Source organism: Passer montanus, unplaced genomic scaffold (assembly GCF_014805655.1).
Source record: "Passer montanus isolate IOZ18808 unplaced genomic scaffold, ASM1480565v1 scaffold45, whole genome shotgun sequence".
Lineage (NCBI taxonomy): Eukaryota > Metazoa > Chordata > Aves > Passeriformes > Passeridae > Passer > Passer montanus.
This window is the reverse complement of record NW_024369373.1, coordinates 1262080-1334168: the sequence shown is the minus strand read 5'-3', so window position 1 is coordinate 1334168 and position 72089 is coordinate 1262080. Positions and strand designations below refer to the sequence as shown.

General features: G+C 42.0%; 1 protein-coding gene across 1 annotated transcript; it reads right to left on the bottom strand.

The window, feature by feature from the left end:
- Positions 1 to 34939: 34939 nt before the first annotated feature.
- On the bottom strand, positions 34940 to 51552 carry MLYCD (malonyl-CoA decarboxylase). Its single transcript, XM_039721352.1, has 5 exons — positions 51030 to 51552; positions 45120 to 45232; positions 43770 to 43926; positions 43141 to 43290; positions 34940 to 36251 (listed from the first exon to the last, which is right to left on the bottom strand). The coding sequence occupies exons 1-5, from the start codon at positions 51510 to 51512 to the stop codon at positions 35718 to 35720; spliced, it is 1437 nt and encodes a 478-aa protein (XP_039577286.1). The 5' UTR covers positions 51513 to 51552; the 3' UTR covers positions 34940 to 35717.
- Positions 51553 to 72089: the final 20537 nt, after the last annotated feature.

Here is a 72089-nt window from a genome sequence, read left to right as displayed (position 1 = left end):
CAGAGAGCAGCATAGCAATGAAAGTGCTGAAGTGTTTACAAATCCTTCCACGGGATGCTGCACAGCTTGGGAGATGGGGACTCTGCATGCAGATGGAAAAATACTTTTTTTAAATTTTTTTTTGAGGAGCTGATCCAAATCCTGCTGAAATTTGTGCAGAGAGCTGTAGTTCTGTTTCCATGGATTTGGTGATGTCCCATGTGACCCATCTCAACAGTGTCACCCAGACCACAGGACCATGAGGCCACAATGATCACATCACAAATGGACAAGTTTGAGTCCCAGATATCTCTGTGGGTTAGGAGCACAGCAGCCATGTCCCACACAGATTGAAATCACTGAAATAACCACAGTTATTTCACTATATACTATACTATATACACTATACTTCATATATTTCACTAGCCATGTCCCACACAGATTGAAATCACTGAAATAACCACAGTTATTTAACTATATATTATACTATATATACTATACTTCATATATTTCATTATATTATTTAATTTCAATAATCACTGAAATAATCACAGTTTTTTCACTATATACTATATATACTATACTTCATAGATTTCACAATATTATTTCTATATATATTAATATACTAATACATTTCACTATATTATTTCAATAATCACTGAAATAATAATTGTTTTTTCACTATATGCTATACTATATATACTATACTTCATAGATTTCACAATATTATTTCTATATATATTAATATACTAATACATTTCACTATATTATTTCAATAATCACTGAAATAATCACAGTTTTTTCACTATATACTATATATACTATACTTCATAGATTTCATTATATTATTTCTATATATATATATTAATATACTAATGCATTTCACTATATTATTTTAATAACCACTGAAATAACCAGTTATTTTACTTTATACCATACTATATACACTATACTTCATATAGTATAGTGAAGTATACTTTATATGCCATAAACTAAGTGAAGTATAGTTTATATACTATACTTCATATATTTCACTATATTATTTCTATATATATTAATATACTAATACATTTCACTATATTATTTCAATAATCACTGAAATAATCACAGTTTTTTCACTATATACTATATATACTATACTTCATAGATTTCACAATATTATTTCTATATATATTAATATACTAATACATTTCACTATATTATTTTAATAACCACTGAAATAACCACAGTTATTTCACTTTATACCTTACTATATACACTATACTTCATATAGTATAGTGAAGTATACTTTATACGCCATAAACTAAGTGAAGTATAGTTTATATACTATACTTCACATATTTCACGATATTATTTCTATATATATTAATATACTAATACATTTCACTATATTATTTCAATAACTACTGCAATAACCACAGTTATTTCACTATTTACTATACTATATACACTATATTTCATATAGTATAGTACAGTGAAGTATAGTTTATATACTGTAAACTAAGTGAAGTGTACTTTATATACCATACCTATATATTTCACTATACTATTTCTATATATATTAAAATGCTAATAAATTTCACTATACTATTTCAATAACCAGAGTTATGGTCTTCCAAAAGAACTGTTCTGAGTAACTAAACTCTAAGGGTCTCACAGAAATGGGTACAGCTGACGAGGGTTGCTTGTTTTCACAATCACTGTCATCCCTTAAAGTAGAAACAAATAAAAATAAAAATTAAAATTAAAAAAAAAAAAGAACAACAAAACTTGGAGTAAAATCCTCTCACTGCAGGCAAGAGCTCCTGTTTAGGGGCCCTGTTTTGCTGCAGTTTCTTGAGCCCTGTTTGATTTTCAGCAAAGCTCAGGCAGTGCTGACAAATGCCCTGTGCATCATTGTTGGTGCACATTCTGATTTAGCACAGCACAAGTTTTAATCACTTATGGAAATGTTTGATGTGGGGCTTCAGGGAGTGCTGCTGAAGTATTGATTGCTGCTTCAGACTCGTGCTTGTGCATTCTGAGCTAATGAAATTTGTACCAAGGACCAAAACTGGGCAGTGATGTCAACAGAATGGTGGCTCATTTGGCCATGGCTCAGTCCCCACAATTATATTAAGTGGTTTTATGGGAATAAAAGCAGGTAGCAGTAAGCCAGCTGAACTACCCTTGAATGGCCAATGAAAACAACCCAGATATTCTGTTTGAAATGCTCACTTCACAGCACAAGCATCGGGCAAGCAGCATTTCCCAGACCTTTTGGACTGTCAGAGTCACAGTGAGCACAGAAAAGGGACAGAGAAGTCATCTGCTGTGCAGCATGTGGCACCCCAAAGCCCCTGGCTGCTGGGAAACAATGCAGAGTGCTCATGTGTCATAATACATCCTTGGTGGGATTTCTGAAGCTATTCCTAAATAAATTCCTTCTGCCAAGTGCATTTGATGGAGTCCCCAACCCAATGATAACCTGATTTTTGTGAGTCCCTGTTAACTCCAGGGCCTCAATGTGTGTTTTTTCTCCTGCATATCTCTCCTGATTTGCATGGCTCGTGTTTTTTTCTCTCTTGCCTCAGCCAGGCTTTGTTATTTTTCTGATTCCCTTGCTGCTGCACTGCCTCTGCTTCCAGTTCTCTCACCTCTGACCTGCACCACCTTTCAGGTCAAGGGGAATCTCAGCTGCTGCTGCCTTCTGTCTGTGCCCTCTCTCCAGTCCTGCTCAGAAGCCAACAATAAAAGTAAAAGAACAGCAGCTGAAATTATAGTCACCTTTCTCCAGATTTAATAACAGTATGAGAAGAGTTATAAGACTTCTAAAATCTCACTTTCAGAGCTGAATTCAGTAACTAACCTGAAGTTTGAAAAAATATAATAACAGTAGCAAGAGTCCAAGACTTTTAGAGTGAGGTAGCGGGCAGTAAGTAATTGGAAAATATTTAGAATCTTGCAGAAAATAAAAAGGAGGAAAAGCAGATTATTCTGGTCCATGAATATGCTTATAATTAATCACTAATGAATAAAACTTTGTGTCCTGTCAGCATGGAAACCTCCTGTGATCACTGCCTTGCCTCCTTTTCTGAATAGGCTGAACACACCAATGAAATTCAGCTTTACACCTGAAATTTTTCCTGTCAAAACTAGGCAACACCTTCTCCAAAAGAAGTCTTCATTTCAACAGCTGCATTTTTTTTTCCACAGCAAATTTCCAGCAGTTTGTGCTGCGTGGATATAAGGAAGGAGTTTTTTGTGAGGATGGTGAGGCCCTGGCTACTCAGAGAGGGGTTGGATGCCCCAGCCCTGGGAACATTCCAGGTCAGGTTGGCTCTGAGCAGCCTGATCCAGTGGAAAATTTCCAAGCTGATTACAGGGAGTTGGGACATTTAAAAGTCTCTTCCAGCCCAAACCACTCTATTGTTCTAAAAAATGTAGGTAACAACACTGTCAGAGACCAGAAGATGGGTGAGGATGGAGGGAGTCTGGCATACCCTGGAAATGAAGCTCTGTATCTTCCTAAAAAGGACTCCAAGACCTTGTTTAAAGGCTTTTGAATTCAATAAACAGAGCTCAGTGATTTAATGAACTCTGAATCATATTCATTGCTGAAGCAGGGACATTCAAACAGAAATTGTCCCTGGTAACGAGGCACAGCCTGGCACCCCAGAGCAGAGCAAAGGGCAATTTCCAGACAGAGCCATTTGGGTTCTGTGCTGGGCTGTACCAGCCCTGCCAATGGCAATAACAATTCCCATCCAGTGGACACCTGGATGCTTGGAATAGGACAGAGAACATCAGCTCATTTCATTTTGGCTTGCAAATAGCTGCAGGTGGCAAAGCTGTTTGCTTGCTTACAGCACAGGATGGGCTCCAAGTGCAAAGAAAAAGCCTCTGTTATCCCACAGCCCCCTCCTGCACCTTCCATATGTATTCATTTAGGATTTAGCCAGACCCAGATGTAAAATGAAATACCTTCCTCAAGGGGAAAAAAATAAATAATATATGAAGTGACTTTAAACAATTCTGTAAATATTTTTAAAATACAATCAGAGCCCTGAATTGGCAGAACTAAAATTTGTCACAGCACAGTTGTCAAAGGCACTGCAGTGAATTTAACAGAGCCATCTTTACAGGCAAATGCTGAAAACAAAAGATCTGAGTTCTGCTCTTTACAGGCACAGGAGCTCTCCATGGTGGAAGCAAATGCTGAAAACACCAGATCCGAGTTCTCATATGTGAGTCCACAGAGATCAGTTAAACCCCTTCTGTGGTGGCTGAGTTTGGGTATCAGGTTTTGTCACATCTCCTTTGAAACCAGCTGAGGTGAGCTGTGGGAGCGGATGGGATGGGCACAGCTGGATGCTGCTGGGAATGCTCTGGGGGTTGAAGGATGGGAGGCAGGGGATTTGCAGCACAGCCAGGAATCTGTGCTGTGTCAAGGATGTGAAGAACAGATAAGGATGTCCACATAAAGGATGTGAAGAATAGATATTGAGGCCTCAGGCAAAAGGGAAAGACATTTCTGGAGCCACAGGAAACTGGGTTTCCAACTCTGGGAATGAACCAAAACTAAGCTTGGAGGTCAGAACCCGTCTACCTGGACAGACTGGAATCCTATTTTCCCTCCATTTAAAAAAAGGATTCAAAATACATTTAAATGCATACAAGCTTGAGAGAACAATAATTTATGAAGCCCATCTAGATACTCAGAAGAGAAAAGTTACATCCTAGGGAGGAAGAAAAGCCACAAATGAAATTGAATGGCAGGAATAAAAAAATGACACATAGTCCCTACACAGTTATTTCCTACGAACGCTCTCAGACAATACACAAGACATTGTTAGTGAAAATCAAAGTTATTTTCTCAGCCCAGGCCATTTCCTTGTGCTTCATCTCCACCAACATTTTTGCAACCAGAAGCAAATATTCCCTTTAGTTTATGACACACAGAGCAGAACAAAATGAGCAGAATAAGAGCAATAGAAACGCACTTTTGTCAATAAGGGAAGCAACTCTAAATTGGAAGATTTCACTGGGACAGACAGAGCTCTACCTGCCAGCAATTACCCAGCCTTGCCTCTGGAGCCTCCTCAAATGGAAGACAAATGGATTTGGAGAGGCCTCTGCAGTGAGGGCTGGGAAAGGGACAGAAAGCAAAAAGCAGAGATGGAAAACTCAGTGAGTTCCATCACAGCTCTGGTGGGCACAGCTGGAAAGAAAGGCAAAGGGAGAGTGGGAGAAGAGAGCTCTTCCTCCTGGATTCTCCTATGCCAAGAAATAGGCTCTTCTTTGGCTCTAAAACTGCATGACTTTAAAGGCTCTTAATTTTTAAACAGAAGGCATGATTTTTCTTTCTCATTTCTGTCCTATAATGAGGCCAAATTTTCACAGAAATTTTCCTTTCTTCAGTAGGAAAACCAATCATTTTCTATGAAAGCTGCCATGAAATATGGAAAGAAAAATCCCTATTATTATGTAATCTTGATTAATTATATTTTTTAAATTACTTTTCTTCTGTCTTCCTTACAAAACCCAGAACTCCACCGTTTATCTTGTTATATCTAAATTAGCAGCCTCCCCAAGCAGGTGTTACACTTGGAAGACAACATGTTGCAAGCAATTAGAGAATTGTATGTAAATACACAATTTGTCTGAGGAAAAGAAAGCTCTTTGGTGTGATTAAGTATCATTTAAAAAATTTGTGCTAAAGAAAAGTAAACAACTCCCCAAGTGGGTGATGCAGGATTGGAAAATGTGGTTCCCTGGGGGACCAGCCCAAGGAGCACAGAGTGTGGAAGGTCTGAGAGTGCTGCCTCATTTTGCAATCTTTGTTCCTGAGAGACTTTGCTCTTGGAGGAATTGATGATTCAGAATATGATTTCTCCTCCATCAGCAAGTCCTTAATAAAGGAATGGATTTGTGGCACAAATCTTGGATGCTCTCACTGCTGGGCATGGGAAGCATGAGCAGGCAGGGAATGCACAAGAGGAACAGGAATGCTCTGAGGAAAGGCCACAGATGTGAAAACTGAGCCCATCTGGAGGAACTTTTCCAGCAGATTTTACCTGGAGTTTTGTCATCAACTTCCCAGCAGCCCGAAGGGGAGGAGAGCCAAAACCTGGTACAGAGCTGCACAACCCCACCCACGGATTCACAGCTGGGCTTGCAAACCATGGAAAACTCTGCAGGAAATCTGTGAAAAACTCCTGCACTCCACAGAGCTCCCAGAGAATGCAGCCAGAATTATCCTGTTTTACTGCTGGATAAACCCTCGTGAAAGACAGAAAAGGAGTGAGCCTTCTCTCTGCCCACTGTTTTGGGTGTCCACTGCTTTCCAAATGAGTGAAAATGCCCACCCTGATGCCTCTCTCCTGTCAAATGGACACATTTTAACAGGAAGACAATGAAAAGGGAGTGATTTTGATTCCTATTTCTGCCACTAAGTATTGTAACATCACAGGCTCTGAGGAGACTTGTCACTTTAATTAGACCCTTGAGGCCCTGAGTGGCTGAAATCACTTCTCAATAATCCCATACCAGTAAGTAGAAAAAGCAGAATTCTGTATGTTTCCACCCCAGTACGTACTGGCATTGTCTAGTAAGCACATTGGGCTACTTGTAGAAAACTTCTTATTAGCAGAAACAAAAATTTCCACCAGGCCTGAACTTTCCCTGTCCCTCGAGCCAGAGATCTGCAAAGACAGCAACCACAGCAAAACCCCAAAAAAGTGTGACCACAGCACGACCAGCAGAAAGCAGCCATGCATTAAAATACTGCTCAGCACAGGGGAAAATTCCCCAGATCAGTTCCTTTAATTTTCAGGAGGTATGAAATAAATGACTTTTCCTTCCTGCTCACCTGTCTTAGGTACTGATTGCTTTGCTCATAGGACAAGGAAGGGATGAAGTCCAAGGAGTGAAGTTTTCCTGGAGGAAAAGGATGAGCAATCACCTTAGATCCATTTTGAATATGAAATTTCAGGAGTCAGTGTGGGGATTTTTCATACAGTTTATGAAACAGGGTTGTTGTATAGGGTGCAGCTGGAATACCTTTAGTGTCTGACCTCCCTCAGCTGAACTGAGCTGGGTCTAAACCTCTCATCTGGGGCACTTTGCAAACACCCCCTGATCACAGAGGAGCTGTTGTGCAGAGATATTCCAGAGATATTCCCTGACCCCTCCAACAGAAGCTGCACTTCTTTCAAAAGTTCAGAATTCAACCCCTCAGCATTGCTTTGGCTGCCTCACAGGGAATGCTGCAGTAATTCAGGAGCGCACTGACAAACCTGAGGGACAGTCACACCTCCTGCTGCCCCCCAGCAGCACATCAAGGTGGTCCCTGCACCCCAGAAGGAGACACAGGGATGTCACCTCTGCTTTCCCCTGCCAGCAAACAGCCTCTGGGAGCTGGGTCAGAGCCATGGATGGCAGCAAGAGGGGGACAAGCCAGACTGAGCTAAATAAAGTAGGGATTTATTAAAAGGTTTCGAGCCTCTGGGAGCTGGGTCAGAGCCATGGATGGCAGCAAGAGGGGACAAGCCAGCCTAAATGATGCCTTGGGAAGGCTGACCTAGAACAGAGACTAACTAGACTGAGCTAAATAAAATAGGGATTTATTAAAAGGCTTCAATAGACCCACCTTGGGCAGCACAACCCAAAATGGTCCCGGGGTCTCTCCCTGGGCTCAGCTCTGCTCCATGTGCACATTGCAGTTCAGTGTCCAGTTCCAGCTGCAGCCCCTGCAGTCCCATCCTGCTTGTTTTTCTCTCTGCAGCCCACGGGGTTTGTGCTCTTGGGCTGAGATTTGGATCATTTGTCCTTGGTGCCCAGCTGGAGCAGGAATTGTTTTGTGTCCCTGCTCTGTGCACAGAGCTCACCATCCCCTGATGTGAAGTTCAGACCCACACACTAAAACAGCACAGAATGTGAAAAGTATAAAAGCCAAAACCTGAGGCATCATAAAGAGTGGCAACTCTGCACCCTAGCCGAAAAAAACCTCTCTCTCTCCTTTTGGAGCCTTGATTCTGCCTTGCCTTCACTGTTGCACATGATGAATAGCATGGAGCAAATTAATATTTAAGAATTCATCACCGAGAGGTGATTACTCAGCTAGAGCAGACTCGAGTTATTGATGCTTGGCTCCCTAAGTGGGTTGGTTTTTTTGGTTGTTTTTTTGTTTGCCTTTTTTTTGTGTGGGTTTTTTTTTTTTTTTGGAGTGCCTATAAACTAAATTAAGACATTTAAAACATTGTACCATTACACATCATTAGTTTTCCTGATCTGCATATTTTAGCAATTTTTTATGTTGTGTAGCATGAAGAGGCATTTCTTGCAAGTTATTTCTGAGCAAAGCTGGGTAGTTTGGTTGCTCATGTGTAATCAGAGATTAAAAATCAGAATTATCAAAGAGCCTCAAAAATATCAGGGGCCAAAGTGGAGAAATAGTGTCACACAACGACGGAATACAGAACTTTAAAGCATCAAATGCAAAGGAGAAACTCAAGAAGACCTAGCATGGCACAGATGTGGCCAATTTTTGAAGAATGCCACTGGCATATGAATATTTGGATTTCCTTGCACGTACCAGTCTGTGTTGAACCAAAACCACACAGACATTGGTCATAGTCAGTTGAATGAGAGAATTAGGATCCTGAGGGCCTGATGTGGAGTGGTCTTGGGTTAGAGCCAGGTGGAGCTGCAGTCACATTTGGCTCCGTGCCACAGGGCAAGAGGACCACACAAAAATAATTATCCCAACAATATTTTGCACTGTTAAGCAACAAAGGCATGATTTTCAGCGTGTAATGCCTATTCACTTGTAATTGATCCAAATGGGACCTCATTCTTCATGAGAAGGGCTTGGAAAAGGGCCTGACAAATTGTCAGCTTTGTGCTGTACCTACATATGTTCCACAGCATACAGGGGTATAATCTTGAATTAATGCATTTTATAACTCGAGCAAAACTCATCTGGTTCTGTGGTGTAGAACTGAATGGCTGCACTTGGCAGGCTTTTGTAAGCATTTAAGACCGCTCTTTATAGGCAAAATAACAAGACTCATCAATCCCATATTGTCCTGTTTGTAAAAAAAATAAAAAATAAAAAAACCCAAACAACAAAACAACAAACATTCTGAAGCTGGGAATACCATTCATGAAGTGTCCTTGTGTTAGACTGAAGGCTTTAATTGGCTGTGTTAAATTTTATCTGGTTAGATGTGCAGCCAATAATTCAGTGGTGCTGCATCAGCTGTTGGTCCCCACTCAGCCCAGGGCTGGATTATTCCATGCCCTGAGATTCCACTGGGGAAGTTTCTGGTGTTATGATCAGAGGGAAAAGCAGCAACCATAAAAAAAAAAAAAAAGAAAAAGAAAAAAAAAAGACACCTCAGCGTGACACCGGTGCCCGACAGAAAAGGCAAAGCTTGGTGCATCTGTTTGGAGTTAAAGGGTTTGATTAAAGGAGCCCAAGCCAGGTCTGGAATACCACGGAGCCATCTACTGGGAAGTGCAGCTCTGTGCTCCTGCCTCCTCCTGCTCTCAGCTCCAGAATTAACCCCTCCTTGATGCCTTCAGATTTTAGCTGTTATATTTTCATATATTTGTGATCCTGCAACTAATTAGTGTGTAACTCTGAACTCCATGGACAGTGTGAGCTGCAGCCTTCCCATTTTGGGCAGACGCAACCATTCCTCTCCAGGTCTGGCAATCAAGGACACCTCACTGCCTCAGACCCTTAGAGATGGAAACAAAAGTGAGTTGGGTGAGAAAACCAGGGCTAAATAACTTCATTACCTGAAGCTGGAATTGGAAAATTAACCCCCAATATGCAAATGGATGAAACTTATAAAAGTGAAAAACTGTTGTCCATTTTGGGTGGACTTTGTATGCCCTAAATGTACCTGAAAGCCCATCAATAAGGGCTAAATAACTTCATTACCTGAAGCTGGAATTGGAAAATTAACCCCCAATATGCAAATGGACAACACTTATAAAAGTGAAAAACTGTGGTCCATTTTGGGTATAGCCCCTGGGGGACTTTGTATGCCCTAAATATACCTGAAGGCTCTTCAACTAATATAAATAAACTGCTTTTTATCCCCTTAATTTTGTCTGACCTCTGTTTTTAGGTAGTTCTTGGCCCTTCCTATTCCAGGGAAAAGGGAGGAATCCCTGTGTCCCAGCTGGATCTCCAGAGGAATGAGGTTCTCTGAACACCCCTGAGTTTTGTGAGCAGGGAGGTGTGACCACCCTCCAGGGAGGTTTGAGGACAAGAGCTCAGATCAGAAGGAATTTGCTGTGCTTCAAGGCTGGCACTTGTTTCTGCAGGGAACTGGAAAAGTTGATCTTGCTTTTACAATGCACTAAAAACATCTTTTGCAATGTTTTGAGTCAACAGTGCTGGGAAACATTTCTGCTTTGTTGGAAGAAATATTGGGTAATCTTAGGTGCTACTGATGTGTCAGGGTTTTTTTGGTTTTTTTTTCACAGAATTCCCAGAACCACACGGTTGGAAGAGACTTTCAAGACTGAGTTCAGCCCAGCCCCAGCACCTCAACTCAAACCTGGCAAACATTTCTGCTTTGTTGGAAGAAATATTGGGTAATCTTAGGTACTACTGATGTGCCAGGGTTTTTGTTTTTTTTCACAGAATTCCCAGAACCACAAGGTTGGAAGAGACTTTCAAGATCAAGGCCAACCCAGCCCCAACACCTCAACTCAACCCTGGCACCAGTGCCACATCCAGGCTTTGTTAAACACACCCAGGGATGGTGACTCCACCACCTTCCCGGGCAGCCATTCCAGAATTTTATCACCCTTACTGTGAAAAACTTTTTCCTGATATACATCCTATATTTCCCTTGGCACAGCTTGAGACTCTGTGCTCTGGTTCTGTCAGTGCTGCTGGAGAAAGAGCCCAGCCCCAGCTGAGCACAGCCACCTTTCAGGAGCTTTAGGGAGTGATAAGGTCACCCGAGTCTTCTTTTCTCCAGGTTAAACAACCCCAGCTTTTTATTAATTCTTCCTTTTTGCTGTTTGGTTTTTTTCCTAGTGTCCCCCTCTTTCTTTCTTTTTTTGAAGGCTGTTTGTCTACCCAGGCAAATGCTTCGTCCACACAGCACATGCTACTTTTTCCCCAGCAACGATTCCATTTCCTGTAGTCATTTGAAATGAGGCCCCAGATTAAAAGAATCATGATCAGCAAGCATTTTAAACATAGCCAGAGCTGCATTTGCATCTGTCTTAATCAAACTGCTTGCTAAGTGAAACAGCTCTCCTAAAAATGGAGCTGATTGCTTTTCATGTCCTGCAAAATGACTTGGGTAGACAATAGCTGAGCAAATACCCCCTAATCTGCTTTGATATTAATTTCACATCTATATTTGAGCTTACCATTGCATTGGAGTTTCCATGCCACAGGATTTCATCCTTGGGAGAGGAGGAGTTGAAGAGTTCAAGTGGTGCTGTAGGGAATCAGTGTAAACACACAATTCCCAATGGTGCAGAAGGGCTCTGTGCTCCAGAAAACTGAGGGAAAAAGCAAAACTCTCATTTGAACATGGCCAGTTCCACACAGCTCATGAAAATTTAATTTTATTAAATATTATGTATAATTTACATATGTGTAAATAATAAATATATTAACCTTTATCTTTAGAGCTGAGTGCTATTATTTTTTAAGAGTTTTATGGAACCCAGTGGAACAAAGACCTTCTCTGTGCTTGACCTAAACCCTGGTAGGCTGTAAGGGCAGCTGTGCCAGAATAAGGGCAAAGAACTTCAAGGTTTGGGTCAATAGAAACAGAAAAAAAACGTGGAAGTTTCTATGGATGCAACACAAATATTCTGCTGCTTGGACCCCACACCAACCACAGGAACTTTGTGGGAGTGCAGGAGCCAAAAGGGCACGAACTGAGAATGAACTGACAATCCTGCCCTCAGCTCTATTGGCAGGTAAATCACAATAAGAAAACACACTCTACCAGTGAAAGGTTAATTAGTTGTCTCTGTTTTCAAATGTGTGGTGTTCTGCTGTCAGGTTTGGGCAGGGTTTGCCTCTAAGTGGGTTGAAACCAAGGACAATGAGCAGGAAACTTTAATTACAGGACAAAAAAGGATTTCTGCTGGGGCTGGTGGAAGTGGGAGCTGAGCCCTCCTGGGAGTTTACATGGGTGGGTAGAGCTGATTATCAAATTTAAGGAAATAACAACTATAGGTTACTGGCTTTTCTCTCCTCCAATGCACAATGTGTCCCCTGGCCTTTTTTTTCCATCCTAAGCTTGCTCTTCCCACAGATAACACAGTCAGAGCGAAGCTGTCAAATTAGGGAAAAATTGTTTCCACCAAATTATTTCATCTTTACAAAAAACCCCATCCTTACCTTCACTTCGTGGAAGGCTTTTCTTAGAACCATTTAAAAACCATTTAAAAAAGGATTTTTATCTTTTATTTCCTCGTCCCTTAAACACTGAAATCCTAATGCACTTCTAATTAGCCACAGTTTGTAGGGGTTTTGTGAAGCCATTATGCTGTGCTAAGAGGACACACACTTTATCAAGGCTTGAGCACACTCTAATTAATAGAGATCACATGCAGCCCATTAATTAACTCAAATTGGTAATCAAACATGCAGAAATAGTGCTTAACTAACCCCTGGTGGCCCCAAGGGCAACGCATTCCCTGAGAGGTGGTGGCACAGTGCCCCAGGAACACCAGTGGTACCCCAGGGTGGGGTGCAGGAGGGTTAATTTGACAGAAAATACAATAGCAGAGGATGTGTTTGCATGGGAATTTCCAGGCCTGGGAAAAAAAGGATAAATTAGACTTAATGGGAAGTTAAGATTTTCTAAACAGTGACCCCTGCCTGCTCTCCTTGCTCTGACCTTGAGTTCATCTCAAGCTGTGCCAAGAGAAATACAGGTTGGATATCAGGAAAAAGTGTTTTACAGAAAGGGGGATAAAGTTCTGGAATGGCTGCCTGGGGAGGTGGTGGAGGTACCATCCCTGGGGGTGTTTAACAAAGCCTGGATGTGGCACTGGGGGCCAGGGTTGAGTTGAGCTGTTGGGGCTGGGTTGAATTCAGTAATCTTGAAAGTCTCTTCCAACCTGGTCATTCTGTGAATTCTGTGATTATTGCCCACCCTTTTCCTTCCATCCATCCATCCATCCATCTATCCATCCATTATCCATCCATCCCTCCATCCATCCCTCCATGCCAGCCTTGGAGCAGCAGTGAGGGCAGGGATTGTCCCACAGCCCCACAAACAGCTGGAGCTGCTGAAGGGGCAGCAGGGGAGGAGAGCCCACAGGCAGAGGGACAGGGCTGAGCCAGCTCTGAACAGCTGCAGTCCCAAAGCCAGGCATCAGAATGCACCTCATTGCTTGTAGGAACACTGATATTTCCAGAAGTTGTGTCAGCCCACCTTTATCAGGAGCCCATGAGAGCAGAATCATCTTTGGAGATGTTTAATTCCTTCCTTTGGACCTACAATCCTAAATCAGTCCAGTTTTACCTCCTCCATGGGAAAATCAGGTGGTGTAAATTCCCCACTTGAGTAATTAAACGTGACTCAACAGTGGGCAGCTACTAATCAAGAGTAGCTATTACCATCTTCATGGGAATCAGGAAAAGGACCCATTCCACGTTCACATTTAGGTCATCAGCTTCTTTCCCCATCTCTTAGACCTTCCCTGGGCACATTGCTGGTCCACCAGTGTTATATTTGGGTGAATCATAACTTAAAAAACCATTGTTCCTGTTTTCCAGGAGCCCTTACAGTCTGAAGGTCACAATGAAGACAGAACAAAGCAAAAATAACCGAGCTAACGAAAAAATTACTTCTAAAGCACTTTCCCTGCTCTGATTCAGTGTACTTAAATTACTAAGTAAATCAAACTCTAATAAAGCATTGTCCTCTGACATGAAATCACCACGCTATAATTCTGCTTCTAATCACTGGTGGTGCTAGGAGACAGTGAACACTGCCATTACAGGCTGTGATCTCATTCAGCTTCATGGAATTTTTATACCAGAAGGGAAAACTACTTTAATCTATGTGACTTCCAGTAGAATCCAGGTCAAAATGCATCACTTGGTAACATCCTGAGCGTGTTTTGTGGTGGGAGCCAGGACAGGTTTCAAGAAGGATTCTAAAATGAAATAATGAAAAGTCTTCTATAGGCTGTGTGTGGAATTTTAGCACCTGAAGCCTGAGTGGAATTTCTGCTGGCTCCAGTTTTCTGCCACAGGTCCCATCCTGCCTTCAGTCCCTGAGTTACTGCGTTTTGGCTCAAAGTCAACACAGGGCAGTTATTTTTCCACTGACCTCCAGGGCCATAACTTCAATTGGAATGAGTCATTACAGTTAAAGCAAAATTAACTGGATCTCATCCTGCCTTGGCTTGTTAAATTAAGGAAATGTCTGCTGTGCCTCACACAAGCTGTTCCCTCATGTGGGCTTTAATCAAAGCACATCAGAACCTTCTTTCCAACTGGACAATGCCTTGATTACCTTGAGTTTTCCACATCAGCAAGTTGTTCTGAAGCTTTTCAGAAGGAAGCTGTGGTGGGTTGGCCTTGAGCCACTCCCTCAATGCTCTGCCTCAGCAGAACTGGGGGAGAAAAGGAGACGGAAAGCTCACGGGTCAAGATGAAGACAGATAAACACTTTAATAATTGAAACAAGGCAAAGTGTGCTGCTACTACTTATTAAATTGTAGTACAAAGGAAAGAAATAAGCCCCTACAAAACCAAGTGATGCCCAATACAGTTGCCCACAAACCTCGGAGCAATGCCCAGCCTGTTCCAGAACCAGTTCCCCCAGTTCCTGTACTGGGCAGGATCTTCTGAGGTGTGGGATGTCCCCATGGGCATTTTGGGGCAGCTGTCCAGAGTCAATTCCCCAGTTCCTGTACTGGGCAGGATGTTCTGAGGTGTGGGATGTTCCCGTGGTCAGCTGGGCCCAGCTGCCCCAGAACCAGTTCCCCCAATTCCCATACTGGGCAGGATGTTCTGAGGTGTGGGATGTTCCCGTGGTCAGCTGGGCCCAGCTGCCCCAGAACCAGTTCCCCCAATTCCCATACTGGGCAGGATGTTCTGAAGTATGGGATATTGGGCCCAGCTGTCCCAGAACCAGTTCCCACACTGTTCTCAGGTGTGGGATGTCGGGCCCAGCTGTCCCAGCTGTGCTCCCTCATGCAGGTGTGGGATGTTGGGCCCAGCTGTCCCAGAACCAGTTCCCATTCTGTTCTCAGGTGTGGGATGTTGGGCCCAGCTGTCCCAGAACCAGTTCCCATTCTGTTCTCAGGTGTGGGATGTTGGGCCCAGCTGTCCCAGAACCAGTTCCCATTCTGTTCTCAGGTGTGGGATGTTGGGCCCAGCTGTCCCAGAACCAGTTCCCATTCTGTTCTCAGGTGTGGGATGTTGGGCCCAGCTGTCCAGAACCACTTCCCCCAATTCCCATACTGGGCAGGATGTTCTGAAGTATGGGATATTGGGCCCAGCTGTCCCAGAACCAGTTCCCACACTGTTCTCAGGTGTGGGATGTCGGGCCCAGCTGTCCCAGCTGTGCTCCCTCATGGTCTCTCCTGCAGCTCCTCGCTGCAGAGCTACAGGGACCTCCTCAATTTAGGGCCAGCACCATTCAACAACAACCAAACCCACCAGCGTGCTGCCCACACCACCCTCACTCTGAGCTCCAGACAGAAGAAAAGGAGCTCCATCCCAGCCCAAACCAGCACAGCCACCAAAATGTCACTGGATCTTCTGTGCCCAACTCATGGTGAGTCCCCAGAGGGACCTGGAAACCTCCCCTGAGTGCTGATTCCAGATTTAGAGCTCCCCTCTGCAAGCTGCCATGCAGCACTTTGGGAGTGTTTAGTATGTGCCACGCCGATTTTGTGCAGCGATAATTGGTTTTAATCAGAATGTTGTGCAGCTCTGAGTCAAACACATTACACAAGTCTAAATATATTGTGTCAACACAGCTCCTGTGCACGAAACAGGGGTAGGCCCAGCTCAGGAGCTCCATGGAACACCAGGATTCTTTAGGAAGAAATGCTGATTTAGTGGTGCCTTGTCCCAGAAGAATCATATTCCTAATTAAGATTATTGGAATGGAAATAATGGAAGGAGAGGAGGTTTAGGGAATGTGGTTCCTCCATTCCCTGTGTGGTGTGGGGCCTGTTCTGTCTGATCCCGTGTGGGATGGGGCAGGATGGAGGTGAACCTCAGCCTGACCCCACTCTCACTGCCAGTAGTCTGCAGGAATTAAACACTGAGGCACCTTTTCTAAATTTAACACTGGTATGGGGGGTGAGGGACAGTCTTGAGAGTTGTCCAGTTGTATTAATTATCTATATATATTGCTTTTCCAAAAAAAAATTCAAAGAAACATTTCATATAGACCATAAAGTGCATTTGACATAGACAATAATGAACATTTCACATAGACAATAATGAACATTTCATATAGACAATAAAGGGCATTTCACATAGACAATAATGAACATTTCACATAGACAGTAAAGGACATTTCACATAGACACTATAGACAATCTGTTGAAGGTGCTGGGCAGTGGGAGATCCCAGAGCAGGAGAAACCCCACAATTAAAGGAAAGGGCAGCCAAGCCCCCATCACAAAAAGAGCCCACGGCTCATGCATTCCCCTGGCACTGGTTTGAAATCAATTTAAATGGGGTGTGAGAAGCTGTGGGCCCCGTTCGGTGCAGAAAGAAGCAGGAGATGATGGAGAGGGGATCTGGCTGACGAGCCAGGCTCCTGTCTCCGGCCATTCCCTCTCACAACCCTCCTGTGGTCTCATAAGGGGGAAAGAAAAGAAAACCATTTGCTTCAGCTGGCAGGGGGAATCAGGAACAAATTGTCCTTAAGCACCACTCGAAGTGAATTAAAGTAACAAACTCGCCTTAATGATCCCTTTGGAACAGACAGAGCCTTTCAGTATTTTACTGCTCCTTCAATTCTCCATGGAGGAACAAGCAGCTCCTGCTTTTTCTCAGCTTCATTCTGTTCATTCTTTAGACCACAACTCTCACAATGCTTTATTTTAGCACTCAGCTGCCATTGGCACTCAGAGTCCATCACAATCTGATCATACTAAAGGCACCATTTTCATTCCTGAGTATTTTAAGAGCTCTGTAATTTTTCCCCTTTACAAAGCCACCCTGCCCTAGCAAAATATACAGTGTATTGTTCAACAAAATAGAGCAAATACAGACATTTTCAGACCATTCCAAATAATGGAAAAGAACAAAAGGAAAGATGAAAAAACAGCAGCTTAAAAGAAATTTCCAGATTTTTTTTTAATGCATTCATGAAATAAAACTTCTCTTGGGCTGCAGAACCTGGGCCTGATGATATGGGAAAGAAATAGATTTATTAGGGGGGAAAACTTGGCTCTAGAACAGAATGTTCATCTGTCATTATCACCAACCTACCTGAGCCAGCATCCCAAGGAGCAGGAGCTCTCCCTCCCCACAGAGACCCTGTGAAGAGACCCAAGAAGCCAAATGCAGCCATAAACTCCATGGCATCCTGCACATAATTCTCTTTTTCACAAGCCCATGTCCACTTCACCTGGCACTGCTGGGCAGTGAAGGACAAGAGTAAAATTCAGCAAAACTTGCAGGCACTTAGAACCCACCTTAGATGCCACACAAAGAAATGATCCACCCCGTTATAGATATGATCTTCCTTTAAGCCCAAGAGAAATTCTCCATGCAGATCAATTTGCAACAAAACCACTCAGCAACATTGTGGTTACGGTACATTTTCATTGACATAACTATATTTCTTCTATTCAGAAAAAAACCCACATTTTTCTCTGTGCTGGGCCTTGCAGATCAGTGGGTAAAAGAGGAGAATGGGGTTTTCCTGTTTGCCTTTTTCCTGACACCAAGTGAGGCTTCAGCTGGAGTCATTAAAAGAGCTCAGCATCACATCCCCCCCACCCTCTGTCACCTTTTGCAGCCTTCTTCTCTCCCAGCCTCCTGGTTTTGGACACAGCCCAAGGTGCACCATGTGTGTAGCACCAGGCTCGTGCTATTTTGAACAGTGAAGTAGAACCACCCACCACCCTGGCTAAAATTCAGATTAATTAGGGCTCCTCCAGTCCCTGCTTTCTGATGATTAAAGGCTTGCAGGAGCCTGCAGAGATGACACCTGTCAGTGTGAGTTATCAAAAGACATTAAGCACACATTTAGTGGGGGTTGGCTTGGTTTTTAACTAAAGGAAGCATTCTGTTTAATTCAAGCAGGGCTCAGTACCACCAGCATAGTCCTTCAGCATGAGAAGTTATTACAAAGCCACAACCCATTTTGAAAAGGGAAGAGAGTGAAGCCAAATTAAACTGGCAGAGCTGGAAATTTAAACTCAGTGGCAGTTCAAGTTATACACTAGATTTAGCTAAAAAAAAAAAAAAAGCCCAAACCAAAACCCCTAATTCTATTTTAAGGGCTCATTTTCCACAAATGGCTGAGCTGTTTAAGTTAAAGTGAATAAATATCTAATGAGCCATTAAAGTCTATAAGGTTCTATGGCCTCCAGGCACTGGTACCTGGATTCAGCCAATTATAGTTCCATAAGATAAGATGAAGACATCAGGTTGTTATTGGAATATATAAAGGTTGAAGGCACTGTTAATAAGTCACTACAGGATGTGATAAAATTGTTTAAACTGGTTAAAAACTCTCAGTGTGCTTCGCCAGACACATTTTTACTGTCCCTTTCCTCCCCCCGAAAAGTCTCATCCCTCCTTTGTACAATATTGCATTAACACCAAAAGGTGATTTGTTTCTACATTTCCACGTTTTTAGCACATACTCTGGAGGTTATGAAATATTAATGGTGGCAATTCCTCAACCATGGCATAGAGAGAATAGGAAGAAAAGGAAAGAAATTAGGAAATATTGTTAAAAACAAACAAAAAAGTAGAAAAAAATCCCTGAAGCAACCATCCAAAAGAAGAGCCATAAATACTGAAAGTTATATTTTCCTTTTAGCAATGCCAATGCTATGGAAATTATTCTCACATTGTCCTATATATGTGTCCTTAACATTTTTTTAAACTGAAGAACTCAGCCTATTCATAATTAGAATTTTCTTGTGCTGAACATATCCATTAATCTTAAATTATTTTCCCACACACAAGCACATAGGATTTGACTGTACAATCCAAATACATAAATGAAAAATCACCCTGAACACACGGGCTCCAGTCTTGCAAAGATTTCTGTATATGCATCATTTTCATCCCACTGGTTAAAGTTTTCCAGGGGGAGCCTGTTTTTGTCTTGTCACTGCTTCACCCTTAATGCACCCCTCTTATTCCTCTTCTTCTGAACCCTTCTGTAAGCTCAGCCTTGCCAAAAGCCAGGCCTGGGTAGACTTTTGACTTTCAGACTGCTCATAACATTTTGGCACTTCCTCTGAGCCTGCTTCCTGTACCCATCTGTTTTCTCTTGGCTTTACCTGGAAGATTGTGGGGCAGAGTCTGTCTTTTTTATTGTGTGTCTGTGCAGCATTTTGTGCAGCAGCATCCTGATCTCTCTCCAGGGTTTCTTGCTGTTACTGAGCTTAACTCACTGATATTAAAGCAGGGCACCAGGGGGGCTCTCAATGGGACAGTTCAGAGCTCAGGGTTAAGCAGATGAATAAATACCTACAGAATCAGAGGCTGCCTGATGGAGGCTGAAACATTTCATTTGTTGAAGTCCTTTTAGCAGGAGAAAATTATCTCCATGCAATTTTCTTTATGACTTAAGGATCAGTTATTTAAAAAACTGTGGCTCTGTCCTAAGAGCTGCCACATAAACCCATGGCCCATAGTATATTTTTACAATAGCACGTTTTATAAACCTCACAGACTGACCAACGTTTCTGACAGGCACACTTCCGTATTTTCCTTCCCCCTGCTTTCTCACATCAGTGTTCTGAGGGTTAAAAGCACACAACATCCCCAGCACAGATTTATTTCCAGCAGCAAAACTTGCAGAAGGGTTTGTGTGATGCCCTGGAGCAGGGAGCCTCTTCCCTAATCCCCCAGCAGAGCTTCAGGCCAGTGCCCCTGAATTATCACCTCTGGCTAATTCAGCTTCTCACTGCCACTGCTGTGCTCTGGTGTGGCTCTAAGTCACCAAAGGGGAATAATCTTCCCTCCAAGTCCTAGGATCTGATCCCCAGCTTGAGTAATCCGTGTAATTCAGGTGACACGAGCAGCAGTGAGGCCAGCCTGGAACATCTTCCTGTGGCATTCACATTCTCTGGAAAAATCCCTTCGCCCAGGATTGTTCTTCTGGGAAGCTGAGAAGCCAAAGAGAAAAAGGAAAACAATAATTATCTCATTTGCTTCTCCTGTGTTTTGCTGATTTGGAATGTGTTTGGAGATTGTTCACCCACAGGTGATTGTTCCATTGGATTCTGCTGGAAGTTGTTTTCACTCTTTGGCCAATCAGGGCCAAGCTGTATCAGGACTCTGGAAAGAGTCACGAGTTTCATTATTATCTTTTTAGTATTCTGTCTGTATCCTTTCTATAGTTTTTAGTATAGTTTAGTATAGCATTCTTTAATATAATATAGATCATTAAATAATAAATTAACCTTCTGAAAACATAGGATCAGATTCATCATTCCTCCCTGCCACGGAGGCCCCTGCAAACACAATAATCTTTCAATGTTCATTTTTCAATGCTGACACCTCCAACTGGCTCAGTCATTGCACCAAACCACAGAACCTGCCTGGGCTGCAGCAGGAAATTCTATATTTGCACACATCCCTGCTCACTCCTGCAAAGAGTGTCCTGCTCCACATGTACTCAAGCTTGTAAAATCTGGAATATTGTAGCTCAACAGGAATTCTGTGAGAACATTTCACTGTCCTGATCTGCAGTAGGTGTCCACTGATGGCACAGTTGGGTGTAGTGGTTTTGGTTTGTTGAGATTTCACTAATTTTGAGATTTTTGGATAATTGTGGTAATGATTGTGGTGGGTTTTAGTGTTGGTTAATTATTAATGTATTTTTTGCCGTTGTTGTGAGGAAGGATTAGGAGAAACATAAAGTAGGTTTAAAACTTTAAAAGGGTAAAAAGAAAAAAAATTATTAGCAGTAATAAAAGAAAGAGTAATAAGAATGAAAAGTTTAATGAAGCACTCCAGCCTGCATCAGCTCTTCATGGTTGTGCTCATGAAAGGCTGGGTGGAAAATCCTGTTCCCCATCCTTCTGGTGAGGTGAGTTCATGGATTGGACCCCTGATTTCATACCCAACCCTCTCATTAATGCCCTGACAGCTCCTGCCTTCACAGGGGTTCCTTTCTGGCACTGCTCTCTTTCCCTTCATGGCAACTCACCAGCCCTGGATTGTTGCACACCTAAATCAAAAAAAAAAAGGAGGAGGAAAGAGGACAAAGTTACACAGCAAAGCAAATAAGGAACATGGCAGTGTGAAAAATTTATTCTAAAGTACAGCAGCCCTATCTCAGGCAATAAAGAGAGACTGAAAGTTGGAGCATTTAGCTACTTTCAAATTGCTTTTGCATGAGCCCTGCCTCCTTGTGTGTTAAAGATTGCTCATAGCTGCAAATTAAATATTTTGGGAATTACTGATAGTGGAGCCCCAGCATGCTAATGGCACTTGGAGGCATGGCTGTGTAATGCAATCTCTTTTTTTATTAAGGGAGGTTCTTTTCTGCTCTCCTGATTGTATTCCCAGGTTATTTCTTTGTCTTTTATTTACTGTTCCTGGTGTGCATGAGAAGCACCCTGTTAGCTACAGGCCAGGACCATCAGTTCCAGCCTGCTCTGAGCAGCTGGGGGCTTGTTGGTCTAAGACTGATTTAAAAGTAAGACACAAAATATCTTACATACCTGCAGGTGACAGGAAAAAGAAAAGTGCAGGATGTGTAAATGTTTTAATTATTGCAAATATTTTTACAACAAATACAGACAGATGACGCATAGGTTGGATAGGAGGGTTAGTTTTCATCATTATTATTTTTAAAAGGCTCTGCTCTTTGCTTACTGCAAGTGGAGTAACATAAGTGGCATTTAATAACAGTACAGTCAAATACATGTTCAAATTCCCACAAGAAAAGAAAGACAGTATTTTTGATTTGCAGCTGTAAGAAGATATTTAGAAATTAAAGAGATTGCAGAGTATAATAATAATCTCATTTAGCATAAACTACAATTACCAGCATCAAAAATGGAATGTGCAACCTACCTGGAGAGACAAACCAAGCTGGCAAGGCAGAACTTTTCCATCTGGGATGGAAGTTAAAGGAGAAGAAATAAATTACTAACTATACTAAAAAAAAAAATAAAAAATATTATCTATACTAAACACTGTGCTGCAGATAAAGACCTCAAATCCTCCTGCTTTATTCAGAATCTGCTCGGATGAGGCACTGGAATATTGTCAGCTTTGGAGCAATCCACTGGGGCCTGTACAAGTCACCTACATCTGGAACAGCAAAGCAAAAGCCCTTTGCAAAGTGTGAGTCTCCATCTGCAGCACCATCCCCACCCCGTGGTGCTGCCTCAGGTTTGGCTGAACTGTGATGCTCTGAGGTTACAAACAGCTTTAATCCCAGGATCCCAGCAACCAGAACCCGTCCCTCTTTGCCAAGCAGCCAAAAGAGATGAAACCATTTCTGAAAAATCACTCAGCAAATATTAGGCAGGAAAAAGTGAGGAAACAAACACAACCTGCCAAGCAGAGGAAACCTGGAGGCCATGGGCTCAGCAGTCACCACTCCCATGCTGATGCTCCAAAATCTGCATTTCCCTGCCCAATATGTCCACGAAATGGGAGCTCCCCTTTGCTGGATGAAACAACCGAGCAGTGATTCTGTATTCACAGAGATTCTGTCAAACTGAACCTTCCAGGACAGGGAGAAGGGCCCTCAGTTATTTGCAGCATAATCAGGAATGCCTGCCCTCAGATCCCTTACCTTGGGTGAGCAAGCAGTTGTGTATTTTCAAAAACCCAAAGGAGCAGAATAGAAAATGACAACAGATACATCCTCTTCACATCTAAAGAGATACTGGAAAGACTATTTAAACCAACATTTTTGTGTTATCTTTTTTTTTTTTTTTTCCTTTAAGAGGTCTGAGAGAGCTCTCAAAGGGTGATTTGTACTCCTACAAACCCGTTTTTTTAACACACATAAAAGATCTGCTGTGTTTTGATGTTTTCTGAGCAACAGGGAAGCCTAGATGCCAGCAGCATGGATGGTTTGGGTGCCCAGCTGGAGTTGGAGGGCACTGAGGGCTGTCCTGTGCCACTGACACAGAGCAAGGATCAGTGTCACACCCCAGTGCCACTTCACCCCCGGATGAGGATGGCTGCAGTTCTGGGACTGCCTCACACACCTGGATTCACTCTGTCCAGGTAGGCACCAACTATCAGCACACACCAGGGCCAGCAAGCCTGACCCAGCCACTGCAGGTCTAATAGTCCCTAATCTCCATTTTCCCACCCTTAATTAATGACACTCCTCACCTGACAAAATAAATTGGACCCACAAACCCAAAGGTGAACACAAGGTTGGTATTCACACCCTGTGCTCTTACAAATGTCTCCTCTAGTGAAGAAAACAGGGTCACAAAGATGTAACAGGAAATTTTTTTGTCCTCAGATTTGCTGAAGTTGCTCAGATGTGACAGGAGAATCTGCCTGGCCAGGGGTTTTCTCCAAATCTGTTTTGAGCAGAACCATCTCACAACAACAGGAGACATCACCACTTATCTCAGCACCCACCAAGTGCAATCCACTGAGAGCTGGGGGAGGTTTTGCACCTTTAAACAAACTGAACATTCCTCCCCTGGGAACTGGATATTATAGAGAGGGAAACTGAGACATACAGGGATAAAGAGCTGCAAACACTGAATTTCTGTGTCTCAGCTGGCCTGCTTTTTGGGGACACCAAGAAAACACCTCTCTTCTTGTGCCAGTTGAATTGTAGCCTCTGACTGATTTTGCTTTACAATCCAGGGAGGAAGTGGGAGACTCGAGACTTGAATCTTACTTTCCACATCTAACTACAAAACTGATCTGGCTCTTAAAATGATGTTGCAGAAAGGTTTGGAAGAGCCTTTGAACTTAAAATGTAATATATAAGCCAAGGAGAAAAATTATTACACTTAAATTAAATATGGCAACAACAAATAAACCAGACAATTTGTTGCACAGTACGGATTCTGAAGGAAAACATTGCATCCATTATTTCTTATCATTGCTCCAGGAAAGAAGTTCACAGTGAAGGCAAAAAATGAAGTTAGCAATGATTTTTCACTCATGAACCTTTCTCCAGGGATGAGTTATAAAGGAAAAATATGTTGCCTGGAAGAAGAGAGAAAGCAAGAATTATTTATGTTTATATATTTAGTAGCACACTTGCACCCATACTTACTCTGCTATAGGAGAACCATTCAACAGCACAGTTATACTTTTTTCTAATTTTGTCCAAATATATGAAAGAACTCTTTATTCAGCTGTAAAATATCCATGTAAGCTTATTCTTGCTTTTATTTGGGGAAAGCTGAGCACGAAGGCTTTCTAAATATCAGCTGGGTCACAGGGGAGCAATAACACTAACCCAGATTATTTGTATCCAAATGTGCAGGGCACAGGCTGGGACCTCAGAGGAAAGTGAGCAGCCAGCAAAACAGGCTGCCAGAATCAGAACAGAAGTTTTCCAAAGCAGTGGGGCAGGGGAGGGAGTGCAATTATGATTTTAAAAGTAGTTCAGAAATATCAAAGAGTGGGGAGCGTGGGGGGAGAGCAGGCTTTAGATCAAAGGTAATATTGCATGAAGCAGGGCATCAAACATCTCACCAAACAGGAGGCACTGAAGTGTAAATAATGAGTAAATAAAGAAAGGGCTGCTGGAAACAGGGAAGATGTGGAATGAGCAGGAGTGTACAGGGAGCAGGACAGCCACAAACACAACAGAGCTGCCATTTAATAAATTTGCTCCAGCTGCTCAGTGGAGGACGGAGGGATTGAGTTAGGTAGTTGCTAAATTCAATGGCCAAACCAAACCTTGGAATATTTGGGCATGTTTGTCTACTACAAAGACAATAGTAAACTTTTTGTAGAGGCATTGAAAAGGAGCAAAAATGTGTTTTCTGCCTCTGAAGGGGGATTTAACCAGGCCAACAGCCTGATCCTGCTCAGGGGTGATCCCTGTCAGTTCATGCCCAGCTGACACAGGCTGTAGCCATCATTCATCGTCAGTAATTACATCAGTAATTAGGTGAAAGAAATGGGAGCACCCCCAGGATTAAGGCTCTGCACACACACACTTAGCTTGTGGCACTGCAGCTGAGGAAATGAAGATTCTGAGAGATCCCTTGGCAGTGTGGTGGGTCCCACCTGGACCTCTCTCAGGGATTTCCTTGGGAAATATCCTGTGTTGGATTATTGAGGATGTAAACAAACAGAGATGGAGAGAACTGACACAGTTCCAAAGGGAAAACAAAGAGCAGAAAGGCAGGAAACAGCTGTGGAATGGAAGCACAGACATTACCCATGTTGAAGGATATTCCTGTTATTCCATGGCACAATAACAGCATTATGCCTTCTCACTCATGGTGGTGCTTTGGTAAATCCCTTAAGTAGATTAGAAAGAATTACAGACACTACTGGACAAGTAAATCCCCTGCAAACAGGTAAAACAGGCATTTTAGTGTACACAGCTACCAACAAAACCATGGTGCAGAAACGAGTGGAGAAGCAGACTGCCCTGGATTCCTGATGGGGAACCTGGTGAGGAAAATGGAGGTTAGGGATTGCAAGCCTTACTTGCTCCTTTCTGATGATTTCCATGCTCAGCTGCTCCCCTTCCCTTCGGACAAGGTTCAAGATAAACTCCTTCTCTCTCATAAAACTGGAAGCCCCAGTCACGTACAGAGGGATTGCAGAAACCATCTTTGTGCTGCTTTATTTCATATCTCCATGTGTTGTGATGTGGCGTTTGCACTCAGGGAATTATATCTTATATACAGGTTAAGCTGGAGGAGTGCCCCAGGGTGTTAATTCCTCTAAAGGTTCTGCTGATTTTCACTCTACAGCTGGTATTTTTATAAACTAAACTTATTGGGTTCTTCTGCATTCCTCTATTCACAAGAAAGGCTTCAAAACACAGCCCAGATCACTCCTTTAACGAGCTGCACAAACACAGAAAACCTGAGCATGTATTCATGTCCTCTCCAGCATCTTGGCTACATGGATGGATTTACCATAAAGCATTAAATGTCTTTTTTGTTAGCATTCAAAAGAGTGCTTGGTTGGTGCCTCCAGACATTTTTGATTTCCCACTTCAAGCAGGATTCAGTATTTATCAGACCTCCTCATGCTTCTCTAATTGGATTCTTTGCCCATTGGAAATTCACAGCAACATTCTCCTCAGAACAATACACCCAGACAGAACACACCTTGTTTAAAAATACATAAGTACATTTCTTGTTTGAGCATGAAAAAAACAACATTTCCAATTCCTCAAGAAAAACTTCAAGGACATGAGAAGATCCAGGGCAGGCTGGTACTGACCCAGCAGAAGTGAGACCTGTGATAATTTCACTTTAATCCATTTTTCTCCTACAATCACCTACTGCTTATTATTCCTTGTCAATAACTTGGTTTGTATTTTGAAATGTTTCTCTTTGCCATTCCCTGAAGTTTCTGTACTATCCAAGAAGCAAGAAAGGCACCAAACACATCTGAAAACATACAAAGCAGAGTCTTGTTCTTCAGGGGGCACCTACATCCCACAGAACTAAAATACAGCCAATAATTTCCCAGACTATGACACTGCATTACTGTTACACAGCAAGATGTACTGAACCTACAGAAGGATTTACTGCCTGAAGTACTGTATGAAACAATGACTAAAGAGTAGCAAAGCATTATTTTACAGTGCACAGCAAAAATCTACAGATCTGAGAGAATTTTAAGGGCTACCATGCACTGCAAACTCTGTAATGATCTGTAGGCTTCTTCTGGGGGCTTCAGTGCCCAGAATCTGAATCTTACTTTTACTTGAATCTTACTTTCCACATCTAACTACAAAATTGACCTGGCTCCTAAATAATGTTGCAAAAAAGTTTGGAAGAGCATTTGAAATTAAAATGTTCTAGATAAGCCAAGGAGAAAAAATATTGCACTTAAATTAAATATGACAATAACAAATAGACCTATAAAAAGGTCTTATTATTTCTTATCTATATTACAAGTCCTGAGTTCTACAGAATTCCACTAACAAGCTGCAAAATGGCTATCTTCCTATACCAGGTTTTTTAAGGCTAAACCACCCAATTAAGAAATGACACCTAAATTATTTTTATTTTTAACCCAATAGCTGATCACTCAAAGTCTGCAATGTGGACTTCCCTGTCCAATTACAAAACATCACCCAAACCCATGAAGAGGAAGGTGAAGAAGAAGGTTTTAGCCTCCACCCTAAAACCTCCATCTTGTCCCATATATATTACTATGTTCTAAAACCCCAAATTCTAAGTTTTCCACCCTGTGATATTACACACTTCTAATCAAACTCCACACCTGTAATCCCAGTGTTATCAATCAATTTTGGAAGTCTTCTATACCGTCTCAGGTCAAATATAGAATTTTCTTGTGGGTCTGTGCCCTTCAGCACAGAAAGTTCAAAATTCTCATCATCCAGGACTCCAACAGGTGAGCAGGGCAGTTCTTAGGGAATGTGGCATCCAGCTCCCACGAAGCCTCATTAAGGTTTAAGGTAACATTTTTAACCTGAGTGGACAATGTTATTGTCACCTGACATCCCCTTGTTTCTATTTCAGATTTTCTGCTCATTTGCATGATCCTGAGAGGATGTGAGGAGCCACACACACATTGGAATAATAGAAATTAATCACTCCATTAAAAGAAGTGCCTGAAAGCCAGGCCCTTGGAAGTGAATACGCAGGCACTCTCACCAAGGGCAGGACTTCACTTACTGGATGTACTCTGGCACGGGGCCAGAGGCAGTGGATCAGTGTCAGGGTGGCTCCAAGTGACTGCTCTGGCAGTGATGGAGCACAGGCACTTCCTCTTTTTCATTCCCTTACTCCCATTAACACATGCAAATGATGTGCCTTGCTGTGTCTCTTGTTTTAGCAACCTCAGTTAATTCCCTGTTAACACAGACTTTTTTTTTTTTTTGTCATGCCCAGTAGACATTTAAGCAGTCTATTTTTTTTTTTCTTTGGAGGAAGAGGAAAGAGAGAAACAAGCCCTGATGTGGAGAGATGAAGAATGGCAGAGTAGCAAAGCACAGCAATGAATGCTGAAGGACTTTCTCCTTCCATTAAGAACCTGCTCAGGAGTCACGGACTAAAATGCACAGCACAGAGGCATTCAGACAGCAGAGGTGTTTATAAACTCCTGAATACACTTGTCAGCTAATTCTCCATTGTGGATGGATCCCACAATGCTGCAGAACAATGCTCTTTGCACATGCCTTTGTTTGGGACATATTTTCCAGACATATGCCACTCACTGGTGGCTGTTAAATGCTCCATCCATAAACCATTATGTGCTTCTATATTGAGGTTTCTCTGCAACAGGCAGCTGTTTGACAGGGAATAAACTCCTGGGGACAGCAGCAAATCAAATTAAATATATCTCCACAGAGCTATCATAGGGGGCTGCATGGCTTGATAGGCTGCATCAAGAGCCATAAACACACACAGGAAGAGCAAACCTGAGATAAATCAAGATAGTCCAAATGAGCAAAGAGGCTGACAAATCACCAGTGCCTCTGTGAAAGCCATTAGGAGTTTCAATGATGATTTCAACAGAGCCACTATTTCAGCTGTCTGTCTGTGGGCAGGAAGGTTTTAATCCTATAAAAGTCAGAGATTATCTAATTAGTGCTCTTTTCTCCCTCACTTTATGAACTTGGTTATGGGGAATTACACTCACTGATATGCCAATAAATAAATTCACTGAGGGAAAAAAAAAAGAAAAAAAGAAGTGGAGCATGTTAATAGTTCAGATTTCATTCATTCTCTTTTCTAATATTTATTTTCCCAATATAAACCTGTAACCTGGAGTTTAGTATGGGCTAAGGAAAGAAAAGGAACTGATTGCTTCATGGAACAGAATCAAACATGGATTTGCCTCAAACACTGGCTTATTCTCATTGAGAATGTTTTTATAAACATGACAACATGAATGTTTTCTTACCTCCTACCTTTATGTGTGCATCAAAGCCTATGGAACACAGACTGGTGGAGACACACTCTGTACCAGGGAGGAAGAGAAACAGCAAAAGAGGTGCCAACATAGTGAATAAATTCCTCTTAATTAATAAATTTTATCACATTAACAATGGCCTAAGCGTAGGAGTGAACACTTCAGGGAAAAAGCTCTTACATATCTTACTTCAATATATTTTATATCAAAAACCTGTTCTTTCAATACTCCCTTTCTCAGCCACTTGTGTCAGACTGAATAGACTCAAATCCTCAGAATTATTTCCTTCAGGAAAAGAAATGATGAATCTGTGTAGCAGCAAGAAGAGCCTTGTTCTGTTTTAAAAGCTTTCACTCCTACATCATTCATTCTGTTGAGGCTCCCTCACCCAGCGCTGCTCAGGCTTCTGCTCCTGCTGGGGAACTGCAGTTTACAACACCACATTTTATTGGCTTTATGGGCTCTCTGAGTGATCTTATCTGAATCAGCTGCATGTTAAAAACCAGAGAAACACACCTAAGCTGCTGTGCCTCACAGAACAGCTCCTCATCATCAAATATAAACTGTGTTTTTCCATGGTGGATCTGCCAAGAATCCCTCCACAGGCTGCTTGGGAAAAGGTGGGGCAGAAGCAGAGGACAGCTGTCCCTAGTTAGACCAGCCTGATATTATTTTAAAATTTAGTCCATTCAGCTTGAAAGCTCCTGTGCACCTCCATACATAATTTTCAGCAGGGAGAAAAACATTCATTATCTGAGGACAAAGTTATGAGGATCAGGTGTCACAGTGCTCTGCTGTTATTGCAGCTTCACAAAGATGCTTTGGCACCTTTTTCCCTCAGTGCTCTGGTGGTGAAACTGGAGATAACCAGGTTCTTGTGAAAGCTGGACAAATCTGTCCTGATTTGAAGCCTCTGAAAGTCTTTGCTTGCACAGGCTCAGGGGAAATACCATCAGACAGCTGAATTCTTTGGAGCATTTAGCTGTCCCCTGCATGCTCCACTGCTTGGCTTGCAGGCTCTGAGCAAGAATTCCCTCTCCAGCTGTGTCCCTGACACCCAGAGCAGGGTAAAGCTCTGGGAACTTCACCTGGGCAAGAGCCAACTGTGACACCAGTCCTGCTGCTGCTCACCAAGAGAATAAAGGGGGCATGAGGGGATGGGAGACAAACCAAAGAAAAGCAGCAAGGACAGCAAAAAAACCAGCAGTGGTGGGGCAAGATCAGCAACAGGAGATGAAAATCACAGACCTGATGAAGACTTTTACTTGGGGTATAAAATAGAAGATTTTATTTAAAATTTAATTTAGATTTTAAAGATTGGGATGAGAGTGGCTGGGGAGCATCCCTGCAGGAAGGGATCTGGCGGTGCAGGAGGATCAGAGAGTCAGGAGAGCAAATCCAGCCTGGAGTGATTCAAACACAGAATAAAGAGCTGGGCAAAACCCAGCACTGTTTCCTGCTCAGAGCAGCTGTGGTTGCCCCTGGATCCCTGGCAGTGTCCCAGGCCAGGGCTGGGAGCACCCTGAGACAGGGGAAGGGGTCCCTGCCATGGATGGGGTGAAGTTGGTGATTTTTTAAGGTCCCTCCCTACAAAACCCAGCACTCTCCCATTGCAGGGTGGCTGTGCCATAAATGCAGCAGAGAGCTGCACATTTGGAGTGTGACATCAAAGATCTGCGGTGCAAAATGTGTTTCAAACACAATCTGAAGTTTGAGTAGGACTCAAAAGATGATTATTCAAAAATCCAATTAAAAGTTTATCCTTTGCCTAAAGGCATCCTCTTAACTCCAACATAACTCGTTAGGAGAACTTTAGTTGCAGTAAAAATATGAAATTTCAAGGCCATCTCATCAGGAGAACATTCTCTGAAAAAAACCCACAACAACATTTATTTTAAAAATTTAAGCAAACACGATTTAAATATTTAAATTGCATTTTAAATACCGTTCTGGAACATGAAGTCTATCGAAGTATATTCTGAGATACAGACTGTAATAATGTAATGATTTTTTCCCTATTTAAAGTTCTGGCATAATTTCCTTTTCTTTTGTAATTAGGCAGAAACAACATGTGTCATTTTAATTCTCAATCTTTCTCTTTCTCCACCACTCCCCTCAACAGTCCCAAATTCTGAGTCTGGCTGAGATTCAGTAAATAATTCCAATCCAATCCCCAGTAGCTGGGTTAATGAATTGTCTCGTTTCAAAGTCACATTTAGCTCAGAGTTTTGCAAATCTGCTTCAGTGACTGAGTTACTTTAATTTTCCTTCATGCTTTTCATTCTTTAAAAAGAAAAAAAGGCCTATTAGCTAAAACACTTTAGTAAAAATTACTTTTTTCTTGCCATTTCTTAAAAATGGGAACAGAATATCTTTTATTTCCTCACCATCTGACCAGGTCTGTTTAATTGATCTCTTTCAGCTACAGCTGCTGCCTTCCAGAGATTATCTTCGTTAATTCTGCCCACAATTAAGAGATGATAAAGAGGAAGAGATGGATATTGATTAGTATTACACATAATATAAAAATGCCATACAACCTTCTGGTTTGCAATGCTGAGCTGCTGCAGTGAGCTAATGCATCCTGCAGGCAATTATGGCATCTCCAGGAAAAAAACCACAGAAATCTGCATTTGCACATAATCTTTACAGCCTTAGCAGCAGATTTTTTTTTTGTTGTTTGCTTTTTTGGTTTAAGAACTTATCTAGCATGTCAGGTTACATCTTGCTGTGCCTCAGCATTTTCCAGCCCTGCTACAGATTTATGAGTATACATTCATTTATTAGATATAAGTGGTAAAAAGTGATTTGGGGTTTTTTTGTTTTGGGTTTTTTTTTTTTTCTGAACAGTTTTGGGTATCCAGTAAAACCCAAAACTCAAGACTGACTACAAAAGACCTTGAATATAACCCACCTATGCTATGTTAATTCCCTGGCTGTAAGCATTTAGCTTGGAAGGGACACACCAAGGCAATCCAGCTTTCCCCATAACCTGTGGTTGGTTCCTTGATGGAAGATTTGTGTGGAAAAAATGTGGAAAACTGCCAATTACCTGCCAGAAAGTTGGGTAAGTGCAGGAACACACCCGGACAGGCTCATGACATCCCTTTAGGTCCATTTATCCTTTTTTCAGTTCACTGTACTCCACAGTGAACATTTATACAACACCCCAGTGCCTGACACCCTCACTTGAGAAAGATTTGGGTTCGAATTTCTTGAAAAAATTCAAATGCTTTTGGAAGCAGTAAAAATACCAGACAATAAATGTGATGGCTCATTCCTTATTTCCTAAAGAAAACAATGCTAAGTGTTTTAACTGCTCCTGGCATGTGAGCATAACCCTGATCCCTCCTTCCTAGAGGAGTTTCCTCACCAAGAAGCTGAAGAGTCACACTGCCCTTACCTTACTCTATCTTTACTACACCTTTGTACCCCTTTCCCCAAGGAGGAATTCCCACAGGGGGCACATTTGGTAGCTTGTGACAGTCAATAAGTAAAATAAACTGCAGAGACACACATGGAAAGTTCGTCTGCTTCAAGCACTTCCTTCTTTCAGCAGGACTGTGATGGCCCAGCACCTGTAAATGAAATGAAAACTGCACATCCCCCAGCCAAGCAGTGTCTGGGCTCTCACTGCTCACACAGGGCACAGCTCCCACTCAGCCCCACTCCTGGGACACAAAAACCAGCCTGAGTTGATCTTAAACAAGCCTAAGTGACAGAGCAACATGATTTCTATTGATTTGCTTCCAAAGGCAGGATGCAGCTGTGAACCTGAGATGCTTTTCCAGGCTGCCCCTTCCAGCACAGCAGCTCCCACTGCTCGCTGAGGAGAGGCACTGAAAGCAGCCTCCTCTTTTTCCTCTCCACCCTTCTGTGCTCCTCAGAAATGGCACTGCAGTGGCACTCCTGACAGGGACAGGAACTGGGTGTCTCTCTCCTTTCAGTGCTGTGAAGATTCCCTGTGACAGAGCACACTCCTCTCCGGGGACAGTTATTGTCCTGGTAAGTAGCACAGATGGTGAATATTTAATTTTTTCTCCTCAGCATCTTTCATGCTAAAATCTCTCTTTAGTAGCAAGCTGGAAAATCCAACAGAAAGACAAAAATCAATGGCCAGTGAAAGAAAACTAATAGCACTTAACAGCTGATGGCTTTTATGGGCAGCCTGTCCCACCTCCATCTCCAAAGGATCCTTTTGCACTGATGCTGGCGCTGTGATTCTGACACAGAGCTCCCTGCAGGAGCTCTGGCCTCACACTGCTAACCCATCAATGTAACAGATGATGTGACCTCAGAAAGCACAACACAACCAACAACCACAACCACCACAACTGCTGAAAAGGAAACAGCTCTGCAGGTGCTGCGCTTCTGATGGAGACCAGATGTCACCTAACAAATGTACCCGTCCACAAGAGCTCCAGGAAGAAGCTGCTGCAGCTTTGCAATGTCCTCAGCCCCACACCACAACTGCTGGGAACAGCAGCAGACTGAACTGGCTGCTGGTGCAGGGGGAGTGGTTCATCCAGCACCCAGAGAAGGTGGCAGCTGCACCAGGGGACAGGGACAGAGCTGACTGGGACATGGCCTGGTTGTGACCACACGGGTCAGCAGCTGGGAAAACAGTCCTGCAGTGGGGAAAACAGTCCTGCAGTGGGGAAAACAGTCCTGCAGCGGGGATGCCAGCCTGGTCAGGGAGACAGAAACAGCAATTGTTTCTCACAGCAGCTTGTGAGGGTTTTAGGGAGTTGTAGGAATGTGGTAACTTGCTCCTATAAACAATCTACAGGTAGCGTTTTTCCACTTTTTCATGTTCTTCTCAAGGACAGTGTGTGAAAAAGATGTTTTTTATTAACTAGCCAATCAAGTAGAATATATCGCATCAGTCTATATAAACCAAAGAATCCTTTGTAATAAAAGCTGTTCTTCTCCTCTTGCAATTGAGTCTCTCATCTGTTCTTGTGTCATTCTTAGCTCGAGGGTGACGCTGCAGCCACAGGGTACAGGTGGGAATTTGTTTGCCGTGCCCAAATTCCAGCATCCATCCTCCTGACTTGAAGGTCGGTAGAAATAAAAATAGAGAGAAGCCCTCTTCCCCTGAACTGTGTGAGATGTAGGCAGGCAGGTCTGGGAAATAACTGAAGTGTTAACCAAGCATTAGCAGCTTTGCTTTCCCTCCCTCATATGCTACTATCATTTCATGTCACTGAACCAATTCTCATACAATTGTCTGAGGCTCCAAGTGGAAAAAACTCATTATCCTTCGAGTCCAGCTGTTAAGAATATGGGATTATGTTGTATTTCCATCTGCAATACAGCAGAAGCATTAGCTCTTTTTGAACTATGGCCAGGAGGATGCAGATTTAATTGCCCTCATAGCTCCTCCTGCTTCAAAATAAAACCATATTTCAAAATCATTGCATTTTCAGAACTCTTTCACTTGAAGTAAGTGATCTGGTTCCCTCAAACCTGAAGAGTTTAACAAAGAGAGGGCTCTCTTGCTCTATTCCTGCCAGCCAAGAATGGTTTGCCTATGTTTATACAAGCAGCTAAATTTTGAAACCTGAATTCTAAGGCAGTTGAGAAAGATTAGAAAGTACAAGAGAATGGAGCCAAGCCCTGTTCACTGTTAAAATTAGGAGTGTCCTGAGTGTTCACTGTGTGGTGAAACTGTTGTGAAGGAGGATCACTAAGTGAAGGAGGGAGATGCTGAAATCCACAAACCATGACTTATTGAGAAAGTTTGTTTTATTGGTTTATAAATCACACCTATCTCGTTATTAAAAGAGCTCTTTATCAACTTAAAACATTACCAGAGCCAACAAATAATATACATATTTAGAAACTCCTCACGTGATTCCCGATAACAGTCTAGCTTGTTCTCTCCTATCTGAACACTTCCTTATTGCTCATTAAATTTTAGCAGCCAAAACATGCAAATCTAACATAACATACCTGCTGTACTGAGATCCTGATTTTTCAACATTAGTGCAAGGCTTTTCCACGTTCCAGCGAAGCAAAGATTCAGTGAGTTTTAGATTTAAACAGGAAAATACCAGGACGTTTTACATGAGATTTTTCGGAGGGTGCAAAAGACAGATATTATAGAAATAAAACTGTAGATTGCTGTTTTGATAATATATTTGACCCAAAATTTACCTTTATTCCAGGTACTTTGGTTCTGAACAATCTATAGCAGCATTTTGACAGAAAAGTGCAGCTCCTTTCAAAAACAGCTTATACAATTTATTACCAACAGAATAATGTCAGTTCAGGTATTTATTTTTTTTATTTACCCCTGGGCTGTACCTGATGAAGAGGATTTTACTCTCCATTAACACACAACTCCAAGCAGGTGGAGTACACAGCCTTGTGAGGCAGACCTGATAACCCAGGTAACCCTGAGCACATTGCCCCACAAGGTACATTCTGAGTGAAGCAAGACACTGCAGGTGAGCCCAGCTCCTCACAGCGAGCAGCACCCGCTGTGGGTGCTGAGGGTGTCCCCCTAGAGCTTGCTGTTCTGCTGGAACTGGGCCACCAAGGCCAGCACCTGCTCGGAGGCTCTGACCTGCTTGGAGGCCAGGTACAGGGCACTGTTGGAGGCTGTCTCCTCCAGGAAATACCTGTAGTTGACCATCATGCCACAGGAGGCCCCGATGCCCCGCGGGCTGGTGTCCCCCATCCAGTTGATCCTCCAGAGCACCGAGCCGTTCTGCAGGTGGAAATTGGCCACGGGGTTGAGGGCATAGCCCCGGTGCTTCTCCCCGTACAGGTACCAGGCACAGAGCCTCATCAGGGGGGAATGCAGCACCTCAGTCAGCTTCTCTGACCTCACCCACTCGTTGGTGTTCAAGAGTTTTTTTAGGGTGTTGCTGGTGGGGTCTCCTGTGAGCTCAGAGATTTCCTGCCATTCAGATTCTGTGAAAAGTTCATTCCTTCCCTGGTCTTTTGTCTGGGAGGAGAGGAGACCAACGAGCCATTTGGTGAATCCTGGGATAGGTGAAAGTGTGGAGAAAGTTTCTATCTGAGGAAGTTCTTTCTGCAGGCAAAAGGAGAGAAAAAATAAATAATGAGTTGGGTCATGACTAGCACAGGGAAGTTTGAGTCAAGGGGCAGCTGTTGGCCTTTGGTTTTTGGCAAGTGAAAACCAGGGAATCTGAGAAGCAACTGATACACATGGACACAAAAAAATGGCAAAAAATCCCCAAAATCCCCCTGGCAGTAACAGGTTAGTGATGAGAAGGCACTGGGAGCACGCAGAAAAATTTAACACTGACTGAATCCATTCCTCACACACCATCTCTATAAAAGCACTTCTGCAGTACTTAACACCACTGGGTTCTGCTGTTATCCTTTTACAGGCAGAAATAAACATAAAATCACAGGCCATAAAGAAGTGATTCTGAGGAGAGTATTTTTTTAATAGACATGCAAGTTTGGAAAACCATTTAAATACTATTTATTTTTCATCTATAACTTTTTTATATATCAAGGGCAGTTTATTATTTTAGTCTATTGTAAAATCAAGAGATACTATTTTTAGATTTTTATGGAAAGAAGTATTTCCTGAAGTTTTGAATGAAATTCTTTATAAAGGCCAGCTACCTTTAATGATACTCCCTAAACCAGCAAGAAATACAAAGTGTGTGAATATTTCTTTTATTGCAAATATAACACTTGTTTTAACCACATAAAACTTCTTCTCTACTCCTACTAATTACTGATTAAACCTTGTTAACTATAAAATCATGTAAAACAAAACATACATAAGGAAAATGGTGTTAGCTTTGGGGCTCACCAGTGAAGAATAAAGTCACTGTCACTTGGAATGAACACGAAATGCATCAGGCAACCCTCCTGGAGGAGTGAGGAGCCCAGGAACAGAAGGAAAACAGAGCTGAACTGAAACCACCCCAGCGTTGGTTTAATTACTGTTCCAACAGAAGAAATGGTAAGAACCAAGACATTCATCAACATTACAGAAGCATCTTAATGTCAGCAGAAAATTGTCTTTAAATGACTACAAATGGCGCTTTTCCTACCTCGAGGATTACCGAGGTAACCATTAAAAAGCCATCAGGGCTCAGCTGGCGCTGCCAGGTTGTGAGAGCTGCAGCTCCTGGCTGCTGCTGAGCTGCACAGCTGCCACCTGCAGCCTGCTCCGGGAGGCTGCAGCCATCTCTGGATTCTCACAACCTCCTCCCTTCCCACTGCAGCTTCCCAAACACGGCCCTGCTGTCCTGTGCCTTCCAGCAGTGTGACACACAGCCAGCCCTGCGGCTTGGTGGCACGGCTGGGTCACCTGCCCTGAGATGAAGCTCTTTGTTATTTAGACATGTCAGCCTCAGAATTCTTCTGGGACCAGGCAGGAAAAGAAGAGCAGATCAAGTTACATCTTCTCAAAGAAGCACCTCAGTTCATCTCAGAGAACAGATAAAGAAAACCAAGCAAATTATTTCCTAAAAACACTCATTTCTATATCTTATTGAACAAAACAGCATTTTTGTCATCAGAGCTCCCAGGAGATCCTGCCTGGGTCATGCTCACAACTGCTACAACTGCCACACTCAGATTGTGAAATTCTAGAAAAGAAATAGAAGCTTTTTTCTGGTTTCCACTAAAAGACATGATGCTATTTTATTTTTAAGAGTAATTCCAAAGCTGATGTCCTTAACACCATCTGTGCAATCCAACCATCAGGTTTCCTTGCACGTGAATTTCATAAAATTAAAAAGTTCCTTTACAGCCATCTCTTACACTTCTGTTTTGCTCCTGAACAAGCTGACAGGGTTCTCACTCAGGAGCTTCCACAGGGTACCAATCCCAATTCCAATCCCACCTCCCAGCCTGCAGAGCCCAAGGGCACCTGTGCACCACCCACCGTGACAAAAGGGACAATGAATTATTTCCTCCCCTCTCCTGTGGTAATAACAACCTCTGCAAAGTCCCTAATGAAACAATTGACAGGGATTCCTGGGGACAGTGACTGCTCCTTGTTCATCACCCCTTTCAGGAGTGACCTGCTCACCAAGACAGCCCCAAACACCTCACAGGTTAGTAGCTCCTACTCTATTAAAAACACCAAATGGCAAATTGTGGGTTTTTTACTTCTCAGGACAGATAAGACATGGGGAAGTGACCCCATTTTGAAGTGACAGTACCAACTACTACATATCTGATAAAAGCTTTATTCAGAAGCTTATCTGAGGCACCCATTTCTAATGGAAAAATAAATAAATGCACTGGAGTGGGCACATTTATGTTTTGCTAAATTGATGTGCTGGTTTCTAGGGCTATTGGTGGAAATCCATTAATGTTTACTTTCCTGTCAGAAACCCACACACCATTAAGAAACAGCTGCTAGTTTTGGTTCGGGGTAGATTTCTGTGTTTGATCGTTGTTTTTTGCTGTTGTTTTCTTTTTCCTTTCCTTGCAGAAGAGGACAGATTTCTCCCATTATCCCTATCTCATCTGAAACTGTCTTGCACTCTGAAAGCTGCAGTCCAAGGTCACATTTTTCATCAATGAAATCAAAGCCTGTTTTGGAAATTATGATCTCCCCAGGTCACCTAGATCAAATTAAGGTAGCAATTATCAACAGCCCAAGCAGAAAGCTAAAATCTGCCACCAATTGTTGAGCATTCTATTGAGTCACACAGCAGCTATCAGTTTTCTCCCTCAAATGCCACAGGCTATAAAATCCTAAGCAGTTTTCTCAAAGGCTTCAGCACAGTTATCTGTGTCTGTCATCTGCTGACTGAATTGCCATGATGTACCTTCTGCAGAGCCACAGACTGCTTAGAGTGGCTATAAACACATTGGGAATTAAATGTCTGGCTAATGAGAAATCCATCCACCTCCTCGTTCACCAGCACCTATCAGCTTGCTAGAAATGATCTGCCTGTACTCAATTTGGGGTTTGTTTGCTTTTTTGTAGTTGTCTGAAATAGTTTCAAAATCCAATTCATTTCTGGGAACAACACAAGCTTCAATTTCAGAAATACAAGAGATCATTTTTTGTTGCCTGCTCCCTGCTTTATATACATTAATATAAACAAGAGACTGCACAGAATGCCTACACAGCCTATTCCCAGATTTGTGCAGGGAGAACTGGGATCAAAGTGGTATCAGTGGCCTAATGAATTCATCCCAAAATAATCCCAACAGGATATGCTCAGAAACAACAGAAGCCTGTACACAAACCCCTTCTATATTATCTGTGCAGCAAACTTTTGTCAAGAAACTGCCAAAACCAGAATAATCTGCTCCTGAGAGCAGCACAGCTTCTCCCAGGATGCCCCTTGTAGGTGACACCAGGCCCAATTCTGATCTCCAGAATATCCCCCCTTTACCCCACTATACAGAACAATTCCTGGGGCAAATGCCAAACCTTCATGTCCAGGTAAACGTTAAGGATTCCAATTGCAAACTGTGCACAGAGGGGAAACTGAGGACCCCACTGTGTGCCTCAACTTCATCCATCCTCCACCTGCTTAAATTAGTGAGACTCAAAAGCAGCAGCCATCAATTTGTACTCAGTGCCTCAAACTAACAGTGCTCAGACCTGGGACGTGAAATCCCCACCAGTTTTCCCAATAATCCTAGGAAAAACCCATTTTTAAGGAATGCTTTCAGGAGGGAATCAGTGCTTGGCATCCTTTGAAGGTGGCAAGTGCTGCCCCACACATGCTCATGTTTAGCAGTGTCCAGTTCAGGCAAATGAGCCAAGAAGATTTCTAAAAAAATTAAATTCTATTTTAATTGTGCATTAATGAGACATTAAGGAGCATGGTATTAACTAGATTTACAGCCATCATTTTCTAGTTTAGATCAAGGTTTCAGTACAGTTTTTTGAAATCCTGACAGATGAAGGCTTTGATGCAGAGGGGTTCTCAGCACACCCTAACTTTGTACATGTCTTTTCCTGACCTAATATACATTCATGACAGGTCCAATTTGGAGTTTTCCTCATGAAGAATGACAGCTGGGATTTCAGTCTGGAGGTTACAGTGGCACTTACAAGTAGAAGTGTCAGAGCAGGTTACACTAAGGTAGAAGTCAGGTAAAAGATTTTTACTGGAGGATAAAAGAAGTTTTAAGAACTTGCAGCACCTTGGGACAACACAACTCAAACAGAATTCTGCAGACCAAACAGACACCCACAAAAGTTAACTCAAATGGCAAGTTATAAAAGTGTCTCAATCATCAATTTAAATAAAATGAAAAACAAAATCTTCAACCCTTTCAAATGGTCTCATTTCCCAATGCATTTTATTACCAGTTAAATTAAAGAGAGTCTCAAACTTCTGTAACCTAGAACACTTGGTGATTTAGCAGCACTTGAAAAAAAGGTTTGTTTATTGCAAAGGCATGCAAAGGTGATATAAAAAACCCTCTTCCTATCAGAGACCTCAGCCATCTATTTTTTCAAAGGCTGCTGGACACTGGCTTAATGAGATGTAATTTTTGACCCAGGAGTTTTTTGCTGAGGCTGGATTGTTTCAGCTGCTGTCACCAAGTCCACTCAGCACTCCTGCACACCATTTGTCCCTCCTGAAGTGACTGTAATTCTGCTCCCAAGAATTATGTCCAGCCTGAATAGAGACAACCTTGGCAAGCCCTTTGCTGCACCTGAGCAGAGAGAAAGGGAGCACATGTGTGCAATTAATCCACAGAAAAAGGACTTCCAGAATTTTGGGAGCCAGGCAAAACAGGCTGCCAAGAGTATTTACTCATTGCATGCCCTGCCTTTGGCCTGAACAACCCTGACTTTGTGGAAATTCCACAGTGGAAGTATTTTGAAGCTGAAATGCAGAGGGTCTCTCTCCTCTGAGGGGTGAGGTCCCCTGAGATGGGAGACACAAGGTTTGCAGCGGAAGCTGAACGAGGAGTCCTTGTAGAAGAGCATTAAACCATTGTGGGAAGAACAGAAAAATGATTTAAATTCACTTCACAGATGCAAAATGTGCAGTGGGAGATGGTTCTTGGACCACTCAAGACAAACTCAAGGACAACATTTTGGAATGAAGGTGGAGAAAGCATGGAGGAGTGTGAAGAACAGGAGAAAGAAAAACGTGAACATCAAACAGTGAAGAAAAAACTATTGGAGAGCCACATCCCCAATGGATAAATATTCCTGGGTTATTCTTTCTATCTTCTTCAGCCCTAGGGTGGTTCCCTTCCAAACAGGAATGGTGTAGGGCAATGCAGAGGTTGTTGTACCTTTAATCTGTGCACACAGACCTCACACAAACACCTCAGTCCACGTCCCATTTCTCACACAACAATGTCCTACCAGCAGGTTTTTCACAACACCTTTCAGCAGTGTGGGAAATTTGAGTAGGGAGGAAGATCTCCACCTTTGGCATTGCATGGAAAGCACTCAAGTTTTCAATATTAAGAAGTTGTTAAAGATTGAGGGATTAATTTTAGTAATCTTTAAAATGTATTTAAAGGCATCTCAGCATAGGGTTTCCTTTGATAAACACTGAAGAGGGGCTGGGTTTCAAACACTGAAATACAAAAACTTTGGCTTAAGTAGAAATAAAAAACACACTCTTCTGTTGAACACACTGAATTTTAAAACCTGCATTAGGTTATCTAAGCCTGATGTGCCTGTTTGCCTTTGTAACTCACAACTCTGCTGGTGTTGCAAGCAATTAGTGATGGACAGATACAATGTCAATAGGGTTATTTTATGAGAGCAACTCAATTATCCAGAAATTATTTTTCAGATGTGAAAGCAGATAACTGCATGAATTTATTCCAATTTCCCCTCAGTCAAGATCAGACAGATGGCATGGCCTAATTATACCTGGACTACTGCACTTTCAACAATTAATCTAAAAAACCTTTCCAAAAGCAAGAAGCAACAAAATTCAGCCAAAATATCCATTGAAAATAAAAAAAATAAAAGAAAACCCAACCAAAACTACTTCAGGGCAGCCAGCTATGATTCAGCAATGAAATAATCTATCACTTTCTGGCAGTAGAAGTTTAGAGCATCCAATTTAAAGATATTTTTGTAAGTAGAACAGAAGTTCTAAATCACAGACAGTTTACATCATGACTAATCCAGATGTGAAACAATGAATATAAACACAAGTAGTGATCATTACTTTTAAGTGGTAGATTTGTCAGCAATTTAAGTAGTAAAGACTATTAAATAAAATAGTGTGCTCAGTGCAGGAACGTGACTGGCTCTCTCACACCACTCTGTACATGGATTTTCATTCCTTTCTCCAGTTGCTTGGAAGAAGGTTCTCCAAGTACTAAAGCTATTAACAATAATCCCTTAGCCTGCAATGATATTATCTAAATTCACAGAACTGGCTGGCAGAGAGTGAAAGATTCTTTAGACTTTTAAGACATTTTCTGTACTATATTGCAAGACAGATCTGGGCAAAGAAATCTCTCTCCTATTTATTTTTCTCAATAGATGTATTCAGGGCACACATGCACACTGCATAAATAACCAGTGGCAATTCAGTATAACAAACAAAGCAATTAACTAATTAATGAACAGGAAGTATTTCTGTTCCTGAAGCAGCTGTAAGATTTTGGAAAAGGCACAGTCAGGTACTTTGAAGAGAGAATATCTTGATCAGGCTCTTATCACTCAACTGAGAGGCAACTGAATTGTATCAGAGCAGAACCTGAATTGAATCAGAGCAAACACAGCTCTGTCAAAGCCATCTCCAACAGAAATGTTCTTACCTTACTCTAGGCAACCACACAAGGAATTCACACTGACCATGCCAGCTGTGGAACAGAATCCACATCTGGCAGACATCAGCCAAGAGCAGGAAATGCTCTTCCAGCTCTCCACATCTCCAAAAGCTGCCAGGGAGGAAGTTCCAAGGGAAGGGGAAGCTCTGAGAACTAAACCAAGCTAGGCAAACAGACCCTGAGCCCCCCTGCACACCCACCTGCAGCTCCTTGACAACTCTTTTGATGAGGTGAGTCCCAAGTTCCACCCCCTGCAGGCCCTGCTGGGTCAAACTGATGGAGTAGAAAATGGCTGTTGTGATTTTGTCTGTATCTTCTGTCTCTAAAGGTGGCACTTCTTTCACTATGGTCTGGGAAAAGAAGGATTAAAAATAAAAAATGTTAATAATAGTTATCATCAGAATTATGGGGAGGTTTTTAACTTTTAAATGCATTAACACTTTTCCCCACTGTTTTATTAATTAACAATAAAAATCTGATAAAAAAGTAGGAACAGCTTCTTATTCATTAGTAAGTGAAGAGAAAAACTGTAACATAGTTTAAAGTTTTCAGAAGTAATTGCAACCACTTTGAAATTTTGGTCTCATTTTCTCTATATATTTCTTATCTTTTCTTATTCTTCTTGCTCTTGAGCAAACCCTCAAAATTTCATTTCCATAATACACAAGACAGACAAAATATCCCTGTAATTTTTACGAGCTAATTCTCTCATCTCTAAAAAGATGAAACAAAAGCAAACACTGCCAAATTATAGGGAACTGTGGATTTTTAAATAAGCACACTGCAATTTGAGCACTTTGCTGTGACCTAAATGCCTCAGTGGCTGTACCTGGATGTTGCTGGAGATGTCACTGGTCAGTGCCACGTGCAGGACAATCAGTGGCTCTCCTGGGATGGCACAGTGAGAGAAGAAGTAGCACCTTCTGTAGGCCCCAACTCGACGCTTCATATCAACCCAGTTTCTGACAGGGTGCACAGCTTCAGAACTCAAGGAGAGAATTTAAAAAGAAAATTACTATTATCATTAATTTATTATCATTATTATCATTGTTATTAAAATTGTTATTGTCATTATTCCTTAAAATAGAGGTCAGCTGCCCTACAAGCCCAGTGCTCTTCCCGCTGATGTCAGTGACAAAAACTTTCCAATCAAAAAACAAGAATCAGGCTGTGAATAATGTAAAATTGTCAGCAAGCTGTGCCAAAGTGGATTGTAAAGGAATATTGCACACCCACTCACTGGTGTGTTTGCCAAATTATCTCAAATATTAATTAAATATTACTAATGATTTTTATTTGGAATATTCACCTTGTATGAGTTCTCTTTGTCTCATCAACACTTAAGTAATGTACTTTCAGAACATCCTAGAGATTATTTTTCTTCAAGATTTTATACAGTAAGGCAGCCCATAATGTTAAAACTTCACAATAATGTTAAAATTTCACAACTTTGACTATTTGGCATAAATCCAGAAATCAATGCTGTCAATGATTTTTATTTGGAATATTCACCTTGTATGAGTTCTCTTTGTCTCATCAACACTTAAGTAATGTACTTTCAGAACATCCTAGAGATTATTTTTCTTCAAGATTTTATACAGTAAGGCAGCCCACCACATAATGTAGTAACTTCACAACTTTGACTGTTTGGCATAAATCCAGAAATCAATGCTGTAGGTTCAGAAATCAGTGTTACAGATTCAGAAATCAATGCTGTAGGTTCAGAAATCAATGTTACAGATTCAGAAATCAATGCTGTAGGTTCAGAAATCAATGTTACAGATTCAGAAATCAATGCTGTAGGTTCAGAAATCAAAGTTGTAGAGCACTCTGCATAAAAACCAAGGTGCTCTCTTCACATGTATTTTACAGGTGATCCTGTGCACCTCACCAGCTCCAGCCAAAACCACTGCAGCACCTCTGGGAATGTGGGAAGAGTAACTGAGAAAGTTGGAAGGAAAGACAACACTCTACCAGTGCAGTGTGGGAGCTACAGGATCAAATTATGGCACAAAGGATCCCTTTACTCTTTACTTCAATCTGTTTTTAAATTGGGCTCTCAGCATGTTAATGCAAATATTTCATAATTATACTTTGCCTTCAGCTCAGAGAAGCAGAGTCTTGAAAACAGAAGTCCCAAACTCTCCATCAGGGACTCCTTGCAGCCTTTAGCACTTACTCACTGATTTTCTGGAGCACTTCACAAGGTGACTGCCACGTGACCCGCTCCAGGTTGAGGAATCCTGTGCAGAACCACTCTGAGAGCATGTTCTTGAGAACTCCATTCATTTCCTGTAACAGAACAAAGAAGGAATGAGCTGCTGAACAAGCAAGGCAGAACATGGAAATGTGAGTGAAGATAACCCTGATTGACTCCAACTACAACACTGGGAGCTTAAAGGAAACTTATGGATCTGTTTGAGGAGATGAACCACAAAATAGTCCAGGATTGAACCAGGAAAATCCTTGAAGGGATTGTCTGTAGTGCAAGCAGGGACAGGGAAGATCAGGAAAAACACTGTGGACAAAAAGCAGACAATGGGTAGAAGGTTTTGAGCAAATTTGACCATGGGCTGCAGTCTCACAGTGGCTCAGATTTCAGTACAGTGGAAATATGTTTCAATAGGATGCAGACAGAATTTTTCTTCTCTAAAAACATGAAAATATTTGAGCAAGAAAAATAAAACCCAGCAGCATAAGACAATAGAAGTGGAAAATCAAACCAGCTTTGGAACAGTATGAGATGAAACCCAACTGCAATGTCAAACCCTTTCATTGTAACAGTGATTCACTGTAATAGTGATTTTTATATTCCCTACCAATTCCCTGCTGCCTGTATTATTAAAGATTTCCTGTCTAAATTTATTTGAATTTAACAAGTATTCTTGAACTCAGCACAGCATGAATATCCCTAAAAGAGATCCCAGAGCTTGTTCTGCTTTTTTCCATTTGCCTTGTACACAAGACACAATGTGATACCAACTTACCAACAGCCTGATAGAAACCTGGGCTTACCTGAAACTAACTTAATAACCATTTACTTCAAAACAAAAACTCCTCATCTTCCATTCAAACTTTATTAAATGGCTACTGCTGCACATAGAAGAGATAAAAATTAAGCTCCAATGAACTTTAGCTTGCTACATTAAAGAAAAAGAACTGGAAAAATATATACATCTAATCAGAAAACCTAAAACATTTTCCCTAAGTTCAGATGTAGTCTCAGGACTGTCCTAAAAAGTAAAAATATTTCCTTTTGTAACCTAATCAAGATGAAAGTTGTAGAGCCACTTGCCAAAAGACAAACATCGAAGCTGGGTTCTGCTGGCCAAAGTAACTGCTGCAAGTTTTCCAAGACTGAATAAAAGGACAGGTTTATTCCTTAACATACTGGAAAAAAGATTTTCAAACCCAGAAGAAACAGCCATTCATCTGCATAGAACAATTCTGTTCTCCATGATAACTTATTTTCAATACCTTTTTTCTAAACAAATATATGCTACTTCGTTTGTTTATTCTGACTTAAGGTACCTCCCTTGTGAATCCTTCTTTCTGCACAGCTCTGAAGTTTTTTGACAATAACCATAAATCACTCTGGTCAAATACCCCACGGTGTAGTGGAAGTCTCCAGGCACTCCAGGATTGTTTGGTTTGTTTTCTTTTGTAGGGCCACACTGTAAACCAGAAAAACAAGCTGGAGCTGTGAGATGTGGGGGCAAAGGAACAGATTCTTCAGGCTCTCTTGCCATGCACGTGCTTTTTGAGCAGCAGTTCAGCTGCAGTGCAGCAGGCAGAGGGAATGGATGGCAGCACTCCTGCTGGCAGCATTCCCACATTCTGCTCTGCATCTCCTGCAGTCACGAGCTCAGGAGGAGCTCAGGACATGCATGGAGAATGGGACAGTGGCAAGCACCAGAGCCATGAGTTCTGCTCCTCTGCAGGTTTAGCAAGGGACACCAGTGGCTGTTTTCATTAACTCCAGGCTGCAGCTGGACAAAAGCAATGCAGCTGTAAGCAAAGAAGCACATGTGCTTTCAGAAATGATTTGGGGAGAAACAAACATTGTTTGTGGGGAATTACAAGTCAAACAACCTGTCAGCTGTGAATAATAAAGTTTTATAAAACAGGGCACTGTGCAGGAGCTTGAATGGCTCCAGGTGGAAGGGACCTGCCACCATCACTGAGTCCAGCCCCAGCTGGGCCTGGAGAACAGGACACAGGGAGTGGCTCCGGACTGAAAGAGAGCAGGTTTAGATGGGACATTAGGAATAAACTGCTCCCTGAGAGGGTGGGGAGGCCCTGGCACAGGGAACGCCCCATTCCTGGGATGTCCCAAGGTTGGACAGGGCTTGGAGCACCCTGGGACAGTGGCAGGGCAGGGGTGGCACTGGATGGGCTTGAAGGGCCTTCTCAACCCAAACCCTTCCAGGATTCCACAATTCTGGGCTGACAGAACCTTTTAGTGCAGAAAGACATCAAAGCTTTCCCTATCCAAAACTGTGTTTAACTCAAGTCATCTAAACAAGATTCTTACTTATGTTTAATATCTCAATGTACAGGACATTTCCTAAAATGTCCTGTCCCAACAAGGCCAGGCTCAAATTTGGGTCTCTTATTTTACAGATTTAGTGGCAGCTTCTCTTATTTTGTAAATTTAGTGATATGTAAATTCTTATTTTCATTTCAGATGCCTTTTTAGTCATAAAAATTACATCTGCAACACTTCATTAAAAAGAAAAGCAAACACATTCATTATTCAGCATCCCAGTGTTAAATCTGAGCAATAAGACACACTCAGATTAGTATTTCAAATTACCAGCTATACTTCAATTTCTGCTAGCCAAGTTTAATAAATTGTGGTTATTTTTTTCTCGTTCCGTGTTCTTGCTACGAGACAGCAAATTACAGCCTTTTTAATCTTCACATCAAGTACCTATTTCTTGGGCAACAAATGGGAAAACTCTTACAAAAACCTCCAATTAATTATTTTTTATTAAGAAGAAATACTTCTCTGATGAGGAAACTATTTCATTTTCCCTCTCAAATTACCAAATAAAATACCCTTCACAAGAGTTGAGTTTTCCCATGATTTTGGAATGTTTCAAGTTTTCAACTTGATTTATTTAATTTGGGACTTGGAAATACTTGGCAGTATCAGAGCAGATCTGCAGGTGACTGTGCTGGGTGGCTTGATTTGGTTTGTTTCGGGTGGGGATTCAGGGATTTTTATTCTGTTGGGTTTTTATTTTTATTTTTCCCCCACCAATTACCTTCAGAATCTACACAGAGAATATCCCTGGTGAGATGCTGGAAGAATATTCCCACCAGCAAAACAGGATTCAGTAGTGACACCAATTAAAGGGGACTGGTTTCAGCTTTTTTATTGCTAATAGTAATTACTGCAGTGATAATGGCAGTGCTGAAAACTCTCCTGGCTCTCGTGGTTTTTATTACTGGACATCTTAAAATTAAAATAATTATTTCTTTCCCCCTCCCATTTCTGCTCATTTGGACAATGAGTAAATTGTGCTCAAGCACTTTCAAGTGACTTAATCACTTAAATATGATATTTCACTGCAATCTGTTGAACAAACACAACATAGAAATCATTCATCACCCAATATTGGAGCAGTCTGAGCTGCTTTTATGCTGATAATGCTGAGAAAATAGAAAAATATTTCATATTTACAACACAGCAATGGGCAATCCTGGTTTTAATAAGTCTTTCAAATTACAAAGTGAAAACTAAGGACTGACTAAGAAATATTTTAGACAGTTTGAGCAAAACCAAAATCCCAGGAGGCCACATAATGCATTCTGTAATTCTCCACCAGCATCACAGAGATCCGTTTAATTTTATTCCCACACTTCCTTGTCAGTGCAGACACAAATACACTGAGGTTATAAAACTCTTGTTGCACATTTGTCTTTATGTTAGAATTGAAATCAACTCTGCACTAATGAAATGGCTACACAGGACTTTTGATAGGCAAACACCAAACGCTTTTTATGGAGAAACTTTTAATAATGATGGTGTTTTGTTGGTTTTTTTTCCAGTAGATCAACACAAGAGCAAGATTACAAACACAGTCCAACCATTGCTTAATTGTGGAAGGAGGTTTATAGATAAATCAATTTGACAAAATTGCTCTCTTTTTCATTATCTTTTGTCAGCAAATTGAACTTTTCACTGACTTTTTCTAAATCCTATGGAAAGAAGAAGAATATTTTAAAAGCAATCGTTGAATGATTTTCTACCTGAGATCATAATGTTGTAAATTTTTCAGTAGAGTCATATTTCAAGGGCTGAAATAAGCAAAGTGAAGTAAGCAAGCAAAAAGTAACAAATCTCAAGAGGAAAACGCTGATGCAGGAAAAGTAAAATGTTGCAGGTGAGAGGGTTCTGAACAGCAAGAGGAAGAACTGCACCCACGAAACAGATTATTAGCAAATTTCACTCTGTGCATTGCAAGAGCTCATCAGAAATTCAACTGTTTATAAGGACAGTGGAAAATCAATGTCCTGTGGTGAAAAGAAGGAACAGAACACATGAAAAGAACATAAGAGAGAGAGGACAAAAATTGAAACAGCAACATGAAAAATGATCAAGCCCAGCTCTACTGCAAATTGACTTTTAAAACAATGTTTTGTGTGCCAGCACTTCCCAGTGCCACTGTATTTCTTCATAGCCGGGGCCACTTCCTTCCTGAGCGTCAGCACAGGCAGCTGCCACTGCTGCCATGGCCTGGGCAAGGCTCACTTGTGTCCCTCCAGAGAGCCTGGAATCATTTCTGTTGGCAAAGTCCATCGAGTCCAGCCTTGGAGCATCACCACCCTGCCACTAAGTGCCATAAGCAGTGGTTTGTGGAACATCTGCAGGGATGGGGACTGCACCACCTCTTTGGATCTGTTCCAATGTTTAATTACCCTTTATACAATAAATTCTTATTTATGTCCACCCTGAGCCTGCCCTGGCCCAGCCTGAGGCCATTCCCTCTCCTCCTGTCCCTCTTCCCTGGGAGAAGTCCAGGGAGAAGATCCCCAGCTGTCCCCTCCTGGCAGGAGTTGTGCAGAGCCACAGGGACCCCCCGAGCCTCCTTTTCTCCAGGCTGAGCCCCTTCCCAGCTCCCTCAACTGCTCTTCATCAGACCTGGCCTCCAGATCCTTCTCCTCTCCTGAACCCAGCCCAGCACTGCCATGTCCTTCTCTGAACCCACCCCAGCACTGCCATGTCCTCTGAACCCACCCCAGCACTGCCATGTCCTTCTCTGAACCCACCCAGCACTGCCATGTCCTCCTCTGAACCCACCCAGCACTGCCATGTCCCCTGAACCCACCCAGCACTGCCATGTCCTCTGAACCCACCCAGCACTGCAATGTCCTCTGAACCCATCCCAGCACTGCCATGTCCTCCTCTGAACCCAGCCCAGCACTGCCATGTCCCCTGAACCCACGCAGCACTGCCATGTCCCCTGAACCCACGCAGCACTGCCATGTCCCCTGAACCCACGCAGCACTGCCATGTCCCCTGAACCCACGCAGCACTGCCATGTCCCCTGAACCCACGCAGCACTGCCATGTCCCCTGAACCCACGCAGCACTGCCATGTCCCCTGAACCCACGCAGCACTGCCATGTCCCCTGAACCCACGCAGCACTGCCATGTCCCCTGAACCCACGCAGCACTGCCATGTCCCCTGAACCCACGCAGCACTGCCATGTCCCCTGAACCCACGCAGCACTGCCATGTCCCCTGAACCCACGCAGCACTGCCATGTCCCCTGAACCCACGCAGCACTGCCATGTCCCCTGAACCCACGCAGCACTGCCATGTCCCCTGAACCCACGCAGCACTGCCATGTCCCCTGAACCCACGCAGCACTGCCATGTCCCCTGAACCCACGCAGCACTGCCATGTCCCTTGAACCCAGCCCAGCACTGCCATGTCCCCCCTGCACTGAGGCACCACGAAGCCCCCAGCAGTGACCTGGCTTCCCGGGGCCGCCTCCCAGCCTAACGCGGCCCCACGAGCACGAAGCCCCAAACCGCATCCCCCAAACTCCCTCGGAGCCGGCCAGGCCAGCCCTCACCTTGACGTGCGGCCCATCCACCGCCTTGCTCGCCAGCCCCTCCACCAGGTCGGCCCGGAGCTCCACGAGGAAGCGCAGCCCGCCCTCCAGGCGGCCCAGCTGCTGGAAGAGCCCTCGGTACTGGGGGTTCAGGTAGTAGCGGAGCCGGTCCTCGGCCTGCAGCAGCGCCCCGGGCTCCCTGCCCTGCTCGCGGGCCTGCAGCACCTTGGCGGCGGCCTCGGCCACCCGCCCGTGCTCCACGCCGAAGTCGCGGGCCAGGAGGGTGAGGAGCTCGGCGCGGGGCGGCCCGGGCTGCAGCCCGCGGTAGAACTGCACGAACTCCGCGCCGCGCAGCTCGGCGGGCGGCGGCGCCTTCTCCTTGGTCTCGTAGGGCGGCAGCGGCGGCACGGAGCGGCGCAGCAGCTCCTCCATGCCCGGCGGAGCGCCCGACGAGAGGCGGCGCGGGCCGCGCGCGGCCCGGAGCAGCGGGCACAGCCGCCTCATCCCGCACACCGCCGCAGGCCGCGGCGCCGCCCGCCGCGCCGCTCCGCGCGCGCTGATTGGTCCAGACGGCGGAGTGACACCGCTCCCGGCCAATGGGGAGTGAGGAGAGCGTGGCGGGGCTGGGGGTGTGTGAGGGGTGTGTCGGCCGCCATGTTGAGTGTGGCGGTCAGAGGTCACGGGCTGTCCCCTCACGGCACCGCCCTGCCCTCACAGCTCACCGCGCTGCACTTTGGAACCGTAGAATTGTATCGACACAGTGCCAGGCTGCGCCAGGGGAGGGCCAGGTTGGACGTGAGCGGGGATTTCCTCACAGAAAGGGTGGTTGGCCTTTGGGCGGTGGAGTCACCTCCCTGCAGGTGGCACTTGGTGCCGCGCTGTGATGGAGAAGTTCGGTCTGAAGTTGAACTTGATGATCTCAGAGGGCCTCTCCAACCGAATTGATTCTGTGATTCTGTGAATCATCAGGATTGGAAGAGACCTTTGGGATCATCCAGTCCAAGTTACCCCTGAACCACAGCAAGGAATGCCAGATGTGGGCACAGAAACACCTCCAGGGGTGGTGACCCCGCACATCCTTGGGCAGCCTTGATAGTACAGGGATAAAATGTTTCTGTCTCTGTCAGATTCCCAGGGCAGTGTCTTTGGAGGCAGAGTAGGTAAGAGCTTCCACCAAAAATCATGATGATATTTCCATATGCAAATATAGATTTTTTTTTAATAGCACTTCTGCAGTTTCAAATAGGGATGCATTAGACAAGTACGGCTTTTTCTACTTGAAAACTAAAAATAAAACATTTTTAACCATGCTTCATAAAAAGAAGTGGACAGAGTTTATTTATTTTTTTAAGCTAGAAAATGAACTTTCCTTCTATATATTTAATAATGATCTTAAATCTGCTGTGCTTGTTCAATGTATGATTCTGTAATACACTTAATCACAATCTGATGCAGATTTGTTTGGCATAAGCCCTAAATCTGTGCTAAAATTAGTCTAGTTAGTCTTTTCCATTCCATGAAAGCCTCACAGACCAGCTCAGTTTCTGACTCAGAAATTTGAAGAAGCCTGAGATAGAGATGTTAGCACAGGGGAAGAGTGGTGATGAAAGATGAACGCTCCAGCCTGCCAGAAAATGGTCAGCATTTCTCAGGATCAATTCCTTTTAAAACTCCTGTATAGAAATGCTTCTGTTCTTTCCATTTTGACAGCACTCTGAGATTGGCCTTGGGTAGGATTCCTGCAAGAACAGAGCTCTCTTGCATGACCCAGGGCCATGAAAACCAGCTGCCAGCACTGTTCATCCCCAGAACCCTCTGTGGTGCAGCTTGTAAGGCTTTGTCAAGCAAGACATTTCTTTTGAAACCTTCTGCTATTTCTTTTTTACTTTTTTTTTCTTTTTTTCCCCAGGGAAAACTTACTATCTGCTTCAGCTGCTGCTTGGAAAATGAAAACACATCTCTGGCTGTCGGGACCTGAGGGCACCACGAGACATCAGTGGCTCTGCCCAGCCTCACCTGGGACCTTCTCCATGGTTCAGGAGCCCCATTCCACCTCAGCCTGGGGCTCTGAGACCCCTGCCCAGGCTGCAGGGACCCCTCATCCCAAATTCCTGCCCTTCTCCCCCGGATCTGCCTTGCCACCATGGACCTTTATCCTTGAAAACGTTTATTTCTGAAAACTGGATGTTATTATTAGAAAAGTGGAGATTGAAAGAGCCTAATTGCACTTCAGTAATTGTAAATTCTGTCTCTGAGCAAAAAGACAAGCTAATAAAAGATGGAAAGTCAATTTGAGCCTACTCAATCTAATCCTTTTTTTCTTTTTTTTTGTCTTTAATCTGTTCAAATGTTAGGTAAAAAATAAAATACATGCCATGAATTCTGTGCTCAATAATGCCACCATAGCAAAGACAAACTGATTCATGATGGAAATGAAGCAGTCCCGTGGCTTGGGGTTTGTTTTGTTTCTTTTCTGCATTTGCTCTTACATGCAGAGTGCCACAAAAATGTATTTAGGACAAGACTCTGAGCAGAGAAACTGACTGTGCTATTATTCAACAGAATAGGAGAGCCTCAGTTCACTTCAAAAGGAACAAGATGGAGCCAATGATTTCCAATAAATCTGTGTTTTGTTTGTGTTTGTGCCTGCAAAGTGTTCATGCAAGGGAGATTTGTCAGGAAACAAAATCTGACAAAACCCTACCTATGCTAAAGGTGGCTTGTTCTTGTAATAACAGAGTTTATACAAAATTTTCTCTTTTTGAGTTCTCGAACTAAAGTTTTTTTTAAATATCTACTAGAAAATATTAAAATTATCTATGTGATCATCTGAAAACCAGCCCTTTTCAGGCTGATAAGAGGAAATAAAAGGTTTCTTGTTCTGTTTTCTCTTCACCACAGTGCTTGCAGAGTGGGAAGCTGAGCTGCAAGCTCTGAACACATTTTGTAATAGCTCGGAACAGAGTTTGTAAAATTACTTTAAATGAGCGAGTATCCCATTTTGAAGAGTTCATAAAACTCATAAGATACTGGAAAAAGCAAACTTGCTGTAGTTACTGGGTAAAAAGCAGGATCTTTTCAGCTTTTTGCTCTGCTCCTCAATTATTCAGCCCCTCCAAACAGGCAGTTCTGAGGGTGCTTTTGTTCCAGCTCCCCAAGCTGGGTGTTTAAAATGAGACAGAAATGTTCCACTGTCAGAGCTGTAGGCAGCGTTTAGCTTTAATCTTAATTTTAGATAAATACAGCATTGTTTTATAGAATTACCTGGCTGTAGGCACAGGAGGCTTGAAATGAGAGCAGGATCAGCTCTGTGCTCACAACTGCAGTTTTCTTTAGTTCTGTCTGGGTTCAGGATTTCATTCCTGAGTTTTTCTTGTTTAATTTGCCTGCACTGAGCTGTTCTCCAGGTAATGGCACCAAGTGCTGAACAGCAGAGGTGTCTGCCCCTGAAATCAGATCATGGCAATATTTGTTTCAAGTGATTAACCTCTTTCTATCCAGCAGTTCTCTGAAATAATTATGAACCTGTGCATTTTTATTTAGGGTGCTGTAGAATCAGAACTTTTTCCATAAAACTCTGGTTTCTATGTGTTTTTGTCTACCAAATTTAGGAATATTTATAACTGACAGTGGACCATTTCTAACATTTTATCAAATTTTTTTATTTTTTAAGGAAAACCAAAGGTCTTGGAGATTTTAAGAAATGTCCCTAATATCTCAAGGCATAGTTAAACTCTTTGTAAGACTTTTTTATTTTCAGCCATGGGTCCTAAATACAATGTTGAAAGATGCCAATATTCATATGAACATTGAATTTATTTGCTTTATTGTCTGATACTCAATTTTGCCATTAGAGGGTTGATAGTAAATAAAAGTGAAATGTGGTACATGAATTTACAAGTCAGAGCACATCCCCCTTGGTACCACAGAATCCTTGTAATTATCACAGAGATTGCTCCCACAGAGGCTTCCAGCCACTCTTCCTCCCCTCTTTATGTTGGTATCATGAAAAAGAGCAAAAACCCCCTAATTTCTCTTTTAGTATGAAAAATAAAAGGTAAATGTTAGCCAGAGCTGTTTCCCCACCACCTCTTTACAAATATCCCTTTCCTTTTTTCCTTATGTTGTACTTTCCTCACTGGAGAAGTCTTCATTAGTGATTCAATTCCTAGATAAATCTTCTATTAGCATTTACCAGCTCATTCAGCTCCTTGATATTAATTCTTGTTCAGGCTTAGATGGCACATTAGAGGAAAATGAGGCTAAAGATTTAAGCAGATACTTTTAATTATGTCTGGCTCTAATAGAAGATGGACAAAATCTTACAGGGCAGAACATTAAGCTACTTTCTCCTGAAACTTTTATGCTTATAGCACAACCCATTCGGTATAGTAGCAAATTCTTCCTTATAACAGTTTTTTCAAACTGATGTTTGTAGTTTTTCTCCTTCATTGCTGAGACAGATTTATTTTGTGTGTGTGTGTGAATTTGGACATCTAAGTATTAAATGAAATTCCCTTCCAGCCTGCAGAAAAAAGAAGAGAAAGGCTGGGTGTAAGAGTGAAAAGCTGTCTCCCTGTACTCCACCTTGCAGTAAAAATTAGATTTTTAAACACCCTGGAACAGAGAGCAAGGAGGAAGAGGAAGCTGCAAGACTCAAATACCGAGGGAATCTCACTGAAACTGATGAGAAATTCAACCAAACATTTGTGATTCTTTAGGAAAGGACATAACTGTTCATCTGCTGTGGGGCTGAACTCCCTGGGGCTGTGCCTCAGGCTGTGAACAGAACAGAGCTCCAGGGAACTTTCATTTTTCACTGCTCTCTCTTCTTTACCTTCTCCATCACAAAGGAGTGGATGAATAGCTCGTTACAGAGCTGGGCTGTGCACAGGGAAATGAGTGACCTGCAGCACTGACAATCCAGGTGTTTTATTGGAGTCAGTGCCTGGTTTTCGTAGGAAAATGTTGTTCTGTGGAGCACCTGGGCAGTGTTGGATTGTCCCTGTGTGACCTTGGCACTGCGCTGGCTAACCAACCTCTCTGTGCTTTTTGCTAAAATCTCTATCTCTAGATGTAGAGCTAGAGATGTCTGCTGTACTGTTTGATATTTCTGTCTCTAAGCTTCTAGAAGTTTCTAAACCAGAAACTAAGCTGGCCCATAAGGCTTCCACTGAATGTAAACACTTCCTAGACTAATTTTAGCACAATTTTAGGGCTTATGTCAAACAAATCTGCATCAGATTGTGAAGTTTATTACAGAGTTTTTGCAGCCCACTCCAATTCAACTCCAGGCATGGATTGAGTTAAAGGAGGAGGAGTTCAGCTTTCAGTTTGCTTATTTACTGGGTAAATGTTTCCTTTACAGTCCGTGTTTAAGCCTACAGGGATGAGTATATGTTGCCTGTTATAATCCTATGCAAATTTATTTAGTCTCCTGTATGCTAAAAGCGTTCATTAGTTTTAATAAACACAAAGATTGGGAAATCGAGAGCTGTAATAATTGCTTTACACAGCATGCAACTTAATAATCAGGAAACAAACTCTGTAAAACCTCTTGTGTTTATACTGCTGGCAGTGAAAGTACTGTTTTTACACTGTTGTCTTCAACAGACCTGATTTTTAGTGTTGCTGGAGTTTCCTTGAGGCAATTAGTTTGGAAAATTATCTCTTGGAATCGTTGCGGTGCCTGGACTCAGTTTAATTGCAGAATGCTGACTTGCTTTGTGACATGGTGTTATTTCATAAAGTTACCAGCAGCCTTAACAGATGTGTAATGCTGCAGCTGAGGCACTGAAGTGTTTACAGTGTTCAGTTTGTGTGTAAATCCAGGAATGCAGAAATTGCAAGGATGTCAGAATTTATGATAGCAACCTATTAATCTGTCAGCAGCTCTAAAGGCCTCTAAAAGCTCAATTACCACTAAGGTGTCTCCACGTTATCGCCACAGTTCTGCAGGAGTGAATCATGGTGAGAAAAAGGTGATGTTTATTTTGGTCATTTCGATTGTTTCTGTGCATTTCCTCCACCTTGTTTTGTTTCTTAACATTTCTACAAGTGTGGAATTTAAAAAAAAACCCCACCAAACATTAAATCAATGCTCTGTCAGCCAGTTCATCTAACCTTTAAAAATGATGTTTGCAGAGGAGCTGTTCCTGGTGAATGGGAAATACATTCAGCTGATCTCCCTGGGTTTGTTTTCAGTCAGTGGTAGGAAGGAGGTTCTTCCAGAAGGTCTCTAAACGAGTTCCTTCTTCCAGGTCACAAAACGTGTTCCGCTCTCCCCACCAAGTGTAGGAAGGTGCTGCTGTCTCAGTCAGTGTTCTCCAAGCAAACCAGCCAGCCTTAATTCCCTTACACCTTCAGGCAGGACAGGAAATTCTTCTAAAATCCACAATTACATGGACAGGACACAGCCCATGGACAGCGGGCAGAGCTTCCCCTTAGCTCTGGGACAGCTCCTGAGCCTGAGCAGCACTGGAGGTGTGGAGCCATCAGCCAGGGCCCTGCTGAGCTAATTATTACCAAACCTCTCCATCTTTCTTAATTAGTAGCTTTGTTCTCCCTGCCAGCAACAGATCTCACCCTAGTTTATGTCCTAATAAGATGCATTGCAGAGAAGTGCTGCAGTGTGCCAGCCCCCAAGAGTTGGGAAGAAGTTGCTGTGAAGAATTTGCTGTGAGCTTGTCCCCATCCCAGGAGCTCCTGCAGCAGCTCAGAGCTGCACATGCCTGGGGCTTCTCCCCACTTTCCACAAAGTTTTTCCTCTTGAGTCCTGTGCTCTGTGCTCCACAGGGAGCAGAGTTTAGGAGCAGCCTGGCATCCAGCAGCACTGGGATGTGAGGAAAGAAGGAGTATTTTTTGGATTTTTAATTAATATTTTCTGAATTTTAAATTAAGGATGAATAGCATCTGAATTTTAAATTAACGTCTATGTTAATTTAAATATTTTTTTCTGAATTTTAAATTTTCTGAATTTTAAATTAACATCTATGAAAGTGCTGCTCTGCTACTGCTTAGAGATCTAAATACTGCTGGACTAGAGTTCATTGTTTTCATTTAAGCTTTTATTGATTATTGACCCCAAAGAAATTGCCCACAGCCTGGAACACAACAATCTCTACTGTGGAGATTTGTATTTCATTTAATGTGACAGCAAATACAGTTGTATCAGAGGGGAGAAGCATCTTCAGGAGACTTTTCTGATGCTGCAGATGGCTTTTTGCAAATACTGTACTGGTGGCTGGTGAAATCTCTGAAGGATGGAATAAAATAAGTGAGGGCCACAACCTCAATTTACAGCACACAAAATCAGAAATGGAAGGGGTTTTTGGGAAGACACTGATTTTGTGAGTCTTGCTGTGTGTGTGTCTCTGCCCTTGTAAATGAGTGTGTAAATCCCTGAGGATGTGCAGTGGTGTTTCCCTGTTGCAGCAAGGTAGAAAAATCATAAAGAAAAGCTTCATAAAATCAGGCCTGCTCTCCTGGAATCAGTGGCTGGCCTTGTCGAGCTGGCACTTTGCAGGTTGCCATGTGAAAGAATCCTGGTGTGTAACATAACAATCTATTCCTGGATAAAAAAAAAACCTTACACCTGTATAAACTGGTTTTACACCTTAGAAAAATGAAAACTATCTCTCACAAACAACTTTTCCTGCATGTACACACTGAGAGTTTGAGTGACCACAGAATAACAATTTTTTGCTGACCAATAAAGTAATTGTCAAGAAAGCTCCTGACTGATTGGAGTCCCACACCAGGTCTGTAACACTGCATAAAAAGGAGTTTTGTGAATAAAGAAGGGGCTTTTTCCACCTTGAAGAAAATGGAATCTGTGTGATTTATTCCCATACTGCCCTTCCCTTTCCCAGGGGTCAGAGGGTGGGGCTGATGGATTCTCTTTTGGGTTTTCTCTGCAGTCACAGTGCAGGATTTTCACTTTCCAGGGACAGTGCTGCACATGTCCCTGATGAGGCCACGGTGACAGGGTGTGTCCACAGGGCTCAGGTGCTTCCATGGGCAACCCAGTGATCCCTTTCCTGGAATATTTACATCACCTTTGATGTGTGTGGATCAGTGTGCCCATATGCTCTGGTTAGGAGTGATTTATGGGATAGGAACTGGAGGCTGATCCAGTGAAATAATCTTGTTTTACATAGTAATTGCTGTACTATTTGATGTTTCCTTCAAAGCAGAAGCCTTTATCAGCAGTTTAAGTTGAGTTTGGATGGATTAACAAAGATTAGAATGGAAGTTGGAAGCAAATATGAAGTGTAATACATTGTATAATGCTCATTCAGGACGAGAAAACACTCAAAAGATTAAGTAGCCGAATAACAATGAATTATATGATCTTTTTAAAATTAATAGTACTGTACTTTTTATCTTCAAAATACTCAATAAGCCAATGCCTACACTATAGATGGTTGTAGGAAGAGCTGCTGGAGTTTGAAGTTTCAACAGGAATTGCTGAATTTCTCTGGAAGTGGCGTTCAGAGCGTGCCATTGTTTGTGTGCCCCAGAGGAGGGAAGGAGGCTCAGTGCTCTGATTCTCTGGTGGATGTTTTGTTACTGCTTAGTGGAAGTGGTTGTTGTATTCTGCTCCGCTTCCCTCTCTTTGCCTGTGAATTCATCACCTGCAATTGAAGTGTAATTCATTCCATGGTGGCTGTGTCTTCGTGGATGCTGAGGAGATGTGTGGGAGCAGGAAAATCCACCTGATGTCACCTGGCTGGGTCAGCTGTGCCACTGAACAGGGACAATGTGGGCAGTAACTTCCTTTTTTCTAAATGCAGGACTTGCTCTGTGTACAGACTTCCTCCCTTGACTACTGCTGTGCTCTCCTTAATGAAATATTTATTTGAAACCCCTTTCCCATTTGATTTTTTTGCTTGCATCCTAATGAGACGTGACAGGGGGATAGCAGACTGCTAAAGCATGGAGACCTGTAAATAAAGGAACTGTTCCATCTTATTGAATTTGTGAGGGGAAAAAAAAACCAGAGAGACCTGTTTCATATGCTATTAGATTATTTCCTCACAGTCACAGGTATTTTGGTGACACTGGTTCAGATTTAGTGGCTTCTTAATGTATCAAACTTAATTTTCTCGCTGCAGCTCTGTCAGTCATGAACTAAAGTTTTCTCCTTTGCTTTTTAATTATTCCACGGATTAATATCTTGAAAATGGGCTCATTTCTATGCCTCAAATTAAGCTAGCTCTGTTTCAGCTTTTTTCTCAATTACTCCTGTAATTAAGACCCATTAACCCATGGCAGAGAATAAAATAAGAAAGTAGAAACAAAAATTAAAAAGCAGGGGAGAGAAACCCCTATTTGACTTCCTTAATCATAAATTGCTTAACATTCTTTCTGGAACAGCCACTAGAAGGGAATTTATTAAGGAACTTGACAGCCTCTATGTAGTTTTGAGAAGAACATAAAGTTTTCAGACAATAGTCCCATCAGGGATCCCAGTTGTAAACAGCCTGGATGTACCCACTTAATTACATGAAAACCTGGCATGGTGCTCTGGGGAAGAATTAAAAACTGCTAAACCTGCATCGCACACTGGAAGTGGGATATTCCATCAAGTCAAAAGCTTCATTGCACCCTCCAGCCAGGCAAGTGAAATCCAGGCTGGTAAATATTTTATTAGGGCTGGTGTTCGCTCCAGCCACGTGTCAGGGCATGGTAACAGCAGCAGGAGGGTTCCTTTCACCCAGGGAGGGTGAAACTCTGCTGGAGCCTGATTTTCCTGGGTGCTTTGGGTGCTTTCCATGGGAAGTGGCCTGTGCTGGAGCTCTGAAGTGGCCCTGGCTGAAATGTGTGAAGATGGTCTGGGTGCTGCACAGGAAAGAACAATTGGTAAATGTGCATCATTTTTTATTCTTTTTACGCTGCCAGGCACCATTAACGGCACTAATCTAAAAAAATGAGGGCATTGTAGTAACTCACTGACACACAGACTGGTTTTGCTCAAGCCCAAGGACACAACTTAAAAAAAACTAGAGGAAAAACATGGGTTTTGCTTCAAAGCAAACTCATATAACTGAAAAATATAGGGTTCCTCATATAATGCTTGTGAAACCAGCTGTATTATTTATTTTTTTTAATTGTTTTGACCACTTTTAGCACTCTTTCAGCGCTTTGGCAAGCAAGCTTGGACACCACGTAAGTTTGTGCTGCATTTCAGATCAACACAGCTCTTTATTGGCTATAAATAATTTGTGAGGTATTCAGTGGTTTATGGTGCCTGCACTCAAGGGCCACCATAAAAGCTGTTATGCACACAGGATGTCAAAAATACATTTTTCATTCTTTTGGGATCTCCTAGGCCATTGCTCTTGCTTGAGATTTTAAAACACTTTCAAGTAGAATCTGAAGCTTCACGAGATTTCAGTGCTGTTATTCCCAAGAAAAATATCAGGTTAAAGGACTTTTAAATAAAAGCTGTATTAATTTGGGGACTGATCTTTCTCAGTCACTGTGGTAGTTTTAAGACCTTTAGATGCAGCTGTTTGAAGACTGATGATTGATGATCTTCACCTTACAGATGTTTCCATGCTGTCCCTCAGCAAACTCTCCCAGCTGTACCCTGAGTGTGTTCAGAGTGCCCTGCCATGGATAAACCATCCCTGAGGTTTGGGAACAGACACCAAAACAGAGCCAAACAGTGGGAATGAAGCGTGGCTATGAGAGGATTCTTTAGTGAAAGGACAATTCCTTGGTTTCCAGAACGGGAATCTCTGGCAGTCCTGTGTGCTGAGATGTTGTTGGAATTTGAAATTCATTCCCTCAAAATACATTGAATACCAACTGAATTCCTTCAAAATACAATTCCATTTGAAATACATTTCTTCAAAAATCCCCAGAAGATGTGCTCAAACTCTTTGGTTCACAATCCATGCCCCACGTGTGCAGGGAATTTGGGGCTGGTTTTCAGGTATTTATTGCAGCTTTCTTTGTTAGAAACAAACAATATCTGAGCAGAAGGTGATCACCCTGAATTCATGAAAATTCCTGCAGAAACCTGTGTGGGAATGGGCATTATTCAGAACCTTGGATAGGTTCTACAATCCTTTGGAACAGTTTTCCTCTGCCCGTGCAAATGACTGATATTTAATGATTTCACTGCTGTGGGTCACTGTGATTGTCCCATGTTCATTTATGCAGAGGAAATCAGCTCCTGATAAGCAGATTTGTATCTTTTGTAAGCAACCATGGCCTTGGCTGAATTGGGGGTTTCCTGCAAAAAGTGTCATTTTGATCTATGAATCTTCTCTGTAATGAGAGCAGAGAATAAAGGCACCACAAGAAAGAAACTAATGAAAACAAAATCCAGCTGTAATGAGAGCAGTAGGAAGAACAGGCTTTAGATAATTCTGCCTTCAAAAAGCTGACAGTTTAATTAAAATTCTTATTGGGAGCGCTAGGTAATATAGCTTTGCGTTTAATAGGAATATTTTGCAAAACAAGTGTGTGACTGTGTTTCAAAACATAAATTAATTGATTGCTGGCTAGAAAAATGAGATGAGTGGGTGTTTGAGCCATCCTCCTGCACCACTTGGTGTTCTGCCATGCTACAGGTGTTCCCTTTGCACGGCCAGTTTTACAAAATTGAGCAATTTCAAGGTTTTCTTACTTCTAATGATGTCTAGAGCCTTATGTCATGAAAGGAAGGAAATAAAATATGAAAGAAAGGTAATTAATTTTTTCATTGCTATTGACACAAATCATAGGTGTACATACTGTCTTAAATTGTAATCAAATTGGGGTGAGTTCCAGGTAGGATTCATTCTGAATGAAAAACCTTTTTGAAAGGGAATGTTGATATTTTCCCGTGCAACCTCACAGACAGTAGAGTCTGAGCTTATCTTTGCAAAGTCCATGCAAAGCCTGGTGTCTGTCCTGCTTATCTCTTGCATGTCGTGGTGCTTCAGAATCCCTGCCAATCTTTATTTTCCACCACCACGAGTGGGTGAGAATTAATCCAGCTTTACAGCCGAGCTGAAAGAACAGAGGCAAAGTGATTTGCTCAAGGTCATTCAGAAGATTATTGGCAGAGCCAGGATTAAAACTTACTTTTTAAATCCTAAAAGATGAGCGTTTTTAAGAGGTCTGAAGTGTGGATGTGGGGGTATCTCTCATGAATTGCAGCAAAATTGAAACATTTTCTTTTGAGCTCGTCTTGTCCACAGCAAACCATGTGGGCACACAAGAAAAGAAATGGCATTTTCATTCTCTTTTGGCTTTCCTCTTTAAATTGTGGTGCTTCAAATCAGCTCTTAGGGCCAAACTCTTCAAAGCTTCTTTTCTTACAGCCCCCTTGGAATTCATGTTTGCATAAAAGGGGAAGGCAAAACCACGAGCCTGCCTCATAATTCACAGTTCTGCATGCTTTATTTTTAACCTTCCTATAAATTGCTGCTGGGAGAAGATTAGAGTGGATGTGGAAATCTGAGGGCTTTAAGAAATGGCTGTCTGGAAGTCTGCTTTGATAATTTCAGTTGGTTCTCTGCCAAAATACCATTTGATTCTGCTGGTATCAATCAAATAGCATTTGATTGAGCTGCTCCCAGAAAAAAAAAAAATCCAAGTAGTCCTGAAATAAAAAAATCCAACCCCTGAAAGGGATGTGTGTAATTAGTGAGATGATTATTGGCACTGAGCTGCAGGGGTTAAACCCCAGTGGTTCTCTGGGTGCTTCCTCAGGGGTTGGTTTTTATTTATCCAGTGAAACACGGTGAAGATCAGGAAGCTAAACGAGGGGAAAGTGTTGATTAGCACTTGGTTCTGCTGGTTTGCCCCTGTTTTTCTGTGCAGGAACAAGAGGCTGTATTCTGGTTCAGAGTTCAAGCAAAACTCCTGATAAAAAAGAACATAAAAGCTAAAAAGAGATGATCTTTAAACAGCTGAGCCTGCCAAATGTCTGTGGAGTATCTGTGAGAGCATTAACAGAACAACAGTGCTTGGGCTGCTTTGTTTTAAAATTTTATTGCACTTACTTCATGCTAAAACCACATTTAAGCTTCCAACTTTAAAATGTTTTGAAATGAATCCTTCTTGAGCAATCCTTTAGAGCAGAGTTCTTTACAGGTCCATTAGAAAGCCCCAAACCAGGCTCCTTCTCACCCTCCAGTGTTTATTCCTGTGAACTCCATGGTGCATTTTTGCCCTTCCTTGCACAAAGAGCTCTGGAGCCCAGTTCCTTCATCATCACGCTGAAAGTTCCAATTTCATGTTGTGTTACCAAGGGAATTGTTTGGTTTTCTGCTCTGCTGTGCCACAGATTTTCCCTTCTTAGGAAAACCAGAAGCAGCATAAATATTTCCAAGTATCACCAAGAAATCAAACGAGCAGTTGATAACTCTTGTTGCTCAGGAATACCAGTGCTGTCAAAATTTTGAGAATATGTGGCTGTTTCCAGGAGAAGAAACTTGGTAGCATAAAGTGCCTTGAGATTGTTATTGCATGTTGGAGCTGAGTACAACCCAGACACAAAAACATCTATTTATTCATGGCATCTGTAAATCACAGTTACCCTCAGGCTCTGCAATAGCTCATGGAAAGTCCAGGACAAATAAATATTTCTGTGCAAGTGAAGAAAGAGCTGCATGAAATATCTGTTGGCTAATTCCTGGGATGGAATACTTAGGACTTTTGATAAAGAGGACTCCAGGAAGAGCTATTCATCTTCAAACTGATATTTTGGTTATAATTTTGTGTCTGTAGAAACTCTGCTAGTTTGCAAAAATAATAACATAAGCAACACTTGATTATGTCAATAACTTCCTGGGGATTCCACAACAACAACTTAATTAAAGGGGAGGTGATTTGAAGATTTCTTTTGATAAAGAGGACTCCAGGAAGAGCTATTCATCTTCAAACTGATATTTTGGTTATAATTTTGTGTCTGTAGAAACTCTGCTAGTTTGCAAAAATAATAACATAAGCAACACTTGATTATGTCAATAACTTCCTGGGGATTCCACAACAATTTAATTAAAGGGGAGGTGATTTGAAGATTCGGCATGAAAATACAGGAGTGCAGAGTGAGCTGGAACTGTAAATTTTTTGAACAATCAGCTTTTCCAAGTTGCTGAACTTGAGCAAACTGCACATCTCTTTGTACAAGTGCTTGTCTGCTTCCTGATAAGTTATTAAAACAGCAGCCTGAGGTTTGACCCTTGTTCAGCTGGGCTGGGATGGGGACAGAGCTGTTCCTCTGGAATTCTGGGCGGGACATTCTGGCTGAGCACTCACAGGCTGGAAGGAGTTACAGAAATCACACAAATAGGAACAGCATCTGTGACATTTAACCGTGGTAATGGGGATGGATGTGTTGATCCTGTAAGGCAAGTCCCAGTGAAAATCCTTCTGGATCAGACCTGACTTGCACCTTGCATGGCAGAGCTTTGGAACTCTGGAGCTTGGATGAACTGAGCTTTAACTTTTCAGCTGCTCATGGTCTGCACAAATGGTTTCTTAGCAGAGGGTTTATTTCCTGAGAGGTCTGGAAACAAAACTAAATCGAGGAGCCAGCAGTGAAGATTAAACCTCAACAAGTCTTTAAGTGTGTCAGGTGTCTGGCTCCTACTTGGGACAGAAACACTCCTTGGGCTTAGGAAAATTTTGGACAAAATGTAAGAAAATGAGTTCAATAAAGCATGGAACTGCACTGAGAGCTGTATTTATTGGCCAGCGTGCTTGTGTCATATTTATTTAATTTATAGAATCCTAGAATCCCAGACTGGTTTGGGATGGAAGGGACATTAAAGTCCCATTTCCACCCCCTGTCATGGCAGGGACACCTTCCACTGTCCGAGGGTGGCTCCAGGGCACATCCAACCTGGCCTTGGACACTGCCAGGGATGGCAAATCCTAAAATTCCCTGGGCTTAAATATTTTCTCAAAGCCTTCATTTCCCCATCTCTGTAAGAGAAACACAACTTTTCTGTCCTTGTAACTCTGTGACATACATTAAAAACTTTTCCTGGGTTCTTCCAAACTGTGATGGAGAATTTGACAAAAGAGAAAAGAAGAAAAGGTGGAAAAAAAGATTACTAAAAAGAAAAAACCTTCTTAAATCAGAGACCTGTCAATAGCATCATGCAAACTAAATTTAACAGCTAATTTACTGGTGACAGAAATATAATCCATATAATTTATGCATCTAATATAATCTGTCATTTGTGTTTAAGGAGGAGAGCAAGGCAGCATCTAATAAAATGTAGAAGAAAAATGAGTTTGTGAGGTGAGTGACAGAAATGTTCATTACCTCTGTTCTTTCCTGTGGTGTTCCTCTCTTTTAAAGCAGGAATCTTAAGAATTTGATCCTTATGAAGTAGAAAATTACTACTTGAAAGGACATTTTTTTCTTCCCCTTTCTTGTCAAAACCTAAAATTGTTCCAGTTCAAAACCAATCAAAGAAGAAACAGAAGATTCTGACTTCATCCCTGTCAAAAGAGAGCAAAGAGGCCAAGGGCTCCTTCAGAGATGAAAGACCCGTGGAAGTTAATTTGAAATCTACATCAGGTATTCAGGCTGTGCATTAGGTGCAGACAGGTGAGGTTTGGATGTCCTGCAGCCTGTGCTGGGTGAGAGGAACCCCAAAAGCTCTGAAAGAACCCTGAATATGTGATTGTATGACATTCTCCTAAAATGAGTTCATGCTGGGGCTGCATCTGGAATCACAAAGCAGCAGTGGAGAAACAGTGGGGTCTTGTATTTGAGGGGTTCCCCAACAAGGAAGGAATGATGAATCTGGCTCCATGTCTTTAAGGCTAATTTATTATGATCTATATTATATTAAAGAATACTAAACTAAACTATACTAAGGAATACAGAAAGGATAAAGACAGAAGGCTAAAAGATAATAATGAAACTCATGACTCTTTCCAGAGCCCCAACACAGCTTGTCCCCTGATTGGCCAAAGAGTCAAAATAATTCACATGAAACCAATGGAACAATCACCTGTGGGTAAACAATCTCCAAACATATTCCAAAGCAGCAAAACACAGGAGAAGCAAATTAAATGATTATTGTTTTCCTTTTTCTCTGAGGCTTCTCATCTTCCCAGGAGAGAAATCCTGGCAAAGGGATTTTTCCAGAAAATGTGACTGCCACAGTGAGGTGTTAAAAGCACTCCCAGGAAAAGCTGAGAGAGATTCTGGATGGATTTTTTTTCCCATTGCTTTTGAACGTGGCATGGGATGATTAATGATGTAAAAATCAAAAAAAGCAATACCTCATGGTTTTAGCAGCACAAACTGAAGGGTTTTCACCCCAACCCCAGAGCAGGTCAGGGATTTTGCTAATCAGAGATTACATCTGAGATTTTTCATTGGCTGCAGAGCCGGGAAGTCAGAGGGCTGTGAAAATACTGCTGGGCTCTCATGGGACTGGCGAGTTCCCTGCTGCACCCTGCTTTGGGGTTTTTCTCTCTGTAGGTCCAGCAGCCCCACAAAGCTGCTTTCTCTGGTTCCTGTGCAGTTTGAACCCTGTTAATGCCATATCTGAGGAAGGCACCACTCCTCCAGTTCAGAGCATCTTAAAACAGGATAAAATAAGAAGCTTCTCTGCACAATTGCACGAAAGCAACTTTCTGAAAAATATAAATCTGGTGTGGAATCCTTCTGGCTGTGACAGACATTAATTCCTGTAACAATGTTTGCTATTTATTGCACGTTGGCATTTGGGAGTTCAGAGATACTGCAGTACATTGCAGACAATGTGATATTTACGTGATGTGATAAACACATTTATCCATAGGCATTTCTCTATTAGATTAAGACAAACTGTTGATTTATAAAAGGGAAAATGTTGTGTTTGCAGAGCAGACAATGGAGCAGACAACCTCTGGCTTTTTGTTTATTTCTGTTGTAATCTTATGATATTATTCCTTTAAAGCAGAATGCCAGCTCCCTTGCTAATTGTATTTGTGATATTTTGCAATAGCATGGAACAAATGCAGCATATTTTCTATAGGTTATTCTTCTAGAGACATGAAAACTCAGAACTTGTGTGGTAGTTTTTAAAACTAATACTTCTGGTTAAGTACTTTTAAAAAATTTAAATGCCTCAAACACTGAAATATTTAAGCTTGAATAAACACCAGCTTTAATCACGTTTATTTGAAATAAAAGGATGAAGCTGGAGATGCAGTGTTTCAGCAAAATTATGGCTGGATATTTCCCTTCGAGCAGTTTTATTTCAGATGTTACTTTGGGGAAAGAACTTATTGCTCTAGATTTGCACAATCCTGTTTTTCTACCCCCATAATCTGGTTTTCTGTAGGGCCATTTAAAATAAATTCCACTAAAATCATCACTTTTGAGCTGCTTTCCTGCCTATCTCATTGGCCATTTGTTATTATTAAATGGGTATTTTTTTTTTTATCCAACATGGTTTTTAGCATCCTCGGTGAGGTTTGGGGTTGTTCAGTTACAAAAGCAGCAATTTTGGAGCTGGGAATCCAAACAGGGACCTGGAGGAGCAGAAGAAAGGAGCGACAAGCACAGTGCAATTATCAGTACCTGAAACCTTTCCAAGAACATTTTGTCACAAAATAAAAACCCAGTTTTGCCATAATAGAAACTTTCCATGAGTCCATACCCACTTCAGGAAACTGTAGTTGCAGATAATTAATAATTAATGGCCCATTAGCAGAAGAGATCTCCTGGAGGGAGGATTGGTGGTGGGGGAGATAAAGAAAAACTGCTCAATTAACAGAGATAACTGCCCCACCTCTGACAGATGGAAAATAAAAAACACATCCCCATTTCCAGCCTAAGACAAGGGATGAGCAGGGAAGGGCTCTGGCTGGAAACTGGAGGGAGGAAAGAGCCAGGAAAGCAGTGGTAAGTACATATTAGAATTTACATTCTGGTTGAACACTAAAGCACCCAAACGAGCAGAATCCAGCTCCAGATTCTGCAGCACTCAAGGTAAACATATGCAAACTGCCACTTACAGCATTCACTTGTCTTTTGTTGACAATATAATCTCTTCTTTAATTGACAATCACAGTTACACTTAAAAACCCTGTTTGAGCTCACTTACCTCTCTGCAAATTTATCACTGTGATAAAAGCTATCAAAACAATAGCAGCAGTTATATATGCCTCATATCTAATTATTTCCACAGATTTAAATTGCTTTCTCTAACTGAAAGTAGCAGGTTTATGCCTTTTTTTCCCCCCAAACAGTCCCAAATGTCCCCATAACAGTAGATTTCTACCACTTTGCTTTGTAAGCAGAATCAAAACGTGGTAACACAGAATCCTGAAAGTTTCATTACAAAGTGAGATGTCTCGTTTTTCTGATGCTCTTTCTTTCCACATATTTTAAATTTCTTGCAAGGAAATGTAAGGAGGACATTCACATGGACTTTCCTTACACTGGATTCATATTTTTCACTGTGGTTTCTTATTTTCCATCTAGGAAAACAGAAACAGAAGCATCAATACCTTGAAGATGCAGAGTTATTAGACAGAGAATTTATAGCCCAGCATGGGTTTGTAGATGTCACTTTTCAGATCTGCTTGTAACTGACAATTCAAACTAAAGGCTTAAGTACATAGTAGAGAACACTGAATTTTTATTTATTAAGGGAGGAAGGCTCAAAATAATCTTGACTCAACATTAAAGTTGATGTTCTTTAGACATTAAAGGATGGGTAAGTGGAATTGTTGCACTCAAATCCATGTGAGTATTGACCCTAATACATAATGAATATAAATATAAATTATTACTAAAATAGAAATTATTAGTAATATTAAAAAATATGTATTTGTGGCTATAATTTTTATGAGTAAGGTACATGAGCCTCTTCTCCCAGGTAACAAGAGACTGGAGGAGAGGAAACGCCCTCAGGTTGTGCTGGGGAGGTTTGGTTTAGATAACAGGAAAGATATTTTCATGGAATGCATTGGAATGGGCTCTGTGGGGATGTGGTGGAGTCGCCAGACCTGAAAATGCCCTAAAATGTGTGGGGTGCACTTGGGGACAGGGTTTAGTGGTGACCCTGCTGATGCTGCTGGTGGTGGTTGGGTTTGATGATCCTCTCCTGCCTTTGCAACCCAGTGATTCTCTGGCTGTTATTTCATTGTTTTTACATTCTAATAAATTCTGTCCTGTCCAGGACAGCTCAGACTGGGCAGTGCTGAGGCACCAGGAACTGCACCTTGAAAATATTTTATTGCCTTTCAACTAATTTCGCAGTTTGGATCAGAGATTTCTTAATCACTGCCCACATTAAATTTACAATTAAATGTTTCACTTCCTGTATCAGCCCTGAGCTGCTGGGTCAAGGCTGAAAAGGCAATAACAGTTACAAAACTGCAAAGCAGCTTTAATAGCCAATGGGTAGGAGCAAATTTTTTGTGACTCACATAAAAATCAAAAAGATTGAGACAATAGAATTCTTTTACATCTGAATTTGCTGTTGCAAGATCAGTGCTTAGCACATAGAGGGAGATGAGAGTCTTTCCATGTAATGGTGTTTCATTAGCTTGCCTATTTATTCAAATTATGCTTTTACTGTTATAGAACTGTTCTGTTTATGTTTACATTTTATAGTCCCATGTTTACTTAAGAGAATAACTTGAAACCATTCCACAGATGCAGCAGCACTGAAAACCTGCCACAATCCAGTGAGAAAGTGCTTCGTTAGTAAATGCCATTTAATCAAAACCATTCCGACTGTTAGGGAGAAAAACCCCACACACTTTTATGGAAATTGCATCAAATAAAGGATGTGCTGCTGTTTCTGGGCTGGGGTGCAGTTGGAGAGTCAGTGTTCATGTTTTCAGGGGCCTTGATGGGTGGTTCAGAGTCTGCAAGTGGCTGCTGAGGCCCCTGAAACGATGTTTTAGGGAATATTAATGTTGTTATTAAAATAATTTATAATATAATAATTATCAATTACAATAATATAATATATTATTATTTTTATATATTATATAATTGTTTGTATATACTATATAATTTATATAGTATATATAATTGTATTCTATATTGTACATTATATATTATATATTATACATTGATTTTCTCTGTGAAGAGAAATGTAGCTACAAGGAATGATTCCCAGTTTGTGGGAGCAGTGTGTCCAGGGTGATTCCAGGGCAAACTGCTGTAATTCCATAAGTTGTCTCCTTGGCTCTGCTCCTGCTGCTCCAGGGGGTTTTTCTCCAGTCTCTGAGAGGCTTATGCAATGTTTTCTGTTTAAGGACCTTGAGGGCTTTACCTGCCTCAGAGCAAGATGAGTAAAGATCATCATAATTAATATAATAAAATAATTATGAATTTAGTAATTTATCTCTCCAGTCCTCCATGTTCTCATCCATAAGGAGGGGGAAATGTTAATTGATATTTCTCATTAATTGACAACATTTGTAGATAAATCCCAAAGTATGCATTTTGGCCCAATCCAGACATTTCTGTGTGATTGGTAACTGAGTTCAACAGGTCTTCATTTTACATTTTGGCTTATTGAGTCTTTTGAAAGAAAACTGAAAGTTAAAAAGCTCATTTTTAAAATCTATTTAAATTAAATACCATTCTTTCAGCTTCAGGGTTCATAAATGTTTTCAGTCAAACCACTATCTATTAGAAAATATTTAAACAGACATTACAAAAGTAAGTATAGAAAGAATTAATTTGCAACATTTTATCATAAAGGCATTTGCAAATTGCTTCCTACACTACTCGACTATTTATAGTTATTTGTTCTTTTTCCACTGGAGCAGACTAAAATTCTCCTTTGCAGCTTCTTCTTGCAGTTATCTCCTGGAATGAATTGTGTTCCCCACACAGCCCCCACGATCGATGCAAATATGCTTTGATTTTTTCACCAAACAATTACCCCTAAATACCAGAGTTCATTGCCAGGTTAGTGCTTCTCCTGCTGCTGATTCAGAGCTGGAGGACTCATTTGTAACCACTTTCTTCTGCCACCATCATTCAGCAGTTGAGTGATGTGATGCCTCGCTATCAGTTTATTTCCAAACACAGTGAAATGTTTGACTCCATCACCTGAACACAAGAATACTTTTCCTCAATTCTTCATGAAGGCTTCA

What these genes read in the sequence shown, in the direction of transcription:
- MLYCD (XM_039721352.1), bottom strand. Translation starts at nt 51,512, where the DNA reads ATGAGGCGGCTGTGCCCGCTGCTCCGGGCCGCGCGCGGCCCGCGCCGC. An exon ending in TGGATGGGCCGCACGTCAAG is followed by an intron (nt 45,233 to 51,029) that starts GTGAGGGCTGGC and finishes GTTCTGTTACAG; the next exon opens with GAAATGAATGGAGTTCTCAA. An exon ending in ACATCTCCAGCAACATCCAG is followed by an intron (nt 43,291 to 43,769) that starts GTACAGCCACTG and finishes TTCTTTTCCCAG; the next exon opens with ACCATAGTGAAAGAAGTGCC.